Genomic DNA, 72,089 nt, shown 5'->3' with positions numbered 1-72,089 from the left:
AGTGTCATTCTTTTAGCAACTATACCGTTCATAACCCTTGACTAGTTTCTCCTTGCAATTGCGCTATCAGCAAATAGGCCGTATGCAACTAAGTTGGGTTAAAAGGAACAATCGAAATGCGAAATTGTAATGTTAGGAATAGGTTCAAGCCATTTGCGCATACCGAAGTGATATAGCCTATGACTCATGAATAGGGAAGAAGACAATTAATACTTGGGTATTCAGAGATGGCTTAACCATACCCAACATTGCATTCGAATTGATGGTATTTCCCGGACGACCGATGGCTCCACTGTCAGACGCAAGAATTCCATTAGTGCGTGTCATCCTCCATTTTGGGGCCATACTTCGGCTTGTAAATCTCTTTCTTCCCTTCCCTCGTTGGAGAGATGGCATGTAGGCAACCTCCTTCTACCATGATGCCCCGGGGTTAGGCTTGTGGATAGGAGGGGGTAAAACACGCGTGATCACCCTCTAAGGAGGGGAAAGGGAGGATACCCTTTTGGGGGGATCTCTCTTTCTCTCTTTTTCCTTCTCTGTCACCTCTCCCTTCCTTTCCCTCTCTCTCTTCCTCCCTCTCTCTCTCTTTCTTCCTCTCTCTCCCTTCTTCTTCTTCTTCTCTTCTTCTTCTCCTCTTCTCCTCCTCCTTCTCTTCTTCTCTCCTTTCTCTCTCCCTCTTTCTTACTCTTCTTCTCCTCCTCTCTCTCTCCCCCTCACTCTCTTTCTCTTTCTCTCCCCCAGCGTGCTGCTCAATGCCCAGGCCCTTCCGTTCCAATACGTCCCCCTCCCCCTTATGATGGGGGGTTTATATAAGGGAGAGGGAATTATAATTGGGGGGAAAGAATGATGTGGTGGAGGGGGAGTGTGGTACCACACGTGTGCTCCTCCCCCTATTGATATGATCGATGCCATCCTCTCCATCATTGTGATCTTTGTCAACTCCAGCTTGTTCATCATGATCTCCTCCTCGACCCCCGTTTATTGCCATTTGGCTTCCTCTCGCCACGTCGACTTCCTCTTTCCCTTCCACGACGTTGACTCCCCTCGTCCTTTTCCTTCCCTCCCCCCTCGCCACCTGTCGTCGGCAACGACAGGTGTCACTAAATTGATTGCTTATTATTCATTCTCTATTTATTAAATTCATGTTGATAAATTAATGACTCACTTTTCTTTAAGTGTTGATAATGATCTAGCATGGCCATGATACCATTTAGAGACCGGCATTCCTAGTACATCACTTAATGGGGTGATCAGAGCACTGCGATGGGGATATTTGGTACATGTAGTACAAGTTATGAAGGGGGAAAGAAGTGTCTGCCAATTGTAAGAGTGTACACAAGAACAAGGAGTTACACATAAATGAAGATGGATTGAGTTCTAAGATGACAAAGTGCATTAGCATTGTATATATGTATTTATGTGTGCATCCAAGGACGCCTGAGAATATTTACTTGCGTGTAATGAGTATTGCATTCACTTGGGGTCATCATGTCCCCTAGAAGTCAAGGTTTAAGGCCTTTTCTTTCATTAAGAAAGACAAGAGAGGGAATTCTCTCACTAACAAAGACGAGAGATGTGATCCTCTGGAAGTGAGGAGAGAAGTGATTTTCTCTTTCTAAGGTCTAAAATAACACAAGCTTTTGTGTGGAATTCAATCTTAAGGTTGAGGCCCAAGGCAATCTAATGAACTATCCTTATCTATGACTCAAGGTGGTTGCATGGGCCACAAGTTAAGAATACAATTTAAAAAGCTATTTAAAAAAAATCCATTTTTAAAATATCTCGCAATAGAAAATTGATCTCTTAAAATGGGCCGTGAAGGTTATCGGAAACAACGAGATCTACAACTTTCGTATTGGATGTTTTTTCATCCAAACAACGCACAAAGAGATATCTTGAAATTAGTGATGCAGAGTGGAACAACCACATCTTGCATGAAGATCAACTCAACTCTCTCTCCAAGAAGAGAAGCTCTTAAAAGCCTATAAAAGAGGAGGCTCTCCTTGGGTGTTCCTTGGGTGTAAGTGGGAGGTGCTACAGAAGCCCTGCTAAAATCAAGTGATGTGGAAGCTCTGCGGCGGCTGAAATCAAGTTCCAAGAGGAGAAGAGAAGGTGCAAGTGCTGCAGAAGATCTGCTGAAATCAAGCGCCAAAAGGAGAGCCCTACACATATTGTGTAGGAGAGAAGGAGACTCAAGAAGGATCAAAAGGTACCAACTTCCAAATTGTGCAAGTGTTAGCCGGTTTTCTACCGTGCAAGGAACCATGATCTTGTTTTCAAGATCTACAAGTAAGAACTGGCTTATGTGTAATGGAGGAGCTTGCTCCTTGTCAATAATATAACTCCACAAGGGGGGGGACTGGCCCATCTTCCAGTCCCTAGTGTGTTGCCAATTTCTCTACCTCTCTCTCTACATCTTTCTTTTCTCTCATCTATTCACCCTCTATGTCAACATAATATTCGCCATATATATTTTAAGTATATAAGAAAGTCGAGCGTGTATCTCAGATTTTATAACAACAGGGGGGGAAATTTTTGATTAATTAAAAGGGGGGTGTTTCTATGCCCCGTGGGCAGCGACATTATAATCAATATCTCTTGCATATTGGCAGTGAAAGTTGGCTCCTAGCCGGCTGTGATTGTCATTTGCCACCCATTTAAGTTGTTTCTCGGTGGTTTTGGGTGTGTCTCCTTTGGGATGTGGCTGCTTTGTCTTGGCAAGGTGGAATAAGTCACAACCCCCCTCCTTAGACCTTGCACTAGGTTCCTCTATTGATAGCATTGCATGCTTTAATGGAGTGGTGCTACCCTTGACTAAAAGTCATCTCATTATTTGAACCTTGCCAATGGCAAGATGAATGCGATGTGAGTCATAGTCGACATTCCAATGTGCTTGTTTCTTGAATGCGTGTCCTAGTAGCAATTCTTTACCAGTGGCCTTAATGTTAAGCATCATATAGAAGATCATAGGTAGGCTCTCGATAGAGACAACTATTTTGTACTTTCCCAACAGTTGAGTAGGATTGTCCCCCAAATGGGTTAAGTTTGGCATTAGTTAGCTATAGTTGGGTGAGGCTAACCAATGAGGATCCATTGATCATGTGTAAGGATATTAAAGTCAGCTCCCTCGTCAATGATTGCTTCAAAGACGTGTGTCTTCTAGGTAGTCACTAATATACATAGGTAGGTGGGTTCTACCATTTCCTCATCCTCATCCTCCATTTGAGTGATGGTAGCTACTCTTATGTTTATAGGAAGGTTCAACATTGGAGGCTCATGTGGTGGATGCGAACTCCATTCGAAAGGCTTCGTAAAATAAGTCCACATTGGTTATGGTTCCGATCTCAAGGCTGTGATACCATATAGCTACCCTTCCCTTCAGGGTCATGTTGAAGAACATCATTAGATGCCCTTCCTCTTAGATGCGGCAGCTAAACATCAGCTTTTGGAACTCCCATATATGAAGCTCCGCATCCTCTTCCACTAACCCATTAAAAATGGGCAGGGGAAACCTAAGGCTGGAAAATCTGCCATTCTATAGGGATTGCGATAGGTTGCACCATGGCAATGATCGGATTTGCTAATGGAACCGGGACATGCAAAGTTGTCACACCACTCGAAGTGGGCAAATTAATGGGGAGGGGTAAAGTACTAGAACTTCCACCTCCTAACAAACTTTGATTCAAACTAAGGTTACTAAGACCTCGCCCTTGAATAGGTTTAGGACTACTCCTTTTAGGAGAATAACACCTATTGATTTCGGCCCTCCGTCTAGCCCTCTCGGCTCTTCGTGTTTTTGGAGTTCGGCTTGATGGATCTCTTCAAAGGACATAACCTAACAAGTAGGTCCCAAGAGATCCTAGATTTGGAAACCACCACTTTGAGGCGGCTCTTGGTAAACACACCATTGATGGGACCAAAAATGGGCTGGCACTGTCTATGGCACTAGCCAGATCTCATGCACACAACAAACACCTCCGCCACCACATGCCCTTGTGGGCCAGGAGTGTCTGTAATAACTAAATGTACACTAGATACATCTAATATTGCGTTTGTAGCTGGATAAGAGTCCAACGACACCTTCCCCAAAACCCCTCAAAGGGGTATCCCACACATATTGGTAATAAGTACCACGTATCACACACATATGAGGCACCCCATAAACTGATTGCTGTGGCCCCACTGCATCTCTCCTACATCTTGGGGATTGGCCCCTAAATGCGCTACTTTTACATATAAACATATTCGCACGAGACTCCCCTCTTTGTCAGCGAGATCCAGGAGATACCATGTTTCCTCACCAATAATCTCCCCCAAGAAACGAACGTCTAACCTATGGCAAGGGGAATCTCACCCTCTCAAGCGTGGGTTAACTATAATTCAAACAATTGCTATGAATTTCCAGGAGTTGATACCACATGTATGATCAATGCAATAGTGGATGTCTCATCGTGCACAAACAATTATGTTTCGAAATAAGCCTATGTGCTAGTACGCAAACAGTCTTTTCATGAACTTCAACTAATACGTATATGCTTCGTTGCAAGAATCTAGCACCAAGGTGAACCTTATGCTACTAGATTCCTTATTTCCAAATAGGCCGTTTCCTAAATGCTATACATAGAAAAAACAATTAGAATTTATATTATTTCAGCCCTCAAACGGTTGCATAAAATCCTCCTCTCCCTCACCGTTTAAGTTTTGCTTCGTTGCATAGGTGTATAGAGGTCATTTTGTCATGGTTTAATGTATAAATAATAATAATTCACACACAGTGATAAAAAATTTAGGATCTCATGCTTTGCCACTACCATACGTCCACAACCACTTATTATATTTTTTCATATTTTTCTAAGGTGTATTCTTATTTTTCTCTTATTTTTTTCCCATTTTTCTCTATTTTTCTAATAAAAATATTGATATATTTTCAGAGTCGTGGCTCTTGATTCTTGGAACAACAAAAATATAGATTTTTTTGGCATTTTATCCCATGTGTATTGGTTTATCCCACCCGAAAACACCAAAAACCCCATTTTTCTCATAAAAACAGTGTTTTACGGGTTTTTGAAAATTATTTCCAGCAATTTGACTTTATATTTTCTAAATTTTTCATTATGCAAGCATAGAAAAAACAGTAAATAGCATGTCTACAAATTTTCACTCCATAAGAACAACATTGGCTCAATCAAATATAAAAAACAAGCAATTTTTCTTTGTAAAATAGAAATACTGATTTTTTTCTTCTTTGTGGGTTTTAAAATCTGATGCGGGACTGTAGATCAGCCCTCATTCAAGGATCAGCCCACCCATGAACAGCCAACTCTAGCCCTCTATCTATCCGGGAGTGATCTGGTACCATGCCGAACAAGCATCGTTCAACCGGTTCTCTTCTTGATTCTTCCCACATGAATTGCCTCTTGGAAGAGAGAGAGGGAGAAGAGAGAAATACTCATTTTCATCCTCCATCTTCAGGCAGCCATCTCACGTGCATAGACTGGTGATAGGAAGCGTAGGAAGCAGGAAGATCATGTATGAAATCTGTTAGGGGAGGGGGGTGCATTGAAGCTCTCCAACCCCCCATTAAGAAATCGTTGTGATCTCCATCCATGGCGTCTCTTTCCTGATCAACGCCGAAAAAAATGCACCCCCCTCCCCACGAAAATAAAAAATTAGGGGCCCACAAAGGTTACACCCTTTGGGCTTTCTAAAGCTCATTTACACTTGGTTCTTTTGGCCCTTGGCCTCCCGTCTGGCCTATCTCCCGCGTCTGACCTCGGATTTGGCCACTGAAAAATTTTCGACACTCGTCTCAAAGTCCCCCATTGCGGAGCATCTCCAAAAGTCCCATCCAAAAGTTAGAAAATTTATGAAAATTCCCCAACCGCCGCTCGATGGGTCTTTAAAGCACTTTTGGGCATTGCCGCTTAAGATCATATTGATTCCAGCTGTTACCTTCAATGAAGTCTATTTTTCTCCTAAAATTTGGAATTTTTGGCTGTTATTAAGGACTTCTCGACATCAAAAATCATCTGTCACATTCCCTAGGCCACTCCCATTGATAATTAGGCTAGGGATTCACCTCCTCAAGGCATGTCCCATGTAGACCACACTTAGGGGTAAGTTTTCTTGTACCCACAAGCCTCTAGCATGTTGTTGTGCACATGCACCTTCACTTACGACACTACACCTTTAGCTTATCTACATTCCAATGGAGATAGAGCAGTTCATATCGTAGGAATTGCAAAAACACACATTGTTGCACGCCTAGGGTCATAGTTGCACTTGTTTCCTTAGCCTCATTATCACACACCTAGGAGCACTTAAGTTAGGATCATTATTCCCTAGAAGCATGGCTTACTTCCACCACATTCTAGCATAACACATTAGGCTCCCACAACATGCCTTAGGCCCTATCCACTTGCATATGCAAAGGAGCACATGAGTGTGAGCTAGGAGCATTTTGTTGAAGTGCTACATAACGTTTGAAGTCACCTAATTAAACTAATAACCAAACACTATAATATGACAATTAAATATAATTAATTTCTTTAAAAATCATGAGAATCATCCTTTTGGAATTTTCACTTTCCTTGCATGAATAATTGCTTTTGGCTAATCAATTTCTCTATTCTAAGGTTATGAAAATAATTGGCTAACACTTAAGCTTTAAAACAAAGGTTACAACCATAATAAAGAAATCCATGCATGTGCACACACAATTATAATAAATAAATATGCAAATGTGCATACAAATAAATAAGTATGAATTTAAAGAATTTGCATAATGGCATCTAACAATATCCTCACAATGTACACAAGACACATTAGTTCCTTGCCATCTATCAAGTAAGCAAAATGCAACTAGTGTTACATGCAGCGCTATTGTAACAAGTCACTATTATGCAATAAATAGGCAAATGAAAATCCACAAAAAAAAGATCTAATTTCATAGCAATTATAAAAAACAAAATTAGTAAGCACCAATGCATTTTCTAAACCATGCATGAATATAGTAGTCATTACACATGAATGACCCTTAGCATAAAGAAAAAATGAAGGAAAAAAGAATTCAATTATGGACAAAGCTTTAATAGATTAAAATACTTAAAAAGCATCCCAAGTAAGTGGTGAACTAGTCATCACGATTAGCTACTATCTAAATAGGAGATTCATCATGTTTTGCCACCATTGAGAAGTGCACAATCTTCAACTCTATTTCATTCATCATGGACTTATTTCAATCAATAGTCACATTAATAAGATCATCTCTCTCATCCCCATAAGAGATGTCTAGACCAGTCATGATTTGGCACCCAAAAATTAGGAATATATAAAATAATAATAAACAAGATTAAAGTCTTAAGGTTTAAACTACAAGAGAATAAGCATATGCCTTCCTCGGAGTATCAAAACCCCATACTTATGTGATTGTGAGGGTCTGGTGCATAAGAAATACGAGAGCACACAAGAGAAATCTAGTATTCAGTAAGCGCGACATTGAAAGCACCTAAGATAGCTATCTTAAGGATGTAAAGGCTATTTTTGGTGTAATGAAGGGTAAGCCACATGTCTATGACATAGATGCAAGAAACTTTCAATTTATACCCCATTGATGCTATAAATATTTTGTGACATCAACATCTCATATTACTATGTTCACATTTAAAAGAAGAAAAACCTTCTCTAGTCATCATACATCTAATAGACGCCTTTCTTGGGGGTAAATGCACCTCTGTCTAACCGCTTGTGTATTACTACACTGATAGTACCCACCACTACACACTGTAGGTGGTAGGCGCTCGTCACCGTCACTTTATTCTTTATTCTTTTAGTAAGATTTTTGAATAAAGGAAGGCCAAGTCACACATTGTGACTGTTGGAGTTCCCATTTGGTCTCTCTCTCTCTCTCTCTTTCTTGCTCTTGCTCTCCTACCATAGCTCTTCCAAGCAAGCTTCGATCCTTCTCACCTTTCAACTCATATCAAAGCATGGTTTCTTGAGCATTTGAGCTTGGTCCGTGACTCCTTCAGCATTCATTTGAATCCCTACGCCATTGGGTCTCCTTCCCAGTAGCCATAGGCGACTCTCCCGAGCTCCCGTCACTCCCCGGCTTCCCGAGCACCTACCCGGCCCATTTGGGCACCCTCAGGGCATTCCTTTAAAGGTATTGGAGCTCTCTTTTTTTATTTTTACTTTAGTCCACAAGTTTTGTGAAGCAGGGCAGCCATGTCCTCTTACTCCTTGTGATGCCTACTCTCTACCGGTGACTTTGCCCTTCAAGAGGGAACTCTTGGGGGTCCTTGACTACTTTCCCAACCTTGCCTTGATCTTGCCCAGCCCTTCCACAAGCTCCAAATGAGTTTGGGCCAGATTGGAGACCTGCAAAAAGTTCGTTTTTTACTTCAGCCCTTGGCAATCATTGGCAGCTTGAAAACACTTCATTTGGCACTTAGGGAACACCCCCTTGATACTCAACATTGGTGGTTATCATTGGCATTGATTTGTGGACTAATTTACCTCAGTCCATGAATGTTTTCCATAGTCCACAGGCAGCCACAAATAGTGTTACATCAACACTTTATGTTTATGCTTGGTTGGCATTGACATTGGTTGCTCGATTGGGTCCCGAATGCGCCTTGAATGCTAGGGGAATGTATGCCTATGATGTGAGATGTTTTTGGGACTGAATTTACTCACTCATTGACTATTTTACACAGTCCACATGCAGCCAAAAATAGGGCAGCAGTCCTCTGTCTACACTTTATAATCATGCTACATAGTCATTTGATGCACGATTATGCCCGATTGGTGCCTATACATATGGGAAAGTATGCCTATGGTTTGTCTATGGTTTTGAGCTTGGATTGAGCCACTGTTTGCTCAATTTTAGATGTTCATTTGCTGCTAAAATATTCAAGGTCAAAGCTTATTTGCTTATGTTTGGATATGCCTGTTGGATTCAGGCTATGTCTTGGATGTATACATTGATGTAGTGATTCTCAGGGATCGACATAGAGCTTGGATTCACTCTCGAATCATTGGTTGAGCTTAAGCACACTTCGCGTAGCATTGAGATCTTCATCTCTGATGTACTTATAGCATGTACTTTGCTTATGTCTGACCAATCTTGACATGCTTGGCCTATGCCATTACTACATGCTCGTTACATTGTTTGGAGCTAGATGCTATTGAGCCTCGCTTTGGCTTGACATTTGATTGCCCGAAGCTTACTTTGGCTATTTCTCAGTTTGGTTGTAATTGATGTCTATGGATGCTATGTATGGATGCTACACGGCCTATATGCTCATGAGGTCTTATTGATGCTTGATCTTGGATCTTCTGGCACTGGTGCAAACATATGCGCTTATTGAGCTTCTTTTCTTGATATTTACGGCTTTTTTGCCAATGGGAGTGTCTTGATACGCTTGACAGACATTCAACATAGTTTATGCTACTTAAGCATTTGGATACTTGAGACAGGGATCTTCACGTGGATGTTGCATGGTTGATATGCCGTGATCCTCATAGATATACTTGGGCTAATTTGGACTTTGCACTCCTTGAGCATACACCTCTTTATGTCAGGTCTTACCAGTGTTGTGTACACTTTGCCCTATTACACAAGGGGTGGCTTACTGAGGATTCATTTGCAATGCTTGGGTGTTTGCTCGATGTCTGTGTATGACTGTCACATGCTAATTTATGCCCGCTTGATGCCGATTATGCTTTGACAGTCAGTGGTTGACTTTGTGCATTCATTTTGCCTACAGTTTGCTCTCATTGTACATGGCTGTAATTTATTATAGCAAGCAGTTATGCATGGATTGACGTGGAATTTTCATGTTGAATCATCTTGATTTTATGTACTTTTGATGATACTTAGTGAGAAGCATCATTAGCTATCAATTCGTGGTCATTTTGCCTTAGTTTTGGTGGTATTTTGGCTGTTTACAACAGAAAACATCTAGCAATTTTGCAATGTCTGCACCATTTTGGACTTGAGTATGGCATCTTCTTCCATTGATAGTGCTATCTTCAACATCATTAAGCTTGATGGTACAAATTATGCCTACTGGAAGAGCCAAATTTGGCAGGTATTGGTGCAGAAATCGCAGATAAAGCCACTAAGGATGCATGGCAAGCAGCCTCAAACTATGATTAATGACGAATGGGATGAGCTTGATGAGTTATGCAAGTCCATCCTCATCTTGTCTCTCATTGAAGAGGTGCATTACAATGTGGTTGAGGAAGCACATAGTGCTTGGCAGCTTTGGGATAAATTTTAGAACCTCTATGACAAGAACAGTCCAACAAGTTAGATATATTGACTGAAGCAACTTATGGACTTGCCCATGAAGGACAATATGACGATGTCTACTCATTTGAGCCAGTTCCATGCTATTCTCAAGAACTTGACTTTGCAGGGCATTACCTTCAATGATAAAGTTACTCCATTGTTTTTGCTTAGGACTCTGAGTGAGTCATGGGATGTATTCTCCACTACCTTATATACTCATGCTACTATTTTGAACTTGCCTGATGTAGAGAGTGCTCTTCTGTAGGAAGAGATTAACCATAAGAGCTTGGATGCCTCTTGTGTGTTGCATCCTTTGACTATTAGAGGCAGAGATGGTAATGGAAAGAATGACCGTGGGAATGGCCGTAGCAGAGACTCACAAAAGTCTAGGTCTAAGTCATGTGGTAAGTCATGTAGCAACTCTCATAGGAGAAATGCTAATGTGACATGTCATCATTGCAGTAAGAAGGGTCACATATGCCCACAGTGTCATGAGTTGTGTAATGAGAAGCGCAAAGAGAAGGGGAAAGACAAAGTACAGGAAAAGCCCTCTGATCGCAACATTATGCATGCAAAATCCAATGTGAAAATTGAGGAGATAAATGTCATGCAGACTGATGACTACGATAGGGAGTACATACTTGCAACTAGTTCTTGTGATGCTACACCGTTGACCGAGGTTCACTCTATATATGCGCAGTGCTGGCTTTTGGATTCTGGTACTTCATTTCATGTTACAGAATGTCGTGAGTAGTTCCATTCCTACCGCACTGTCTCTGGTTTAGTTTGCTTGGGTGATGAGAGGTCACTTGCTATTGTTGGCATTGGGGATGTATGCCTGTAGTTCTCTAGTGGCAGTACTTTTCTGTTACAGGATGTACGTCTTGTACCTACACTTACACGCAGCCTTATGTCTACAAGGCAGCTTGATGATGCTGGATTTCATGTTTCATCTAGGGATTCTGCCTAGAAGATCACCCATGGCAGATTTGTGCTTGCTAGAAGTGCCAAGGATGGCAGCCTCTATCCTCTTATAGTTGATGGGTCCTCCATTGACCATATTTTGTCATTCAGTTCTATCCCACATGTATCTCTTTGGCATGCCCATTTGGGCCATATGTCCTTGAAGGGAATGAAAATGCTTTCTGGTTTGCAATACTTATCTCCCCTTGACTGTGCATATTTTGATTCATGTGAGCATTGTCTCTATGGCAGACAGACTAGGAATATGCATAAGAAGTCTTGTAGAACATGCATGAGTGAGCCCCTGGCATTGGTACATTCGGATGTCTATGGGCCCATACCCTATCAGTCTATGGGTGGTGCAAAGTATTTTGTGACATTCATTGACAATTTTTCACGTAAAGTCTGGGCTTATCCCATTAAGCTTAAGTAAAATATCTTGGCTGTGTTTGAGAGATGGCTTGCATTGGTTGAGAACTAGACTGGGCATAGGCTGAAATGCCTTAGGATTGACAATGGGGGAGAATATATGTCACATGCCTTTGAGCAGTTATGTGACAAGAGGGGTATTCAGCGTTAGTTGACCGCCACCTATACCCCATCCCAGAATGGTTTGGCTAAGCGGATAAATAAAACCATCCAGGAGCGTGTACGCAGTATGCTTAGCCATGTAGGCCTACCACAAAAAATTCGGGTTGAGGCAGTTAGTACAGCTATGCATGTCATCAATAGATCACCTTTCGGTGGTTTGGATTTTCAGGTTGTAGAGGAGGTATGGACGAGGAAACCTCCGCTGTCTTATGCGCATCTACATGTCTTTGGATGTGAGGCATTCTGCCATGTTCCCAAGGACAAGAGGACTAAGTTGGATCCTAAGAGTGTCAAATGCATTTTCCTTGGCTATGGAGATGCAGGCGAGATGGGTTACTACCTTTGGGATCTGCAGGCGCGAAAAGTCATCCGCAGCCATGATGTAGTCTTCCATGAAGACAAGATGCATAGGTAGCTTGAGAAGGTGGTAGAGATACGCAGGGTTATATTCCAAGAGGAGCCACGTACTCCTGCACAGCCAGTTAGACAGCCTACAATAGCAGTTGCTACACATGGCTAGGGTTTTGGACAGGATGCTAGACATGCAAGTAGTAGAGCCTGTAGTGAGACAGTCTACTAGAGCTAGACATCCACCTGATTGATTTGAGCCCTCGATGCATTATGTCTTGGTTACATATGCACGAGAGCCTCTCACCTATGATGAGGCTATGAGCAGGGGTGACAATCACTCTTGGAATTGGACTCCCTACATAAGAATATGACTTGGGATTTGGTTGCATTGCCTAATCGCAAGAAGGCTTTTTGCCATGTGAATGGGTATACAAGCTGAAAAGTATCCCTGGGCACCCCACGCCGGCTTTTAAGGCAAGACTTGTTGCTAAGGGTTTTAAACAGGAGCATGAAGTTGACTTTGACGAAGTATTTTCATGGGGATTTGCATGATGAGATTTACATGGAGCAGCCTAAGGGGTTTGTAGAACCTGGCAGGGAGCACCTAGTGTGCAAGTTGAAGAAAACTCTTTATGGCTTGAAGCAGGCACCTAGGGAGTGGTATCATAAGTTTGATGCCTTTATGCAGTCACAAGGCTGCAGCAGGAGTTCTATGGATCGTGTCTTTACACTAAGACAACACGTGATGGCTCATTGCTTATTTTGGTACTTTATGTGGATGATATGCTGATAGCAGGATTTAAATTGACCAAATAATTGAGAATATGTATACCAACCTTAAGGAAACCCATGAAAATTTAGAGATTTAGAAGCCATACTTCATGCCACTAAGCTCTAGAGATATTGATACCCTATGATAAATAACTCTTGAAACTTAGAGTTTGAGAACCCCTTGATACCTTAAGAGAGTCTTTGAAAGAGAAATTAAAGATGCTATAATATAAAAGGGAGTATAAAAACTTGGACATAGAAGGCTAATATATTAAAGACTTGTACTATAAAATTTACATATTTCCACTTATGCCATTAACCCTTGTACTTAGGAAACAAGTATGATAAAAATATAACTCTTGAAACTTAGAAGTTGAGAACCCCTCGACACCCTTAAGAGATACTTTGAAAGAGAAATTAAAGATGCTATAACACAAGACATAGAATGCTAATATATTAAAGACTTGTACTATAAAAGTTGCTTATTCCCACTTACACCATTAACCCTTGTACTTAGGAAACAAGTTTCATAAAAGATACCATTCTATATGTAGAAAATCCTAGATCCTTAATACAAACTATGAACAACAAAGACAAAAGCTTAGACCTTGAGACTCCTTAGACTTTAACTCAATGTAAGTAGCTCTAGTTAGCATTATAAAGATCTATATAGCTTATTGTCAAATCAATACTTAGAAAAAGAAGAAACTATAGCAAAGCTCCTTAATATCTACAAGACACACCACTAGATTTAGAGAAAATACTTACTGATATAGATTTTATAGAATGCATTCTTAGCTTTGAAGCTAGTTTAGTTGATTGTGTAAGAATGGAGCTCGAATGGAGACAAATGCCTCCAAAAATCTCCTATTAAATATTCATGAATGGGTGAAATGTCATAGTTGCATGTGGAAGCCATAGCCTCCCGCAAGCATAAAAGTTTAAAAAAGCTTAGTTAACCTCCTAAAAACTCGAGCGAATAGCCTATTTTAACACCACACTACCATGTTTAGGTAGATGCACACTATATTAGGCCAACCTTTAGTAAGTTTGTTCACATAGATCACCCATCCTTCAACCGTGTGGCCCATATACCTTCATGCTCATCTCTTGACATCTTGTGCCCTAATGTAGGCTACACTTTGACCACTTAACCCCGTTAATGCCTTAGCATAACAACCATTGCTCACTATCAATATTACGATTGAGCTTTCTACAGACCTTGTCTACTCAAGACCCTTGTAGTAACATTACTCTCCCCACTTGGAAGAGTTTTCATCCTTAAAAACAAAAATGGAGAACCTCATCTTGAGTACAATAATGTTTTTCCAAGTGGAACCTTCCTTAGGTATATCCTTCTACTTGACCAAAGCTCGTTTACTAACATGATGATGTCTACAATACTCAATGAAAATCCAAGATCCATTCTGATTCATTAGGTTTAACTAATGGTTCAATAAGATTTATTAACACTCCTTAGTCTTTGGCAATTGATTAACACAAAAGATTGGATGGACTCTACTAAAGGATGATAGATATCATTTGTATGCAACTTGGCCAACATGTTCAAGGATTGTGAATGTGACAGAATGCCTTAGAAATAACTTAAGAACTAGTCTAGACTTCAAAATTTTGAATATTATGAACTTGTAAATAGACACTGTCACCACCCTCTCCAAAAGTGACCATATGCCTATGTTCATCTACATACCTTTTATAATGGTTTTGAGCTTGCTTAACATTCAAGCATGCTACTTTTAACATATCAAAAATATTTTGAAGAAATCCATTTACACATTGGACTTTTTGATTGGCCAATCACAACATGACTAGTGACCAAGGTTGAAATCCTTATGTAAGCACAAATGAACTAAACCTTGTAGTGACATGTTTAACTCTATTGTAAGCAAATTGTTAACCCTTAGATGAACAAGGTGGAAAATCTGAAAAATCTAAAGCAAAAAACAAGTCCAAGGCAAAGTAAAACGTAAGACAAAGGAGCGCTAAGAAAAATATGGAAACACAAGAAGTGTAGAAAAGTCATAAATCAAGGAGAAAGGCACACAAGAAAAAGTGCAAATCAATACTTTTGTAAAAGAGCGCAAGGCACTGCAAAATTTATTTTAAGAGGTCGGGCTCTCACACCCGTGCAAATTGTAAAGGTAGATGGGCGGTAGGAAGGAAGCTAGAAAGATAAGAGGACAATGGGAAAAAGGGTCTACCATGTAAAAAAGGGGATGAGGGGATGACCACCCAAAAGGGATTTAAGGTTTTGTATATAAAGTTGAAAAGTGAATGAGAAGCTCATTCTTTGGTGTGTGGTAAAGTAGACTCTTCTTCTTCTCTCCTTCTCTTCTCTTTGCTTACTTGTGTGTGCTTGAGGGAGGGAGTGTGAGAGTGTGAGGGAGTGAGTGCGTAAAGGTGAGAGATCAAGGAGGTGAAGCTCTCCACCATCCTCTCTCTTCTCTTGTTTCGCGCGTGGCTATGGAGGATGGAGCTTGGAGATGAAGGCTTGAGGATGCTTAAGCTTACATTGAGAATCGTGGAGCTATCGAAGCGCTTGAGAGAGGAAGCAACTCAATCATGCATCAAGATAAGCTCACTACACTCATAAAGAGGGATAGCACGTCGGCTATGTGAGAGGTAACCATTAGTGCTCGCTTGGAATGCTTGAACAATAAGCAGTCCGTGGGTCTTGGCGGTTGAGCTTGTGCTCACCTCTACATTTTGGTTATGTAGAGGCGAACCGCCAAGATCCATGAACTGGTTATTGTTTAAGCATTCCAAGCTGAGCACTAATGACTACCTCTCACATAGTCAACACGCTATCCATCCCTATGAGTGTAGTGAGCTTACCTTGATGCCCAATTGAGTTGCCTTCTCTCCCAAGCACTCCGGTAGCTCCACGATCCAAGTGCAAGCATCAAGCAAGCTCCATCCTCAAGCTCCATGCTCCAAGCTCTATTGTCACGAGCAAGAGAAGAGAAGAGAATAGAAGATAAGATAAGAAGAGAGGAGAAGATGGAGAGCTTCTCCACCATGGTCTCTCACCCTCACACACTCACTCCCTCACACTCTCGCACTCCCTCTCTCAAGCACAAGCTCAAGCAAGAAAGCAAGAAGAAGGAGAAGAAGAGAGCTACTTTTGGCCACACACAAGAATGAGCTTCTGATTCACTTTTCAACTTTATATACAAAACCCTAAATCCCTTTTGGGTGGTCATCCCCTCATCCCCTTTTTTACATGACTGGGCATGGCCTAGGCCCTTTTTCCCATTGTCCTCCTATCTTCCTAGCTTCCTTCCTATCGCGCCGCCCATCTACCTTTACAATTTGCACGAGTGAGAGCCCGACGCTCTTAAAATAAATAATGTTGTGCCTTGTACTCTTTTACAAAAGTATTGACTTGCACTTTTTCTTGTGTGCATTTCTCCTTGATTTAGGACTTTTCTATACTTCTTATGTTTCCATATTTTTCTTAGCACGCCTTTCTCTTCCATTTCACTTTTGCCTTGGCTTTGTCTTCAACTTTAGATTTTCCAAATTTTCCACCTTGTTCATCTAAGGGTTAGCATTACCCCCCTCCTAGACAAGTGCCAATCCCATGGCACTCACCGTCGTAGGTAGTAGGCTTTGGCTTGTACCAAAGATGTGGGTGGCAGGGACATCTGTGGTTTGCCGTGGCGGAGTTTTGGTGGTAGTGCGAATGAAGGTCATTGGGGTACATTGTTGGCCTGGTTGGCTGTTGGTAGGGTTGTTGGATTTGGTGATAGGGTTGTTCTTTGTTGGGAATTGCACTGATGACTGGCACAGGTGTTGGTTTTCTAGGGATTCTGCATGTGACAATTCTTTGGTGGTCTCGCATGATGATAAAGGATAAGAATTCAAAGTTGAGTGTTGATGAAGAGCTGACAGTACTTTTGTTGGAGTCTGCAATACCTGCAAGTAAAAACCTCTCATATGTGGTCTCTCCCTAGGGGTAGTGCTAGTCTTCTTATTGTGCACAAGATGTAGTTTGATTAGCTTGGGAGACAAGTCAAACTTTAAACAAGCTGAGAGTATTGTCCTACACTTGAGGAGCCAAACTGTGTATATATTGTGGTGCAGATATTATGTGAGTGCACGTGCATACTTAGATATTACGTAGTTAGAAGACTGCTAGTCTGGTTCCTCTGGGGTGGAAAAAATTATCGATGTTGAGGAGAAGTACACTTGAAGGCTTCTTGAGACATCATTTGTGATTTTGATAACACGATGTAGGTCATTGATGCCTTAGCTTTGGTAGCTGGTGGGTACGTGTAGTGTTGAAGAGTACAATGTACTTTCCATGGTCTTCCATGCCTTGCTTACTGTTGATTGCAATGGCACTAAGATGGAGTGCAAAAAAGAATTGTGCAAATGGTTCAGGATGAAGGGTCAAGCCATAGGCTACCAGACGAGCTCCCTAGGTATGTCCTGCCCTTGATGTGCCCTGAACAATTATGGGGGATGTGTAAAAGGGCTAGGGGATTAGGGACAAAGCCAATCGACCAAGGTTACTAGGCATACCTAATTTGAGGACCCCTAGGTACTGTGCTGTGATCATGGGTGCTTTTTTCTTTTCTTTTCTTTTCTTTTTCTCTTCTTTTTTTTTGGATAAAATAAGTAGAACCAATGCAATACATTGAAGCTATCAGCCTTTCATTTGGACTGAGAAATGTCAAGATCCAAAGGCTATGAAAAATGGATATCACAAGGATGATTGTGTTACTAGCCTCGATGTTAGAGGAACAATTGTTGAGATGGAGAGATACACTTGAGATTTTGCAAACCCTCTTTGTAACATGTGAGATATCGATACAATTGAGATAGCAACTGCAATGAGCCAAATGTAGAGTTTGGCCAAGAAAGAGAGAGTAGCCAATAACTATGCTTTGGGCCATGCTCAAATGCAATGTGGGCTTTCTGCAAGGGTGATTTTCTCTTCCAGCATTGGGGCTTCCGTCATGGCTCTTTGTTCTTAGTATTTGTGTTTCTTTTTCTGTAATGGCTCTTTGTGGGGTTGGTGGTCTTGTGGTAACTTAGACATTGAATGCTTTCGTACAAAGACATGTGTCATTTTGTATCCATTTGACAACTCGTGAGAGTACATGCAAGTCATATGCTTCAACTATAATGAACAGGTGTAGCTCAAAGAGGCATCACTTATCTGAATCCCCTAGTGTTGACTTCGATGCATATCACTTGCGCTTGATTATCATTGCTTGTGTGTGTGCTAGCTTTGTTCTATACGCAGTCAACAAAACACATTGTTTATTTATATACATTTATAAATCCATGTCACTTCATGAGGATAAAAACCAATTGTAGAACTCACAATTGGGTATGGCACATGCAACTCGGGATTGGGTGTGGCACATGCATCTAGTACTCGTGGCAACCTACTCAATAACAACAGATATTTTGCAATGTCAAGTAGCATGGTACCTTGTCCAAATCTACTGGCAACATGTAGCTCCTCCTTAGTGAGAATCTTATCAACCAAAGAGTTCTCTTGGCTAGTTCCAACTAAGTCCATACCCCAAATGGTAGTCAATACTCGAAAGGAAGTTGGCGGTACATAGATGGGTCTCTTTGAGACTGCCATTCGGCCAATTGCTCCTCTAAGACTATCATAATTTGGGCTCTAAGTTTGGTCATTGTAGCATGGTTTTCAAACCAACATTTTTCAAATTGACTTCGACCCTCTGATTGTCGCTTTAGTTGCTCTATCCTCTAAGAGATTTGGTTGGCAAAGCGCTTCATTGAATGTCACAATTACGCGTAGTTTGTTGGCCTCCTCGTCAAAGATGAGTTGCATGCATTCATGTAGGAGCTTATCATAGTGCTTGTTAAGATATTCTTGCTCTTCCCAAAATAGTGGATATGGCAAGTATTCCTCAAGCTACTCCCTAGGGAGTGTGCTCGTGTTTGCAAGGACGTAGACACATGCAAATAATTTGAGTTTAGCATCCAACTCAATCAAGCACTCTATGACACTTCTATGTTCTATGAAAGCTTGCTCGATTTCTATCTCATGCAAGGTTCTGTGAGTTTCCACAGGCTTTAGCATAGCTGGGGGGTCACATGCCTAGATGAGCAAGATTGGTCAATGCTAGGATTGCTTATGTTCTCAGGGTTTTCATGTTTCTTATGAGGTTTTGCTGCTATTGTGTCATGGTTCTTCTCGGATGTGACTGGTATAGTTTCGTCAACTTGTTGTGACAGTGTTGTATCCACTCTTCATTGGTCAATGTAAGTTCTGTTGTCGATGGATTGAGTGTTGCAAGCAATCGTTGATGGTAATGGTTGCTTCGATTTATCAAAACACACGGATGTGTCTGAGTTTTCACCGTTGTTAGGAGAGCAATGGGTTCATTGGTGGGTGGACTCGATACTTTATTCCTCGGCTCTTCAACACTCTTGGTCTCAATCTTCTTGGCGTCTACAACCACTTGCAACTGCCATTGTTGCTTTTGTTCTTTTCTCCTCTTTTTCTTAAGCAATCAAGGTGTATCCCTTGAAGACTTGGGACCCTAAACTCAGTCAACCACGTTGATGAGCTTGATTGGGTCTCAGCATTCTCTTTCTCTAGTGTGTCCTCATGGGACATAGCTATGGCTTGCTAAACAACCTCCCTAGGTTGTGAGGGTATAACTGCCTCTCTTTTTGGACAGTCTAGCTCTTCAACTAATTCGCATCCATTTAGCCCCTCATTTGATTGCATTGGCAGTTGGGCACATCCTCTAGACTCTTGTCCTTACCCATTGGAACATGCCTCCATTACTTCTTATCAGTGCAGGTGTTGTGTTTAGAGATGTTTTTCTCTTGCTCAGGAGGTTTGGGTGTCTCTAACGTAGAACCAAGAGATATTCTAGGATTCTTGTTAGGTAAGCTTGGGCGAAAACAGTTGAAGAAGTTAGGGTTATATTGATGGAAAGCATAGAGATTTAGGATTGCAAGGTCTTGAGTGAGACAGAAGATATATGTGCTAACATCAAGTACCATGCTCCCTACTCCTAGCCTGCTAGCCACGTGTAGATCTTCTTCTAGAAGCAGTTTATCATACAAGGGATGTTTTTGGACAGTGGCAAAAAGATGAACCTCATGGACCATTGCCAACACTCTTAATGAGGTCGGGACAACGTACGTGGAATCATGTCTTGATGTCCAAAGGGCTTTCCTTTGCTCAATGAGCGTCATTAGTTGGTGGTCAATTCTGGCTGCCAAACTTTTGTTGGAGTACCATTTCTGCACAAAGTTGCCTTGTCCTTTCCCTTTTCGTTTGATTACTTCGAGCTTTTCCTTGTTTGTCTCACACTGAGCAGTATAGAGTGAGGGTATAAAGCGCAATTCCCTAGCTGTGGCCTTTGGAATGTCCTTTATGACTTCTTTAATGATAGCTACATAACAAGAGCAAACATGTTGTTTCTCGTCCCAAGTCAAGGGTTCGGCTATGAGCTTTGTGTGCTCTAGTTTTGGCCTTGCAATGTCCACATGGACATGCACACGTGTGATGGTTGTCAACTTGTGATCAAGCTTCATCAGGCACTTCATCTCTAGTTCATTGGTCAGATGCTCCATCTCCTTGGCCAAATCTTTGAGATTTCTCCTCAATCCTAGGCTTTAGGTGCTTTGGAAGTGTTGGAGGTGTCAAGGATGTTGGTTGCAACACCTCTTCCACGGGTGAATCGTTAAGGACATGTTCTGCAAGGGACATTGTCATAGCCAAAGCTATGACTGTTGTGATTCCTGATTGGAAGTAGTAGCAACTAGTTCAACGGACTAGCTACTATTGGTGGATTGCAATGTCAAGTCCTTAGGTAGATCGGAAGTGGCCATGTCTTTTGTTGCCCTTTTAGCATTCACTCGTGCAGATCAAGCATCAGTTGAGCTAGCCATGGTGGATTGCAAAGGCATATCCCTAGATTGAGAATTAGGGGTGTTGTCATGTCCCACATTTTGGACATTTGGAAGCTCAAATGGAGATAGATAATGGGATTGAGAAATTGTACTTGAAAACTGTTGTTGTGCTTCTTGTGTCTGTTTAGGGAAAGAAGGTGTAGGAGATTTGGGACTCCTAGGTAGACTTGTGGCTGGATTTGCTTGTGGATGTTAGACAATTCTGCCATTTTCTTTGTTGAGCAATCAGCCTTACCATGAGTAACGTTGTGCTTGTGGTGCTCATCATCCTCTTGGAAATTCAATGGCTCCTTGAGCACTAATAGTCTTTGTGCACACTCAACAGTTACATCTTATATCCGCTTGTTAAGCACTCTAGCAGCCTTTCGAATAGTCATGTTTGGTTTCTTGCATTGAGACTTGGATTTTTGTTTAGATTTCCTCCTACGTTTCTTTGCTTTTGATGCGATTTGCTGGCCTTTAGCTGATAGAGGAGATTTAATAGGGGGTTTTGGTACCCAAATCCATCAGTTACTTGTGTAATACCCTTGAGCACGTAGCAACGCTTTGGATATCCATCGCGGCATCATGCTAGCTCTCCATCGATACCTTCGTCTATAAGGCATGGGCTTCTTTTTGTGGTCTTCTGCTATATTTGTAAGTCCAAATCCTATCCTTGGCATTGTCTCCTGACCTTCTTGTTTCAAGCATGGCCTCGCTCACTGGTTCTCTTTGTTCAACATGTGCTTGTATCAACTCTTCCAACAAGTCCTTGCTCTCATTAGTAGGCTTTCCTAGTATGTCAACACATTCCTTGTCTTTCCCTCAAGGTTTGATGATGTCACCCTTACTAAAGGTTGTGATTATCCTCACACGCAATAGTGTCAAGTGTATTCTCTCCTCTACACAATCAGTCTTACACTTCGTTGCCCTTTTGAAGGGTCGTCCTAAGAGGGTTTCCTTTCCACAATTAGCACTATTTGGAGGAACACGGAATAGGATAGGTCTCAATAGTTACAAGGATTTCGCACTTCCCTATAAGTGCTTGTTGGTATCCCCTCTAAGGATTAAGAGTTGCATTAGTTGGTGTGAGCTCTGGTTGGCCTAGTAGGGTCCATGCTTCATAGGTCAAGATGTTAAAATCAACTCCTTCATCGATGAGAGCATCGACATAGTACTCTCTTTTTGCAATGAGTTTGACCACCATAGGATAAGCAAAGCGATACTATGTCTTCATCTTCCAAGTCTTGGCTTATAGATTTAAGCCTTCTAATGCATGCCTTTGAGTCTTCAACTACTACACAACCGAATGTGGATTCTCCACTGATGTCTTGGATCATCTGTGCAGTGCCATTCAAGGTGCATCTATCATTAGGATTGTCATGTCTAGTCATCCTCGTACTTGTAGCTTGATGTTGTTGTATTCCGCCTCTGACTAGATGCAGTCAAGACAAAACCTATACACGTTTTTGTGGTATGGCATTTTTTCCCTTGTTGGATAGATTGGCCCATTGAGGTTCTAGGGTCTCTGTTTGTCTTTATTTGGGTATGGGCTTTTGGTTGTTGTTTTGCAAGTGAGGATCTATCCTTGCGTAGAGCCACTACTACACTAGGATCTAATGTGGAGGACCTATCACAGCACGTGTTTTCTCTCCAACTTACTTGGGGGAGGTGCAGAGGGGGCTCTGCAGAGCCCCCTCTGCGAGGGTCTAGGGGACAGTCCCCCCCAGGCACAGGGCCATTACACTAAACACCATGCGTGATCTGAAGGACCGTCAAGTTTTGAACTATTTACTCTAGATTTTAGCCTAGTGATAGATCTATAATGTGCTTTCGGCTCTATATGGTCTCTGGGTCTATATTTTCTTATTCTAGTTTGTTGGTCCAATTCCCAGAATTGGACTGTCCGATTCTGGGTGGCCTGACTTTCAGAGTCGGAGTTCCGACTAGACTAGGTCATCTGATTCCAAAGAGTGGTCCGATTGGTAGTTGGGTACGAGTCCTATGGTTGGTCCCCGACTATAGAGTGATCTGATTTTTGTGCGCATCCAACTGGACGAGTGGTCTGATTGGAAAAGGTAGTCCAATTGGACGATTGACGGTTGGTCTGATTTTCGTGTGTCTAATTTTCGTGCATCCGATTCTGGGAATCGAATATCGGGTTTGAAAAGTATCTGATTATTCTGGGAGTCCAATTATCAGAATCAAACATCCAATTTTGGATTGGTCCTATCGGCTGATCAGACGATTTGAGTCCCACTGGTTATGGTCCGATTTTTGTGTCCGATTCTGGGACGTCCGATTTTCAAAATCGAACAGGGGATGTCCAATCGGACAGGATGGATTGGTATGATTCCGCAAATCGGACCGTCCGCATCCAATTTTGGGAATCAGACTCTAGTAATAGTGTCTGATTCTTGTGGACGAGTTTTCAGCAATGATGAAAATCACTCATTTTTAACAATTTTCATCATGAGGGGTCTCACAAACTTCCAGAACGTAAGAATAGACCCTAATGAAGGATTGTGTATACTTGGAATAGCAAATAAACTCCAAAATACAAATCGACAAACAAATCAAACCCTCTTGCCCTGTTATGACAACAGAAACCCCAGTGCCTGTTTTCCTTTCTTTTCTTTGTTTTTTCCTACCCTAATGCATCCAAATCACAAAGAAAACACCTATACTAGTCCACCCTACTTTTCTAAATCCAAAAAACCAAAAACCTACTTGTGAAGGATATCGAATACCTCTTCAAACTCCCTTGCTTCCTACATATCTACCTCAAGCACCATTTTGAAAAAAACCCTACTTCAATGCTTGATTTGAAGCATGCAAATGCTCAAGGCTTGAATCTGTTGGTCCCAGCCAACGAAACCAAAATGTAGAGGTGAACCACCAAGACCCACACCCTGCTTATTGTTCAAGCGTTTCAAGCCTAGTACTAATGGCTACCTCTCCATAGTCGATGCACTATCCATCCCTATGAGTATAGTGAGCTTACCTTGATCCCTGATTGAGTTGCCTTCTCTCCCAAGCACTACGATAGCTCCACGATCCAAGTGCAAGCTTCAAGCAAGCTCCATCCTCAAGACGCTCCAAGCTCCATTGTCACAAGCAAGAGAAGAGAAGAGAATAGAATAGAAGAGAAGAGAAGAAGAGAGGAGAAGATGGAGAGCTTCTCCACCACGGTCCCTCACCCTCACACACTCACTCCCTCACACTCTCACACTCCCTCTCTCAAGCACAAGCTCAAGCAAGCAAGAAGAAGAAGAAGAAGAAGAGAGCTACTTTTGGCCACACACAAGAATGAGCTTCTCATTCACTTTTTAACTTTATATACAAAACCCTAAATCCCTTTTGGGTGGTCATCCCCTCGTCCCCTTTTTTACATGGCCGGCCGTGGCCTAGGCCCTTTTTCCCATTGTCCTCCTATCTTCCTAGCTTCCTTCTTACCGCCTATCTATCTTTACAATTTGCACGAGTGAGAGCTAGTGCTCTTAAAATAAATCATGCGATGTGCCTTGCGCTCTTTTACAAAAGTATTGACTTGCGCTTTTTCTTGTGTGCATTTCTCCTTGATTTAGGAATTTTTCGCACTTCTTATGTTTCCATATTTTTATTAACATGTCTTTGTCTTCCATTTCACTTTTGCCTTGGCCTTGTCTTCTCCTTTAGATTTTTTGGATTTTCCACCTTGTTCGTCCACAGGTTAACACAAACTCTAAGATGGGTAGGTAACCTTCCCAATCAGATTTTTTTTGCTTACCTATTCTTGTAGCATAGTTTAGAATTTATTTTACCCCCTCAAATTTCCCATCCATGTGATGGTGGTTGTGGTACTTAAATTGAACATTGTGTCTAACCTTTCAAATACAAATCTTTAGAAATGGATACTAAAATTTTGATTGCATGTTCACTTGTGATATTGACTAATAGCATTTATAGCCAATAAAAGTTCTCCATAATTAGCCATACTAGTTTCAAAGAATTAACTATTAACTTTGCTAGATAAGTTTACACATCTTGGTGAATTTATCCACCACTGCCCAAATGGCATCATGACCATGATTGGTAGTAGGATGTCCAACAATAAAATCCATAGAGATACTTTCTTACTTGCCATTAGGAAGCTCTAAAGGATACAAAAGCCCACCTACTTTCAAGTGCTCAACTTTATTCAATTCATAATTTTGGCATTGAATAACATAATGTTCTATATCCTTATGCATTCTAAACCAATAAAAGTGTCTATAAATATATCCTTTAATATGCATTCTCACCAATAACATGTTGTTCCATACCTTTATGCATTCTAAACCAATAAAAGTCTCTATAAATACGTGCATAGGTCTTTCTTATCCTTATAAGACCTACACTGGGACTATCATGACACTCATAAAAGAATTTTGGTGTCATGTGTCTAAGTCTTATATATCCAACTGTCCTGAATCAAGTACCCATCACTAATGGAAAAATTCATCCATCGATTGAACTCATCACTTGTAAGAGACAGGAGCCATGTGTGGAATTTTTGCCTTGTTGGTGAGAGGGATCCCTTCTTATACTTGAAACAAGAAATTTGAAATCGCATGAATCAAAGTCTTGCTAGAATTTTGGTCTATTTAGCCTTTATTTCCTTCAATTGCTTTTGGTTAGGAACTATTCAACACTCTCTACTACCTCAAATGTAGCACCATACAAGTGATTATGTTATGTTTTTAAACATAAATCATTATATAGACATTAAGTTCATAAGTATAAGAATTCTGTTGAGCTCTTTCTAGCTTCTAACTTTCAAAGCCATAGGTCTACCCTCTTGGAGTGGCATGGATCCAATGGTTGTGGGACTAGCATGAGTTTCCACTACAAATAGTTTGTGTGAGACTACTATAGCTATCATTGGTGTAGTAGAAATAGCTACTTTGAGTTTATCAAAACTTCATCATCCTCACCCTAAGAGAAAGGATGACCTTGAGCTTTCAATCAATTTATCATAGAACAATTATCTTAGCATAATCATTAACAAATTTCCAATAAAATCTTACCAAATCAAGGATTAATTGTAAGTCCTCAAGATCTATCGGATGAAGTGATTGTTGGACCTTGTTGAGATCTATCCTAATACATTCTCTAGATATTATCTTCACTATTTATTGAAAGATAGATCCCGAGTGGAAGCACACAAGTGGAAGCAAGAGCTATGATATATGGAGTAGGAGAGCAACAGAGAGAGACACCATATGTGATAACTTCAATAGTCACAATGTGTAACTAGCCTTCCCTTATTCAATAGAGAAACTGAAAGAATAAATAATAAAGCGGCAATGATGGGCATCCACCACTTGTAGTGTACAAGTGTACAATCATAGTGTGTATAGGAAATACAAGGCGATGTGTAGTAAATACAAGGTGGCGTAGACACAAATGCCTTTACCCCAACAACCTCCCACTTAAATGCAAATATGCCTCTAGTGAGAAAACAACAAGAAAAAGTGACAAAGTAAAAATGTACATAAAGGACTATGAGATGAGAAATAGATGTCATCTCATTATATGCCTATCATCTTCCTAAGGAAGACAAAACTTTCTGCTAAAAGACTTTTGCTGAGCAGATCTCTAGGATTCTCATAAATTGAGATCTTTATAAGCTCAATAGAATTGTCCTATACCTCCTTTAAGATTATATTTGATTTGAGTGCTTGACTACAGGGTTTGAAGGTGCATGCGTTTGCATATCATGAAGCTTTCGGTTGCACGATCATATGGAAATTCTTTCGTAGGATGTGGTCCCTTGGGGAAGTCCGATCCAATCATGTCTATCTTCTAGTTTTCTTCCTAATATTCATCTTCTTGGTGGATTGTGTGGGTTTTGCAGAAACTTCCTCTTTTTTCTGAGTTTTATGTGTGTGGGTGTTATCCCATGTAGTCTAAATGGCATCTCCTTCCATCCCACTGATAGTGGTTCAGCATGGCCCACTAATGTCCATAACTGATCACTCCTAAAAGCTGATTGTATCCATCGAGTTGGCCTTTGTTAGTTTGTTTCCCTCAAGTTTCCACATGTGGTGGATGCAAAACTTTGATGTTATTTTCTAGCATCTTACAAGAAATATTCAAGCTTGGTGTATGGTTCTAGATTCTGTTTATCTTCTACTAATATCACACCGAGGCATTGTTCTTATCCCTTTCCGATTCCTTTGTGCCTAGCAGTGACCAACTACTAATAGCATAGGAGATTCTTTCCCTTTTACAAAAGGAGGCTTCAACCCCCCTTAGTACTTAACAAAGTTATTAACGGTTTAGGGTGTCAATGGCCCAAGTTCATGTCCAAAGAATTATTCACTAATCTGTCAAGATACTTGATGGTTTTTAGTTTAATTGGGTAGTGATTCTTTTGGCTAAAATGGATCAGCACTTCTAGCATGCCAGGAAAGGTCAACTTAGCAATGTGTCATATGGGGCTTTTCTCTAGAAGGTTATTACTCTTGTACCTCCTCTAGGTGGAGTGCCAATACATGATCCTATGTATCTTCCAAGGCAACCTCCACCTCCTATTTTCTCTCCTCCTCCAATGCAATCAAACTTCGATTCTGAAGACATGCCTCCTATATTGAGTTCCCTTAAAATAAATGTTTGCACACAAAGGGTCCTTCCAGCCCTCCTTCTATTCCAGATCCTCCTATAAAGGACTCTGTTTCTTGATGTTTCTAGTAGCTCTATTCCCTCGTACCTTTCTTTTACAAATCTATTTGCAACCCAAAGGGGAAAACAATTAGATTCGTAGATCATATCCTCCTTGTAGACAATGTTATCTAGACCCGTGCTTTCACAATTGTTTCTACTATCTAGTCTACTCTAGAAACCTCAATTACTTCTTGTCTTTAGTCCATATATGCAGGTGTTTACATCTCTTTGCAAGACAAGTTGGACTCCCTAACCAATCAACTTAGTAAGGCTTTGGAGGATCTAGCCTCTAAGAAAGCTACTTTGAGTGACATCCATAAATAGATGACTGCAATTACAACTTTAATGGATTCATAGAAAGCCACCATTAAAGAGATGGAAACCAAGAGTACTAGTTTAGAGGAGAAAAATGTGTCAATATAACCAAAGAGAAAAAATATGCTCTCGAGGAGATGGTACTGTTAGCTAGTAAGTTTGGTGCATGTGAGGGTGAGTAACAACACTCCCAGGAAACTATAGAGTCATAGAAGAAGCTTATTGAGGAACTCCGCAGTAAATTAACTATTCTTTCTGTTCCTCCTCCAACTCCTAGGGCATCTTCTATGTTATCTTCTAAAGAGGTTCTTGACTAGTTATAGCAAAATCCTTAAGTTATATGATGGTTTCTCTACTAATGTAGAATGGCTTCAACAATGCATGAACTGTGTCCAACAAGATTTTGTTCATTATGATGAATTGGTGTCACTTGTGCCATATTTTGGATTAAGTATAATTAGTAGTGCTTGGCCTTGTATATTTCCCTACATAACATGGATTTAGAACCTCTAGAGGATAGTCAGTAAAATTTGTGGTTTGCAAACTTGTTGAAATCTATGTTTGCTAGATTTGTGGATGAGCTGATTTCTCATGAGACACAATTACTTTCTTTCATGTATCTTCAAGGAGATTTGAAAATCCTAGATGAGGACATGAACATTTATGTGGGTGATGCGATCTTACTAGTTATCATGTATTTACATTTAGTTGAGATGACTTTGGCAATGGCTTGAGAAATTATCATCAACGAACATCTTTGTACAGAGGACATGCTTGGCATCCTCCTTTGGAGGATGGTGTCATGGATCTACCCATTTGATGGAATGTTTTTCATAAATCTAATATCCAACCTTTATACTCTCACAAGTAGTAACACATATTGCACATAACTTCTTACTCACAGATAAATTCTTCCAAACTTTTAAATTTTGTTGTTCTATTTATCCTTATGATCCCAATGATCTCCTTTCCTATTCCCTCATTTCCTGTCAACTATATTTGTATATTTCCATTATCAATTTTAATCTAGATACCATTCCTATCTTATCCTTTACACCTACCAACTCCCCTCAATTTCTTGTTTGTAAGTTGTCCATTCATTGCAGATCCTACATCTTCTCCTGCCCCTTGTGAACCTCTTTTTGTTGTTCCACCTATTCCCTCTATCTTTTCAGTAGAGTCCCTTCAAGTATTTTTATTATCTTTTCCTCCTTTGCCATCCTCATTGTCCCTTCAATAATCATATTTTCATGATTTATCTTACCCACCTTTGCAATGTTCTCCTATTATTCCAATACCCCCACCTACCAAATATATAAATCTTCCTCAACAATATGTGATTGATACTCTTGGATACGATAGTGATATCCCCCACAACGACAGTGTTGCATGATTCTTTGATAGGACCAATGTTTAATTGGTATCTTATTCGTAGGTCTTGGGACAGTCCTTCAGCATGTTCAAATTCCTATCTTCAATTTTCTTGCTTAGTCTAATGATACTTCTACATGTCTTGCAACTCATTTTTATTGGTATCTTGCCTTCATGCATCAATAGTCCAATCTAAATACTCAAAAGAAAATATTGAATTTGCACATTAATCCTAATAACACCATATCGGGGAATATGGAAATTTCCCATAAGTTTGGGACACGTGGTCAAATCTTTGGATTTGTCATAACTTGAAGACTATAACTCCAAATCGAGCGCTCTATAGCTCATTAGATTCCATTTTTCAAGCGCTTTCCAATGATAGGTCATATCATATGGTTTTGAGAAACTTATGGGCATGTTATCTATGTGCCACCTTTTTAGTATTCAAAAAATAGGAACTGGGAGATTCTCAAACTCACTAATATTGTGTTTAATGAGGATGCAATAGTGGCTCAGATGGATGTGTTGTACAACTTTGCACAAGCTTTTCCTACTATTATATTGTTGGAAAGGATGTATTGTCTTCAATTTCTCTAGAATGTGCCTATATATTTTGTGGATGAGAGCAAAGATTTGGAACGTCTCAAGCTTAGCATGAAATTTAAGAAGAAATATCTTCGTCCTACATAGTAGTGGAGTAGGCCTTTGATTGTATCTTTCTTTTTAATGAAATATCTCCTTCTTTTTGCTCTCCATTTTTTGGGAACATGTGCCATTCAAACCAAATCATTGTAGTGTATATGTGAATTATGTGTTCTATGTGAGGTGTGTGTTTTATCCTTATCAGAGGAGATGAAGTTGTAGCTAAAGATGTTCAAAGCTAGATGGTGGTTGAGGTTAAATATCTTTTGGAAGAATATGTGCTAAGATGTAGAAAACTCTTATATCCTTTAATGGTTTGATTTTATTGATTTAATTGTTTAAAAATGGTTTATAATGGTTATGGTTTTTCTTTCATATATATTGCTAGATCCAGGTTTATTTAAAGAAGACATGTTTAGGTCGTAGATCTGTTTGAGCTAGAGTTGATGATTGAAGATGGTTATTGTAGAGATTTTATTCTCTTTTTCCAAGGTCGCAAGGATGCTCCTTGATTAAGTGTGGGGATATGTTGAGGGCTGAATTAACTTATTTTGAGCTAATTTTTGTTGTTTTTGTGAGCTGAATAGTTGATTTTATGGTTTATTGATTGAATTTTGATGCTTTGAAAGTGTTTTAGGATGGTTTGATTATGATTAAGAAGCTCGTGATGGTTTTTGATTGGGATATGATATGCTTTTTTTTTGTATTGTGTATGTTTAGTTCTAATAGGTCCGATTTGCTTCTGTTTTGATCTATTTTCTTTCTGATTAAGAGGTTATGATTATTGATGAATGGTTTGAGGAATGATTGAGAGTGATTTGGATGTTTTTTTATGGTTAGAATTGGTTTTAGTTTGAGCTATATGGGTTTTATGCCTTTTGTTAACCTTATGTGAATTGTTCTTTCTATAGAGCTTCTGTAAATCTTCTATTTTGTTTTTTTTTTTGGAAAGTGTTTTTTCTATAGAGCTTCTGTAAATCTTCTATTTTGTTTTGTTTGCTTCTATAAGTGCTTTATTGGATGAATGTTTAGCTTGGGAATGTCTTTCAAAATTGAAAAGAGATGAATGAAAGCTCTTTGATGCTTGAAGAAGCAGAAGAAGCAGATGATGAAGACTTGAAGTGAAGAATGCAATGATAGTGATAGTAGTGAGCTCCCAAGGGTCACTGTAGTGTCTATGGTGACCTTTCATATAAAACATACCTTTTGGGAGGGGTATCCATGACCAAGAGAGGATTATTGAGTGTTATTTTTTTGTATTCCAATGTTCTATTGAGAGACAGCATATATGAGAGAGAGATTCAATTTTTATGAAGAAACATTGTATCTATATATGAAAGATTGACAGAAAGACTGTGAAGACTATGACAATGATGAAATATGAATACTACATGATGAATTTGATTCAAATTTGGTCATTTCTTTGTGTTCTTTTGATTCTTGGATGGTTTTTATGAAGAATATGTTGAAGATTTGTTGTGATAAATCTATGGGAGATTAACTATATGATGCTACGTGAAAATTGGTAGTTCTTGGTATTCTTTTTCTTCTTATGGTTGATTAAAGTATGAAGAACATACTTGTTGGTGTGACAATATAGATTTTCTTGTAATAGTTCTCCCATTTTCGTGGTGTTCCTCTTAGGGTTCCATCAATCATCCACAAGAATACAAACTTGTTGTCCATTGATTATCCAGTAAGCACATGCACCTTATGCATTGCTTTTTCTTTTTCCTTGCCCTTATCAAGATCATTTCCCTTGAGTTGTGGACAATCCTTGTGGTCATGAGGGCCTAAATAGTTGAGCACAACTTCTTATTACATGATCTTGTAAGCTCTTTTCTTGAGAGTGGCCCTCTAGCCCCCTTGGGCTTCATAGCATTATTATCCTTTGATACAACACTAAGTTTCATGCTCTTTGACATATTAGTAATTTCATGTGTACCAAAATAAGCAAAGGCCTTGGTGCCTTGACAAAACCCTCTTAAAAGTAGCTCCAAGTGCAATACCATTAGCAAAAGGCATACCTAGGACATTGGAAGTATGATGGCATATAAGCTATTGTAAAAGATCTAAGATCTTTATCCCATTATTATTTTAAGAGAAGTAAAATGTTTCTCTAGTGTTGTCATTTGAGTCATTAGAGAACCAGATTCTCTCCTATCAACTAGTGCAAGTGGATCTAAATTATCTATGTCATTTATGACTTCATCCTCATGCAGGTGTGTAGGCTATGCATGTGATAGTGAGGACATGATGTGATGCTTGAAAGTAAGAGAGAGAAGTTGCCACTTACCCTCAATGTCTTCATTGTGTAACAATTCATAAAACTGCAAAAGTGATGTGGTAGAACTAAAAAGCATTGCATACCAATTCATAGGTGGGAGGTGTTTGAAAAGCTCTTTGTCTCCTCCAAATCAAGCTTTTGAAAATAGTCTTTGTGATATGGATCAACAAAAGGCTTAACTTGACGATTAGTTACCTTGTAGTTGAGCGTGCTTGGGTGATGACAATACCAAGATGGATGGCCTCTTGGGAGGTTATCATTGAAGCAAACCATCAATACTCACATGTACCCTTTGTATCCTTGTTGCCAAGTGTGCCAAGGACTATGCCTTGGTTGCCACCTTGATTGCAAGTTGTAGTAGGGCACATGTCCACAATCTAGTAGTTGTCAATGGTTATGGGGGCCATTGCAACTTTAGTATTGATTGGTTATTGGGAATCTCCCACACATCTTGATCTTTTTTTGTAGACTCACTCCTATACTAGTGTCATGTCCATATGGAAGCCATAGCCTCTCACGAGAATGGAAGTTTAGAAAAGCGTAGTTAACCTCCCAACCATTTAAATACATAGCTTGTTTTAGCACCACACTAGTATTTTTAGGAAGAGCCATGGACTCTATATTTAGACTAACCTTTACTCAGTCCATTCACATTGATCACCCATCCTTTGACCCTTTGGCCCATATACATTTGTGCTCATATCTTGGCATCCTATGCTCTAATGTAGGGTGCCCATTAACCTTGTCATCAATGCCTCAACATGCCAGCCTGCTACATACTATCGATATTACAATCAAGATTTAGCTTTCTTTTATAAAGTATGTTCCTCCAATGAAGCATAAAATGATCAAATATTCATACAATAGTTGGACACAATTGATTTTGGAAGTTGGCAACCTCTCCAACATCCTTGTTAGGATCCCTAACTAAGAGTCAACTCTGCACAATTCGCTAATTGTTTTGATACCTACATCAAGTGGTTGTCCATGGGGGGAAGGCTCGCTCTTATGGTAGGATTGAAAGTAGAGCCCAAGTGTAAGCACACAAGCAAAAGCAAGAGCTATGGCAGATGGAGCAAGAGAGCAAGAGAGAGACACACCATATGTGGAAGCTCCAATAGTCACAATGTGTGAGTGTGTAAAGTAAATACAAGGTAGTATATACACATACACGTTTACCCCAAACAACCTCCCACTTAAAGGCAAATATGCCTCTAGTAAGGAGAGAACAATAAAAAGTGACAAAGTATAAATGTACGTAAATTACAATAGGATGAAGAATAGACATCATCTCATCCTACACCTATCATCTTCTTAAGGAAGGAAAAATATTTTACTGAGAGACTTTTAATAAGCATGATTCTCCTCAATTGAGATCTTGACAAGTTCAATAGACTTGTCCTCTACAACATCCCACATAAAGTGATAGTGTATCTCAATGTGCTTTGTCTTTGCATGAAAGGCCAGATTCTTGGCTAATTGAATAGCACTCATAGAATCAAAATGCAATATAGGAGTAATAGTAATACCAAGGTCTACCACAAGACAACCTAATCATAGGGCCTCCTTGAAAGCCTCAATGACTATAACATACTCTATCTCAGTAGTAGATAAGGACATACATTTCTATACCGTGGACATCCAAGAAACATTACCTCGAGCAATAGTGAAGACGTACCTAGAGGTGGACTTTCTACTATTTGCATGTCATATATAGTAGGAGTTAGTGTAACCCACAATTGTATTATCATGGCCACCATAGCAAATGCTCATATCTATAATGTCTTTAAGGTATCTCATGATACCCTTCACGGTGTCCCAATGTTACCGACCAGGTGTAGCTATATAGTGTGCCACAACTCCCACTATAAATGCTATCTCAAGGTGAGTGACGATCATGGCATACATTAAACTGCCCACTACGGATGCATAAGGGATCTTGGCCACTTGGCCTTCCACTCATTTGACTGGAAACAATCTACTTGACTGATATTCAAATGAAAAGGTAAAGGATAGCCAATAGGCTTAACATTCTGCATATGGAAACACTCAAGGACCCTCTATATGTACTCCTGCTATGATAGGTAAAGGAACCCATTAGAGTGATCACATGTGATACATATACCAAGAATATGTGAGGCTCGCCCCATGTCCTTCATCTCAAATCTCTTCTTTAGTTGAGTTTTCAAAGCATTCAACTCATCATGAGCTCTTCCAACTATCACCATATCATCCGCATAAAGTACCAAGATAATAAGGCTGCCATAACAAGTTTTCTCCATGTGGAGATAAGGATCCATGTAAGTGCGAGAGTAAGACTATGACCACATAAATTCATCAAACTCTTAATTAAGTCCATAAAGGCTCTTTCTCAACTTGCAGACTATGTGTTTCTTGCCCTTTTAGTGAAATCCATTAAGTTCTTGCATATAAATCTCATCATACAAGTCCCCATGTAAGGAAGCCGTCTTAACATCCATATGATAGATATCCAAATCCAACTTAGTAACCAAGGCCAACACCAAGCTTAGAGTAGTCATCTTGTTTAAAGGATAAAAGACCTCATCAAAGTTAACACTATACTCCTACTTAAAACCCTTAGAAACCAATTTGACCTTATATGTTGGCTTGGGGCGCCTAGGGGTACTCTTCAACTTGTACACCCACTTGCATGGCAATGCATGTTTTCTACTGGTCAAAGAAACCAAATCCCATGTATAGTTTTTCTACAATAAGCCATACTCTAAATGCATGGCCCTCTTCTAAGATTGACTATCACCTCTACACATGGCCTCCTCATAAGTAAGGGGCTCACCAGAATTTGTCACCATAACATAGTCCATGGAGGGCTCAAATCAATCAGGCTAATGTTTGTCTCTATTATATTGTCTCAAAACAAGCTATGGGACCTATACACCTTGTCCTATATCATGATCATAGGACAATGGAACATCAGCATTGTTGGAGACTATCTAGCTAGTTTTATAGTAATAAGAAGCTCCTCCTAAAATATCACCGTGTGTATCTCAACTACCTGCTCAAGCTACTTATGCAACTTTTTCTCATGGAAAACATCATAGTTGTGGATAACCTTTTGAACCTGCGAATCCTATACGTGACAACCCATCTCACCTCCATCCCCGTAACCAGGAGAAATGCATTTCATTGACTTAGGATCTAGCTTATTGTTTTTTTCCTTGGGGACATGGCAAAAAGCCTCACATCCAAAGACTCTAAGATGCATATATGAGGGAGGTTTTCTATACCATACCCCCTCTATAACCTAGCAACCAAAAGCAGTGCATGGGAATCATATGGTTTTAGTAATTGCCTTAGCTCGAAAATGTTGCCGTAAACTTGCTTGACTAAGCATACTTTGGACTCTTTTCTGAATGGTCCTATTCATGCACTTGGCAACACTATTCTAGGGTGGGTTGTATGGGGTGGTCAACCAATGCTTAATAGCTCTCTCATCATAAAACTACATAAAAGCCTTTGAGACATATTCTCCCCATTGTCAGGCCTTAGGCATTTTACTCTATACCTAGAGTGGTTCTCAACAAGAGTAAACCAACACTAAAAGTTAGATAAGACTTCTGATTTTTGATTAATAAGATATGCCTAGACATTATACAAGTATTCATCAATAAATGTAACAAAGTACTTCGTACCACCCAATGATTGGGACCACATACATTAGAATGCATAAGAGCCAAAGACTCACCCATGTGCATAATGTAAGGCTTCTTATGAGAACATGTTTGCAAGCCATAAAGATAATGGTCACAAGAATCAAAACATTTGTAATCAAGAGGCAGAAGATATTGCAAATGAGTAAGCATTTCCATTGCCTTTAAGGACATATCCCCAAGGCGATGATGCCATAAAGATACATGTGGTATGTCAGCCACACCATCCCACATCCAAAACATGGTTAAGGAAACCAAATGCAAATAAAGGATATAGGTTGCCATCCTTGCCACTATGAGCAAAAACAAGATTCCCACATGTAATCTTTCATGTGGAATCACCAAAAGATACATAATAGCCTACATCATCCAATTATTTGGCATATGAAAGGTTTTTGGTCAAAGCCTATACATGGCGCACATTATGTAGAGTAAAAGAGCTACTTAAAGGAAATCGTGCCGTACATCCCCAATGCCACTAATATCCAATGCCAAGTCATTTCTCAAACTAGCAGAACCTATCATGATGTGATAAAACTAAACCAACCTTTATGTGGGGTAACATGAAAAGAAGCCCTTGAATCAAGCAACCAATACTAAGAATATGTAGATGAAGCATTGAACGATTGAGAAGCATCAAGAGAGGAAGCTACCAAGATGTACACATCATCTGGACTCAACCTACACTACATTTATCTCGTCAATCTTTACATTGGACTTACTAGAGGGTCAATGCTATAATCATTAGACTTCTTCTGCACTTTTCCCTTGCCCTCGCATTTCTCTTTGTGCTTATCGTTATACATATTATGATATTGCGATCAAACATGACCCTGTTTTCCACAATAATGATATATCATAGAGGACTTATAACCCTGGGACTTACTACGAGACTCCTTGTGAGATTGAGACCTTTGTGAGTCTCTACCATGGTGTTCATTTACTGCTCTTACCGTCATGTCTGCCCTTAACAGTTAATGCATGAGAAGTGCGGGTTGCATCCACATTCTTTCCATTTATCTCATCTATGAGTAAGGCATCCTCAATATCCTAAAGTTTCAAAACATCCTTAGGCATATGAGCACACATGGCAGTACGAAAAGTATCCCATAACTCAGAAAGTAGCACAAGCAAGAATAAGGAAGGCAGGTTATCCTTAAACTCAATGTCTTGCAAAGTCAACATGCTAAAAATAGAATGAAATTCATTCAAATGCTTGGAAACACTAGTATCTTCCTTCATGCGAAGGTCCATGAGTTGTTTCAACCAATACATCTATAAAGCATGACTTTGCTTATCATAAAGATTGCATATGTTTTTTCATAACTACCAAGCATTATCCTCAGGTGCCACAACATTGAAATAAACTTGTTTTGACCATTGCAGATAAGAATGGATTTACATAGCTCATCCAACTCATCCCAAGTATCATGATCAATCGGATTTTATATTGTTGGTTTTCAAAGGCCTAGAATGCTTCTTTTGAAATAGTATATGTTGTATCTGCAACTTCCAATAGGTGTAAGAGAATGAGTCTAACTATAGGGTGAAATGCTTACCGTTTGACAATGGGGTGAATATGTCATTAAGGTTGTTGAGTAGTTGTGTGATGAGAGGGGTATTAAGCATTGATTGATGGCCCCATATACCCCACCCTAGAATGGTCTTACAGAGCGCATGAATAGGACTATTTAGGAAAGACTCTATAATATGCTTAGTCAAGTAGGCTTACCGCAACACTTTTGGGTTGAGGAAATTACTATTGCCATGCATCTCACTAATAGATCCCTATTCATTGCTCTTGGTCATAGAGTTGCTAAGGAGGTATGGTATGGTAAACCTCCCTTGTATGTAAACTTGTGAGCCTTTAGATGTGAGGCTTTCTACCATATTCCCAAAGACAAACACAATAAGTTGGATTTGAAGTTTGTCAAATGCATATTTCTTGGATATGGGGATGTAGGTGAGATGGGCTATCATATTTGGGATCCATAGGCTCAAAAGGTTGTCCATAGCCATGATGTTATTTTCCATGAGAAAATATGTAGGTACTTCTCATGCATATACCAAAATCATGCTATTTTCAACATTGAGAAGCTTGATGGTAATAGCTTACAATATTGGAAGACATAAATATGGCAAGTATTGGTGCATATGAAGTAGGGTAGGGCTTTTAAAACCGAGGGTATAAATCCAAAAAGTTGGGATAGAGATGATTGGGATGGGCTTGATGAGTTGTGCAAGTCCACTATCATGCTATCTTTGTCTAAGCATATGTATTTCAATGTTATCTCTACTAAGAGTGGTGCATATGAGTTATGGAAGAAGATCCTTGATCTTTATGATAAGCAAAGTTTTTCATCTTAGTTGTATTTGGTTGAAGAAGCTTGTGGACCTTCACATGAAGGAGAGCACTCCTATTTCTACTCAATTGAATGAGGTCCACTCTATTTTCAACTAGCTTGTCTAGCAAGACATCAACTTTGAGGATGACATAAAGTCTTTGTTCTTGCTTGACACTACTAGAGTCATGGGATATATTTTGTAATTGTATGACTGCTAATTCTCGAGGGTGGTTTTACATATAGTGATATAGAGAGTGCACTTCTCGTTACTTACTACTAGAGGAAGAAATAGTGAAAATGGTAAATGGTAATAATAACCATGCTAGAGACTCACAACCCAATAGTGGCAAGTCTCTGTCTCATGGGAAATCTCGTAGTAAATCTCACGGTTGTAAGTTCTCTTTGATATATTATTGTGGGTAGTAGGGTCACATTAGGCTGCACCATTGAGATTGTGCCTAAGTCCTAATCAAGGAACTCATTCGTAAATGTCAACAAAATGTGTGATAGCTTAATTAGAAAACTAAATCATATCTTGGGTGTGTGTGTGTGTTGGAAATCGAGAGAATATTAACCTCCCACTAGTGCATTCTATGGTAGTGTGGACCTAATTAGTCGAATGGCTTTTGATAAAACAATAGAAAATATCCAAGTATGTTAATTACATAGGAAGGAATATTAAAACCTTGACCGACACCATTTTAGGTGGGTTAGTGCATGAGTAGGCTTTGGCAAAGGGGTACTCAACTCCCCCTCATTTCACACATTGTTTGAACCAATTGAAATGTTAATCCACTCTCATCATGGGCAAAGCACAAGATTGATGTTAGGAGACCAAGAGATTTAGGAACCTTGTGACAATGCTTTAGGAGCCTTGTGACAATGCTATATCAGTCATGGCTTTGCACATTGTTGTGATGTGCACTTGAGATCGTTGACTAACTAAGTTTGCATGTTCCATAGGATCCAAATAATGCTACTGATGGAGAGGAGAGAGACTACTAAACATTGCCTTCTCTAATGCTAAAGAAAGTACACCTATCCTAGCTCAAGATAACATTCTACTGAAAGTGAGGAAGATAAGAATATCATCAAGTTGTGTGCTTTCCAAAAGATGTCAAGCTTAGCATCTATCATTATATCATGAAGTTATGTACTTTCCAAAGGATATCAAGCTTAGTATCATGCCAATTTGAGGTATTTATCAACCCAGTGCCTCTATATTGCATATTTGAGGTACTTTATGGTTTGAAAAAACTCAATCCTTCCATAAGAATACACTTTAATGTATACTACAATAAACTTGTAGTGCTCCAACCATAAACAACAAGAAAACATAATTGAAATCATACCCTCAAGGATATAAAATTAGGTCCATAAGGTCTATAATGTGGAACACATGCTCTTAGACCTTGACAATAATGATAAATTATACTATAAAGCTTCAAAAGTGCATAGATTGAGCCCAAAAGCCTTATACATAACAATGAAAGGTGGAAGCATGAGTGGAAGCAAGAAGAGAGCAAGAGCTATGGAGGTTTAAGCAAGAAGAGAGAGATTGTTGTGTAGCAACTCCAACAATCACAATGTATAGCTTGCCTTCCCTTGTTCTATTACCACTAAAAGAATAAAGAATAAAGAATAAGATCTTTAAATGGCTTAAAAATGATGAACCCATTTTAGAAAATCATCATAGTTTTGGGTTAGGGTGTGTGCTTCTTTTTAGAAAGCAATAAAGAACCTATTGGGCCCTTCAGCCCTGTGACCTTCAATGGGTCACATGATTTGTTTGTAGAAGCATAAGCAAAATTTTGATGTGATAATGCAAATTGAGGCTTTGCATGACTTGAGACATGACTTGAGACCAACTTTGACTTTAATGATCCAAGTGGTAGTTGACTTGTATATGAACCTCTCCCCCATGAATAGATTATGCGCTCAAACTCTTGAGGCTTATCTTTTGGTGAAAAAACCTTTCACATGTATTGGCTACTTCAAGAATGGGACATGGGACAATAAATCTTGTTATTCTCATATGTTAGCTCAATAATGGGATTATATGTTGTGTTATTCTCATATCGTAGCTTTAGAGAGGCATAAATGGGCTTCTTGATGAGTGAGCTTGATGCAATGGATTAGGTATGTGTCCTTTACATAATGCTTGCACTGTTTAACAAGCCCAATATTGTAGTTGATATTTGCAAAATGTAAAGTGACATGACACCTTTTCAAATATGTTATGGCTTGATTATGGAACTCTCTTCCTGCAAAACTTTTTGGCTTGAATTTAGCATATAATTCAAAATTAGATTGCTAAACTTCATTGGTGAATGTTCAATAATCTTGATGATAATTGTCTAGTGTAATCGCTCTACTTCATTGGTGAATGTTCAATAATCTTGAAGCAAAGTTAGTTTTGAAAGAGTTGCATAGCAATATCTATGAAAATGTAAGCAAGGGTCAGAGAAGCAAAATTAATTTTCAAAAAAGTGCATAAGATTGGCAAACAATGAGATCTTCATGCATTAGAATTGGTTGCATTGCCCAAGTTAGAAAAGTATATTGCTTGATAATCACAATAGAACCCTTTCAAATAAGAAACTAGGGTGATATCTCTTGAATTGTGAAAAAAAGGGTTTGCACCCCTCTGCACTACAATTTTTGGCCAAGACACTTGAAAAGTTACATTCAAGACTAAATTGGTAACAAGGTGATGTAATCACAAATGGCTACCTAAGAACATGGGTGTAGTAGAGAGAGAGAGAGAGAGAGAGAGAGAGAGAGAGAGAGAGAGAGAGAGAGAGAGAGAGAGAGAGAGAGAGAGAGAGAGATGCAAATTTGATATTTAAATATGGGATGATGAGATCAATTCGTTGCCATGTAATCATGCCCTAACTTTTTCCCTCACAAAAATTTATTTCCATCTTTTCTCATTCTCCCTAAACAAACCACAACTACCACAAAGGACTACCTTTAGTAAGCACAATACTTTGTTTGCAATGCTCTAATGATGCATTTGCATCTCCTTTTGACCTCACACTTGAGGCTTTGAATGCTAGGGGAAACACCACAGTCATGGTCATCCTAGTTTAGAGGTTTCTAAGTCTTTCTTGAGGAATCTTTTAGAAAGATTGAGTTGGATATAATTGTGATCCCTTCCTCTATAACTATATCTACTTGATTAAAAAAGTCAAAAAGCTCCAAGGTCCTTCCTTTATTTGAGAAGAAAACCAAGTATGTATTTCAATTCAATCATACTATAAGAAGTATATACTTGGCTCACATAATACAAGAAGGCCCTCTCTCTATTGCTTCCCCCTCTCTTGTTAACCCACCACACTCATACATAAAAATGTTTAGCAACGTCGATGAGCACCCCTCAAAATCAGAAAAGCATCAGCACTTCGCTTGGGAATACATAAGTTGTCCAGGGCTCTGCAGGAGAACGCAAACATGCCGTGGGGCTGCTCTTCTGGCCGCGAGTTTCGTTAAACACAAGGATGATGCGATGCGAAGTGGACGGCAAAAGAGTTTGTGGCTGCTGGGATTCGAGCCCAGGTCTCCACGGCCACAACGTGGAATTCTAACCACTAAACTACAGCCACTTGTTCCTGATAGATTTGTCTTTCTGATCTAACTTTAATTGAGAATACATATTCATATTATATTAAATGATTTGGCGATTAACTTCTACTAAAACTACATTCATATATACATATATTGTAGAAGTCTTATGGCCAATCACCTCATCCCTTCCAAAAGGTCCAAATTCCAATGGTCTAAAAGACCACCCACATCCTATCAAAAGCCCTCCAAGGATTATGCCATCCCTAAGAATTCTTATCTTGACTCCTTCCCTTTAAGAGTACTTGGATTAAATGGTTTTGATACATTTTGCTTGTACTTTCATGCATGTGAGTAAGACTAGACAGTTAAGGTGATTGGCAGGCAGCTTGCTCAACTTAATCTCATGCTAAACAATTCACTAGGTGGTGTAAGGATCCAAAGTAACAAATGTCCAAATTTGAATTTTGTTTCACATTGATGTCCTTGTTTGTTTGATATCTATGTCCTTGTTGTGGTGGTCTATTGTGCACATGGGGAATGATTGCACCAAGCACCTACAAATATACGATATTTAAACTCCTAATACCTTTACCAATCCCCTTGCTCAATGGCCTCTTCTTCCCTTCTCTTTCCATATTTAAAGCACTGAGGTACTAAGCTCTTATCTTAGCCATGCTCGGTTGTTGTTTGGATGCTTGGAGTTCATGGGCTAAGTGTGCATGGGTTGGGTGTGATATTTACCTTTGGTCTGATTATCTTGGATGTTTCCCTCTTACAATAGAAGAGAGTTTGAAACTCTACATGTTGAGATTAAAGAGTTTCAAATTAGTATGATCATGAGTGATAGAAGTTTTTGGATGGCTCATTATTAATTGCATTTTTCTCAAATCTTGTTGTGAAGAGAAAAGCATATTGTCCCTTGTTATGTGTCAAGATCTTATTGTGTCACCTGCAAGCTACGACCTTTTGTATACTACTAAGCTATTTAGCATTCCTATATCGTAGGAAATCTAGGGTAAGATGGCCAATATAGTGGCACCTAACTTGGCCACTTGAGATCTCAAAGAAGAAATTGGCTATTGCATGTCACCTCAAGCTACATCTTGTCACTTCATTGTGAGGCATCTCTGCGAAAAAGGGCACAATTTTGATGCTCTTTCCATGCACAACGGCTGTCAATACAATTTGTGTTGTGAAAATTTCTACTAAAGCAGCACACATGGGAGCCTTCCAAAAACTTCGCGTGCACACCAATAAGCAAGAGGGTTTTGAGTCAACTTCAACCAATCATAAACCTACTTTACTTCTCCATAATCTGTGTAAACAACCTTTAAGTGCTTTGCTAGTAGCCCCCACTTGTAATAGTAAATTGCACTATTACTACGTTCTACAACTTTATTAGTCCCCCTTACACTAGCATTTCTTCTGTCCTCATTTGTTAAACCTTGATATGTGCTCCAATTATGGATCATCAGACAAATTTGGTTCATGACTACTAGCTCCCGCGATTTTCGATGGTGCCATGACTTTTCAAACGAACATTTATTGATTTTAGATGGTTGTCATAAGAGAGGGAAGTTGAGATGCACACTTTTGCTTTGAGATGGTTGGGATTGGCAAGGGCCATTCCTATTTCTTCCAGCGATTGGAAGGAACTAGATTTAGGAATAAAAAGACTACCAGGGGGCCTGGGCACATTCACCCTGTGGGCAGGTTTAAAGATGTATTTTAGAAAGGATCTGTATGGTTTCTCCAACAAAGCCGCAGAAGGCATTCTCTGATTGAAAATCTATCCAACTTTTCTTGGCAAGGAAGGGACAAATAAAAGGAAGAACAAGAAATTATCAAGCACTCTTACAGATTGAGCATGAATTATTGTGCTTTAGGAACTAGCATCATTGTTTGCAATGATCCGTACTCAAATAGTGGTGCATTGAGGTGTAACTAAATCCAATCTGATATACTTGCAAGAAGCTGCCTTTCTATGCATGACTTGTCTCTACGCACTGTGCTACAACCCATAAGTCAGCTTATTTCGTGTTTCAATCTTAACATACACCATAAAGGTCTGCAAAAAGGATATCAAACACCCTTTCCTTCAAAGTGTGGCAACACGAGTGCAAGCTAAGTTGCTCAATCCAACCATCAAGCTTGGTTCCTGAGAAGCATTTGTGTAGTCATAGAATGCTCTCTAAAGAAGTTTGAAACTCCCAGCCAGTCCTCCCTCCTTTTTCTTCTCTCCCCCCAAAAAAAAAAGTTTTTGGGGAAAAGAACTCGAGCATTAACTTTGTATATGGATCAAGTGCAGATGTACATTTCATGAGATTGACTTCAGGATGGACATGTCATCAAAATACATGTGATCGAACAGATGGGAAACTGAAGGAAAGAGGGCAGTGGACATTATCGCTTGTGATAGTTTCATGGTGATTTTTTCCATCATGTCTTCTACAAGTTCTCCTTTTCAACATAAACCTTAGTTCCTAGTAAAGCTCCAGCCGATGCTACAACCCAAGGCACAATCACATCATATTGAAATCTCCCACAGAGGTTATACAACACAGCACAATCACATCAGTTTGAAAGCTTGAAAGCAGAACGTTAGGATCTGGGGATTCAAAGTGTGCACAAGCTCTATGAGCTTCAGGGGAGTATCCAATTTACCCTGGACTGCAAGTACCTGCCCTTTACCGTTTGAGACAACATTAATCACACCTTCACCCTCCCTTTCTCCTCCAGCTGACATGTACTAGGAACAAATAACATGAGAACATGAATTTAATGAATTTCTGAACAATGTTTGATCCTCGGGGAAAGGTTTGTGAGAGACTATGATTATATTCCTCAGGCACAACTCCTCCACAGGTTGATAGGGTTGACACTAAATATACAGTCAAGGGAAACAACCAGCCTCGGTTATTTTGCTTTACATAATCAGGTGACAATTCATGTAGAGTACTCTAAAGGCACTAAGGATGTAACACTGAGGGGCGAAATCTCCAAAAATCATAGCTATGAGAGACTTCTAAGCTCAGCTATGTGATACTCTAGGCTGAACCCGCCTTCGGCATCTGTCAATTGGAAAGATATGCACAGACTCATGATTTCAGACAAGACAGCAATCTGAAGGTCCTTTCACCTTCTTGACCTTCGAAGTGACCTCATACTGTAGGATCTTTCATCTTTGCAAAGAACCATTCTGGAATGAGTTATAGCCCGTTCAACTCATAGGCTTAACTGTTGCCTGCAAGCATATACAGATCAATATCAGAAAAACATCAATATAGCAGCACAATCAGCCTGCTTTCATAAGAGGTAAAGGCCATTTGTGCCAAGTTAGTTTAAACTAGCAGCTATGAAAACATGTACCGGGCTTCCTCTCAGCTACAATTTCTCCAAAAAAAATCAAAGGACCTGTATCACTCAAAAGGATATCAAATATTTTAGTAAACCAAAGGAGGGATTCCTTCAAAATGCAAAATGCAGAAAAAGTTTTTCTCAAACCTGAGGTAGCTTGATGAGGAAAAATGAAACTGCATAAAGGAGGAAAAATGCAGCCGCACCACCTACTGCATTCTGTAGGAGTTTCTTGTTGTCTTTGCTTGGCACAAAGACTGTTTTTAGCTGTCCTGTCAACTCAAACAGACGATATGATATCTGCAAAAGTATAAGCAACGCAAAGAAAATGGGGTTTAGCATGCCATACACTGCATCATCTGACAAGCCATGCACCAGTCAAAAAGAGAGCACAGCCAAATGGAAATCCATCTTTTAGACTTGTAGTGATGCTCCATGTTATATTCAGGACCATATTACAGCTAGTGCCTAATCTCCCCCCAACAATTCTTGTATGTTACACTCACTAATCAAGAAACTGAAGGATGTGCAAACACACTGACCAGCAAGCCATATAGTGCATTTTTCAGGATACAAAATCTGACTAATCTCTGTAAGTCCACAAGCTCACGTTCTGATGGCTAATGTCTATACCACTAGAAGCAAAGAATCAGCTCAAAACTCTCACACAGCATTGTGCAAGAATGCACAGAAGTCACTCAGCAGAGCCACACCCTCCTACGTAACGAAGTATGATGGGACTAATGACTTAATCAATTAATGCACCATGGATACTCAGCCTCAACAATTGCAACATCAAGTGAAGCCGCCTAATGCCACTATAACAAGAGGATTGGCATGCAAGGCCCAAACAGCAACCATGATATGCATATGAAAACCATTAAAAAAACACAAGCTCAGAAGGAAAATAGAAATGAGTTTAACCATCTGGCACCACCCATAGGACCCTTGCTCACAAATGGAAAAGGTCAACATCCACCTGTTATATGCCAACAAGCACAGAGATACTCGCCATGCAAAAAGAAGCACCATGAAATCATGCAACGATGTGACTTACGTGGGAGGTGCCCAATCTACAGATTACAATTCAGCAATGTACCTTGCTAGCAAGCAGCAAAACCAACCAAATTATTTATTTACTTTTTTTAAAAAAACAGAAACAAAGTACGATCAACAAGCAGGCAAATGTAAGATCAGGACCAAAGATCAGACATCCAAGCATGCACATACCCCCTTTCACATGGCATCTGACACCATGTTTGAAGTGCAACATAGAACTGAAGGATGAAAGAGACAATACATAAACAGTAAACACAAGACATAGGTACGGGAACAGGATTCCACTCTATAATAGAAAGCACCATCTATCCACACGAAGAACATGAAGTAACTTGCCATACACCCTTTTATAGGTAAAGAATGGGGCAACTTTCAAGTTGCAGTGACCCAAATTATGTCGTCATAAGGCATCTAAAACCTGTGAATTGGCTGTTGAGCCACTAACATTAGGGCTTGCACTAATCCTAAATTAACATTAGGGCTTGCACTAATCTAAATTATTGTGCATCTATCCCTAATTGTGTCTCCTTTAAACAGCCCCAATAGGCAATTAATGCTGATTACAAAAAATAAACCGCTTTATTTTCAAACAGTATGACAAATGCAGCAAAATCCTATATAAATAGAGTCAGTTGGGTTTCATCCTCAATCCCATTCTGATCAGCCATCATTACCCTCAGCCATCTCTCCTCACACTGCTGCCCAAACCCAATCCTAGAGCTCCTGCCACCACATCAGCTGCTGCCACCCAACTAAAGGTCATCGCCATCAGCAAAGGGAGCTGCTCCTGCTGTCGCCCAGAGCCATGTCATTAGAAAGGCCCTGTAGCTTGCATTTTCAGGTTGAAACAGGCCACCTGGCAGCGATCATTGGTGATCTGTTTTGAAACTGTCTCAAGCTGATCTGTTTTGCTACATTTTGCTGTCAACCTGGCCATATCATCGATCTAATCTATATCTGCATTTTGCTGCCACCTGTCAACTAGACGTCTGTCAGATTCCAGAGCACTACTGCTATTTTGTTTCAGGATCCCTCGTGAGTACAACACACTCTGACATCATTCTCAGTCGCCTCTGTCTTGGACCTCAAAACACGAAGGTTCAAGGCAGGCTGATTGTATCATTGATATTCTCATTCAGCATTCTACAGATCATGTTCTACATGTTGTCATACACTTCACATTTCTCTCAATTCGCCATACCGTTCTTTACATGGTACCAATTATTGTGCTCATATAGGAGTATCCTGCAGCTATTTTACAAGCTTGGCAATCTAGAGAGCATGAGAACACCTTCTAAAATGTCTTCCACATCTTCACCAAAGCCATCTCCCTCAAAGCCTATGCCATCAACTCCAAGGGATTGATATCCTCAATCCATGCCCTGGATGGAAAGGGTAGAGTTTCCCAAAAGGAAAGTCTTCTACCCAGTAAAATGCATCTTCTCATCAAAGAGGAATATGTGTTTGTCCTGAGGCAAAGATTAGAGAGCATGTGGGCTGAGTCCCTATGCTTGTGATCCACCTCATACATCACCAGCACATCATTCCATTGACCAAGTCTACAACCTTGGGGGGCCTGCACATCAGTCGGAGATCTGTCAGTGCAGATCTGGAACCCACCCTCAACTGAAAGAAGACATATCAATTTGGGAACTATGAGCTATCCAATGTCATCCTTTCCGACGAATTTGCTGCAAGGCCATGTATGATACAAATTTTGCTAATCCTTCTTTCATTTCTCCTTCTGAAGCACACGCAATGGGTGTAAGTGAACGTGAAGACTCAAACCCATACTGGTATATGAACACAGAAGAGGTAAGTAAAGATCAGGTCATACCTCTATGTCACATGCTCATTCTAATAATATTGCTTTCAGTGCTTCATCGTCTCTTAATCAAAATCAGTCTTCATAATTTCAATTCCCACCCATCTCATCCAGTTCACAAGTTGCATATTCCTCTACTGCATACAACACGCATCTATTCAACATTTCACCAACACCAGGGAGTACTATTCCTCTAGGCGCATACCCCAGGGTCAAATCCTATCCCTCAGCCAGGTCGTGGAGTTGCAAAAGTCGTGGAAGTTCGCCCTTAAACCAAAATAAGCACAATTCATCTGCAAACACATCATCTAATCTTATGGACATCTTATCATACATCTTGATAACTCCAAACAACCTAATACATATCAGCTGACGCCAGCACTACAAGACTATATGACATCCCTTACTCCACGGATAAAATAACCAAACCTGCTTTGAAGTTAAGAAACATACACTATATGTATAAAGTCTTAGAGTTCCATTTTATCCCAGCATACCAGACAAACACGATACAAGGAAAAACCACTTCGATGCTTCTAAAAGAAACCAAAATCATTCACCAAGAAATTTTGTTACATTGATTAAAAGAATTTCTTAAACCTCTCGAAAAAGAGTAAAAATTTTGATAGGTCTTACCAGCAAGTAGATAGCTGATGTCAGCATAAAATTCAGTAAAGGATATCCTGGAATGAGTGAGAGTAGCAATCGGGGCTGGCCATTAGGTACACCAGTCCTGGACAAGAAAGTGGCTTATCAAAAATACTGGTAGCAACCTGCCCTTACTGCGCAGAGTCACGATTAAGAAACAGCAGTCATCACCACAGGGAGTTGCCACTCTTGCATGTACAAATCCAAAACCAATCAGGTCTGGATACTCCTGCCCACCCTTTACCTAGGCCACTTACTCATACCAGCATTATACATTCGTACCTTAACCATATGTGAAGTTGTCCAATATAAGTTTCCAGAGTTATTTTTCCAAGCCATCTGTTATATATTCAAGTAAAGAATTACAAGTCACAAATAAACGTCCATGGTTGCTCAGAGCTGCAAAATGTCAAAAATAAGTATTAAATAATTTATATTCTTTAAAGAAGTACTCACGCAAATAAGGTTAGGGATCGTATCCGGAATGATGGTGTAAAATTTCTAAGGGCAATGTAGACACTGCATCATGATCATCATGTCAGTCAGAGCATACCAGCTACTTCAAATCATATTTGCAATAACAGAATAGAATGTTGAAGGTACCTTATTGGTATCCAGGACGTATATGGATGAACCATGTTGTATGCATACTTGTCCAGCTTGTAAATATGCTCATACCAAAGATAGCCCACCTATGTGTGACAAGATCCGGGAAAGAGTCAAATAGTGATTATGACTAATGTATAGTATTGATACTTTGACAGAAGACAAAACTTCTGAAGGCCTAATAAGAAGATCAGCAACGCATTACAGGGACTGTTGAGCTTACAGTTGAAGAAATCGTAACAATAAGAGATTTTATGGCAACCCTGCGTCGGGCTTCAGTCTCCTCTAGTTTTTCCATCCACCTCTCAACCTGGGTGGTCTTACAGTACATTAGCAAAAAGTGATTTCTTTTTAAACAATAAGGAAGTATCAGAGAAATCTTTGAGACTACCCTGTACTAAGAATCGTACTAATTATTGAATATTGCTAGTCACATGCCACTAGAGGCATGTCAATTGCAGAATATTATCTTTCCTCTTTATAGTTTCTTGACAAGTATCCAAGGACCATTTCAACTAGTCCCTTGAGGCCCAGTGTATTTTGCTTCTCCTGCTAGAAAACGGAAGAAGATATTAGAGCGCACCGTGGGATGAAAGTAAGCGTACAGCATGCCTATAATCCATATGTAGCGATCGAGACCAGATCTAAAGTGCCACTCGTGCAATTTTGGAAGGTCTGGTTTTCTTGGATCAGTATATCCTACAAGACCATTGTGGGCTTTTATCAGTTCTCAAATACTGTGCTATGAACTCAAGTTAATGTAAACAAAATTTGTCACCCTTAATCAGTAATTCTCAAAGAGTGTTCTGAACTTAAGGGAATGTAAACAAAATTCATCACAACATACCAAGTAACCAGGTGAAAGGGCTCCACAAAATCTCAAACACACCAGGAACCTCCCAGATGGCAATAACCACAGCAAAGCACGAGGCAATTTTGATGGCCATCACAGATCCAACCTCATTGTACTTGTTGAAAATTCCAAGAGCAGTGTATACCATTAGAGTGAAAAGTGTATGCATGGGACATATATAATAAAGCATGTAATCATTGTTGAGTAAGATGCAGCAAAACAGGACAAGGAAGTTCAATCGCCACATCATCTGCAGTTTCAGAATAATAGCTAGGTTATACTGAAAATGATCTGCTTTGGATGACTGCATCAAGTATGGACAATGTCATGTTCACTGTTCAGCCCTTAAAACTAAAATTCAAATTTTTACTTGCCTGAGCAAACCGTCCAAGGCTAAAATCCTTGCGTACATAGTAGTATGAGAAGTTCCCAAACCCAGTCATCCAGACATATGCTGCAATAAAAACTCTAATGGCATTGTATATCTCAGCAGCCGCAAAATAATGGTATAGTAAAAACAACACCTGTATGTACACAGAATATCAATCGGATACATATAAATAGCAAAGTAGAATAAAACATGGAAGCCATTGCATGAACAAGCTATTTAAAAAACAAAAAGAAAAGGACACATCAAAGTTTTGTCCACTCAATGATGTTACATTTCCATTTTTAACTGCTAACACAGCCTCTCCAAAAAACAGGAGGCTGTCATCCTCCAAAGTTTCAGGTCCAAAATTCTGGTGTTTGATTTCCCTGCTTAGGCAATACAACCGGTAAAAACTTGGACACTAAACTAACAACTTGCTAGAATTAGACCCAACAAACAATTCCATTAATCATACTGTAATGCACCTATCATGCATCAACAAAATGCCTAAAACAGATTAAGCCATCTTGCTAACCCTTGTAATGCTCTCATGATCCAAAAAAGCTGAGAGAGAATTCAAATAGCTGCATTTAGCATACTTGTCTAACACAAGCCTAGAGCCATATAACTCAAGCCATCTTTATTTTCTAAGGAAAAGAGGGGAACCACAAAATCAACAAAAGTTGAATCCAAAAGAGAACCATAGTGAACTTTGACTGATTCCCACTCAAGTCACCAAAAACAAATCTCAAAGACAAATGGAAAGAAGTCTGAAATGAGGCAATGCATTCAGTGAAGTGCCAACTAAATAATACTCTGAGAGAGCACATACCTGCATCCAACCCTTCCACTCCTCTGTCTGATGCCGGTTAAGATATAGCATAGATTTCCCAGATCCCACATGTTTCTTAAGTGAAGTAATTGCAGAGACAATGATAAGCAGTAAATACAAAAAGAGGAAAAGGTCCCGATTGTAGCTCTGCAACACGAGTGCCTTGTCAGTAAAGGACCTAGAACTAAAGTCAAGTTTCATTTACTATACACACACTGCAGAACTTATGTTTATTTATTTTTAACCTGCTTGTAGTCTCCTCAGGGCCTGCTTATGTTTTCTTGTTTTCTTGTCCTTATCCTATGCCATTAAGAAGTAGGCACATGCCAACTCTCAACTTGTCATATAGTGATTGCATCCAAATTGAAATTTGTATGGTTCCCTTTTTAATGACTGTAAAGCATTTATTATTTTCCAAATGCCTGTTGGTCTGCTGTAGCCATGCACACCAGTGTCCATGGATAGATGACATGCAAAGGTGAGACCGAGGGTGTGCAAAGCAATGACGTAGCAGATTCAATGCTACCATGCGGCTTGGAATCAGCTCCGTTTACACATTTGTAACTAGAACTAGTTCGTCCCCTCACAGATTTCGCTGGTGCACACTCCATTCCCTTTTGTCTTGCATGGCATAGTCACTAGAATGGCTACTCACAGCCACGTTTGCATTGTGCACTGTGCACTTGTGCATCCCCTCAAGGACATGTTCTCTACTTCTGCATGGATGGACTTAGAAGACAGTTTAGCCCATATCAGCTCGCCCCAGGTGAAAGAGGTAAGGTGAGTTCCAAACTGGTAACTGTCAAGCAGACACTATTTAAACAAATAGTAAAGGGAAAACGTTCTCATTTTTCTATTTCTATCTGAAAGTTGCATTTTTTCTCCCTTCCATAAGGAACATAGGTCAGTCAACTAAGTGGGATCGGCTGAAAATTGTCCTGTGCCATATGGCTTCTTCAATTTACAGTCAACTCTGACTACAATTTGACAGTTCTGATGATGATTTTGATGTCCCATTTGATATTTGCTTTATGATACTGTCATGTAGTTGTCAGTTAAAAGGGATCACATGAAAGTAGTCCCATGCCACATGCCACCTACCATATGGCACTGCCACAATTTTACAGGAAATCAACTCTATGATTCAACTGCTTTGATAATCCACGTCCACCACACTAAAGAGCACTTCTGGAGGTACAGAAGATTCTCTGAGTATGGACAGTCCCTTCCTTCAGGCTAAGGTTGGGAAGAAACAATCCTCTATGACAGTAATATTGGAACCCCACCAGAATTAGCTTCTCCAAACTTTCCAAATCCCCAGCAACTAAGAAAGACAAGACTGTTGCAATCCAAACCCCATCCTAAGGCAAATCAAGGTATTATGTTGGTTGCCCGTATCAGCTGAGGATCTCAGACTCTCTATAAGGCAAGCATGTAGGAAGCTAAATACCATATTTAAAAAGGTGAATAGAACAGAGGGTCCACTTAATGGCCTATTACGGCACATGAAAAGGAAAAGAATGGACATTCAGGGATCTAGGAGGTGCCAGGTGGTAAGACTGTGGGGGGTATGATTTGCTTCTTCAAGACAAGATGCCCATAGGTGATGGTGAGCCAGTTTATCTCACAGCCACATAAACTTCAGTAGATATATCATGTAAAACTTCCACAGGGGCTCACAGGAGTATGCCGGTACCTGTATAGCACAAAGGTAAGGAAGGCCACATTTCAACAAGGTTAATGTGGGGGAACCTCGACCTGGGTAAACATACTACCAGATGGCTGTTCACAAGCACACTAATAATGGATATCTGATGGATACTGTTCTTCTGAACAAGGGTCAAACATAAGATTTACCAAAGTAAAATCACAGTTTCCGATCGTGGTCACCCAGTAAATTCGCATCCCCAAGTCCCCCAATGGCACCAGCAGCTCAAGCACACTATATCTCAATGCTGCTCTAAACCCATTGGTTTCTTTAATGCTGCATTTTGTACAATGATGCTGGATCCTTTGCATACGATCTGATTTATTTCCCTTCCTTCTAAGAAGTGTCAAGAATAATAACCTACTCAAAGACACAGGTTTGCCTGTAGGAAAAGCTTACCTTAGAAGTCTCGGCAAAGAAATCTGTCCTATCACATATGTAAAAGTATGATAGCAGTGCGATGAACTCAGCTCTGCATCAAAACATTCAAAAGATGAGGGGTAATCCAAGAAGAGAAGCATGACATGTCTTAAACAAGATAGATGCTTACATTGCTCTTAGCGTTGTGCGATTTTCAAGAAGGAAGGCCTCATTCATTGTCAGGAACCTGTAAAATGTGATACTAGAGCTCTTAACAAGTTACAATGTTTCTTGATAACAAAGTGGACTTCAAAAATGTTGCATGAACCAAATAATAAGTATTTCTATACAAATAGATACCTGTACAACTGATCTTTGACGGATGGAACAACCACCTTTCCAGGATGTTGTCCAGACTCAAGCAGCCCTGCATTCTCCTCCTGAGCCGCAGCACCATTGCTTATCTCCACAAGGTTGACATCAGAATGTCTGAAGAGCCATTTGCCATTTAATTTGAATTGATGCTAGAAGGATTTTGATCCAGATAATGCAATAAACACAAGAGTAACTTACACTTTGGTTGTATGCTTTCTGCAGCCTAAATACTCTGCATAAATCCATGCAGTGAGAAATGGGATGCTTCCAAGAAACAATGAGACCTGTTTGGTTGGACTGAGTTGTTAGTTAATAGTAATCATTGCTTTGCAAAGTCTAAATAAAAAGTTTATTCCCACACTTATGGACCAGAAAATAAACTTGCCTCAAATCTCACAAACTTGAAATCAAAAGACATGTAAGCAGTTACACAGCACCAGCAATAGAAATGTCACTAACACGAGTTCAACAAAACCAGACCAAGAAATCCAATATATGCACATACACACTCTCATACCCTACCTCCCTTCTCTTCCGTCCTTTCACTACCATGTACTAGTGCCAAAAATGGAAAGTCTCAATCCCAAGTTATAGCAATCAGAATATAAACATGTAGAAAGGATAATCTAGCTCTTTTATAGTAAGGCAGTCTTGTAACAACCCCAAATGACACCTCCGTGCACACCTTTAGAAAAATGACTACATCAAATACATGGAAAGATATGGCACTCCAACTTGCTGTAGGTGCCAACACCCTAATGCACAAGTCAAAAATGAATAAAAGAGAACAATGTTAGAAATATCTCCAAACTTCTGTGAGGTTCCAATCTTGGCACAAGCTAGATAGTGAAGTCCACTAGTTGGGTCAAGGTAGCTTCCAAGGCAACTTGTCCAAGAAGAGAGGGTCAACCTCTTGCACTAGCAAACTACTCTTGATCTACTTAAAATTAGGTACTATAGAACAACTAGATTGTTGCAATTGAGACTAGGATAAAGGGGCCAATGAGGTGATACCCCCAAAAGCAAGACTCGCCTTACCTCAATTTAGTGACAATTTTACACAAAAGAATAAATCATTTTAGCCGTTTGAAGCTAGCTATTTATCTCGGGGTAGGATTCACTAACAATATGGTAGAGTATAAAGCCTTGATTCTGGGACTGAATATTGCCAAGAATGCATGTGTAATGTAAGTCGAATAATTTAAGTCATGTAAACTTTTTTAAACTTTGGATTTTGTAAAGCCCCAAAACAATGCATCCTTTGGTGTCGCTCTACTAGCCCCTCATCATTGCTCTTTTGTGAATTGTTCATTTGTAACTAAGCCTACTTGATAAAAAGATCAAAATGCCCTAAATTTTTTGATTTGAGTGTAATGTGATCTATATAGTTAAACTATTTTTAAAAATTCTCCCCCTCTCTCTCTCTCTCTCTCTCTCTCTCTTCGTAATGGATGTTATATTTATAAAGTACTAAACGACAAAAGAGTTACAAAAGTCATGGCAAAGACGCAGAGGCAATTGCCATATGCCAGGGAAGTAAGTCCTCCCGAGGGAGTAAGTCATAGTGCTGAATGAGATCTATCTGCCAATGCAAGAGACCTTTAAGCCTAGCAATATGTCCCTAAACACTAGAGGCTGAATCAAAAAGAAAAGCATTCCGAATGGTCCAATTGTGCCAACAGCCCAGTATCTAAGGAAGTGAAACAAGATCTTCATATGCAACTGTGCCAGTATGGGGTATTTGGGCCGCACAAAAACCCAATCAAAAGGGCTTAGCAAGAAACCAACCACTGCTCACCAAACCACTGACAAGAGTGACTAGATTTTCTTAGCGAGAGGGCAAGAAATTCTCTCTCTCTCTCTCTCTCTCTCTCTCTCTCTCTCTCTCTCTCTCTCTCTCTCTCTCTCTCTCTCTCACCTAAATAAATAATATCTAACAAGGCAAAGTTAAAATGGCACCCTATTGGCCCCTCTACCCTACTATAAGGGGTTCTAAATCTCCAAGAAAAACTTGCAGTTTAAAGTCTTGCGAGGCTGAAGTCATGAAAAGCTGAAACTTCAAATCTTTCCCGTTGAGCTAAAGGCTAGGAGGTGGAGGTTGTTGAACAAATGGTATTGGAGAGCTCTGCCAATACCTAAAAAGCTCGGTAGAAAGCTAAATCCAATGGGAATAATGAGGGCTGAATCTACTACTAATTTGGACTTGTTGACAAAAGAAAAGTAATATAAAAGGGATATTAGCCAATACAATTAAACTAACAGCTTCCATATCCACTAGATAATCCACCTAGGTGTGGAGGAAGATTGAAAATTGGCTCAAGCCCTGATTGACCTAAGTGTACATGAACTAGACTAACCAGAACTTTTGAAAATGTCATCATGACCCACAATCAAAGAGTCTTCTCCACAATATAGAAAGCACAGAAATCGCCACAACTTGGATAGTAGCATGGGACAGGTTTTGGGGATGGGAACAAGAACGGGAACAAGGATGGGGACGAGTGGCCATCCCCTGTCACCATGAGAAGGGGCTCTAGCATAGGGATGGGGATGGGATGGGACCAGGTTGGAAAGCTAGAAAATGGCCGTCCCAAGTTAAAACGCATACAAGGCTTGAACACTAGAGAAGTGATTGTGGATAGGTTGAGCTGAATTGGAAGTGGAGGGCCTCAACCTTATTGAGGGATAAGATAAATTACTGAGCTGCTGTTCTAAGGGGAAAATGCAATAGCACAGGTCTGATTTGGAGACAGAAAATGAGAGAGAACTGCCTGGCTGCTATCCTACTAGTTGACTATCATAGATGTAGCCTAAAGTTATATCTCAAGAGGCTCTTATATAAACCCTAAGGATTCGATAGATTAGTTTTATTCAAGTTACAGAACTCTAGAGCTTTTGGTAAGAAAACTAGATCAAAAATCTCTATATAAGGGGATCATAGGCAGGCAACTTCTTTATCCCAACCATCCCAGACCCTTGTTCACCGATTGCCATCATCATCATCATTTGCGCCATCATCTCCATCGGCCGAGTGTCTAAAAGCTACCACCCTACCTTCTCTCACCTACATTTGGCACCAAGAGCTGCCATCCTGCACCCTACTGCTGTATTTTTGCATCAATTTGCCACCAAACCACCTGAGTGTCCAACCTGCTCCATTTTGCTACCACGCCTTGCTACATAGCCTAGAAGTTGCCTTCCATTACTTTTGGCTTCAGCACTCATTGGCTCCGGACCTGTTGTGTGTCATAGCTTCCTTCAACATTGTTGCTACCTGGGTTGGCTACATCAAATTCAACATTGAGCTTTTGCTGCATTCAGAATCTGTTCTAGAGGATGACACTCTCCTCTAGCTTCCCTCAACCTGCTCCCATAAGAGAGTGACTGCTGGACAGCCCCTGCACTTCCACTATATCAAACTTGGCATAAATGATTCATTCATTGAGTTCATTTCAGCATTCATTCTCATTTCTCCTATTGCATTTTTCTAAGTCGTACACATTGTGTTTTCTCTGCAAACCTTAACTTATCCTCTGGGACCATAGTTATGGAAAACAAATGGAGAGAAGAACAAAAACTAGAACTGAAACATAAACGAAAACAACCAAAATTTGGACTTTCATGGAGCTTCTAGTAAATCGCATCCCCCATTTTTTCTTTTTTTTCTTTGCCAAGGGAGGGGGGGGGGGGGTGTTCGCGGGGGTGTGGTTTTTCAAATAACTATGCCTAGGATAGAAAAGCAACGACAGAAGTCTAATCTAAGGTTGCAACTGACTAATCTGATCCAAATGATAGGATTGGAAGTGGGTCCTAGTTGCATGACTGGAGGATAATTCATGGTCTGTCAAATAAACTTACATGTCCATTTCTACTACGCATCTCTCTACCTTGAGTCTCTTTTATTTTTGTGAAGGGTAATTGTATTGATTACCAAAAACACAAAATTTAGAAGCACAACAAGACAAGAAGCATAAATGGTCTATACAATTGACAAGGAGACCAAGGAAACTGCAGTCTGCCAAGAAAGTAAAACCTATCAAGGAAGAATATTTGCTAGCTTAATGATGTCAAGCTACCAATAGAGAAGGCCTCTCAAACATGCAATAAAACACTGTGCTCCAAAAGCGCAATCTCCCTACTTTCAAGTCTCTTATCTCCATGGTTGAGCATGAGGCTTCAAAGAATTCCTCATCTTCCAACACAAAAGGGACCCTTGTTCTCAAGGGTCAAGGCAACAATTGTGGCAGATGTAATCAAAAACAAGATAACAAGCCTAGTCAATCACAATTGCACGAGGTACATCATCATCATCTTATTTATATTCGTCTTCACCTTGTCATTATTGTGTTCAATTGGGATTGGATGAAAATTGCATTAAAAAGATTAAGGATGAGGAGGTCTACTAAGTGATAGGGGGGCGTACATAGACCGAGGTACACATAGATACAAAGACCATTGATATGAGGGAAAACATGGCAACAAAGTGCATGCATATCAAGCATCTGATTCTACCCCAAGTAAGAAGAGCACTTTCATTGGCATTCATAAGACTCAAAGACTCTTTTGGTCATCTTTCTTATTCATTTTATCCAAATTCAATCCCATCTCATCATGTCCTGTCGATCAAGTCATTGGTTGAAAGATGCACTCAAGGAACAATGGTGAGGAGGTTGAGTCACAAGCCCAGAGAGGGCCTTACAAGCTAAGGCTGAGGCCATGGAAGCAAAGGGTTTATGGTGGCAACAAACACTATGCATATTATGTGCTTGATTCTACCATTAAGGAGAGAGCTTCCAATGATATTCATGAGATTAAGTGTAATTAACACTTTTCATCTATCATCTAATTGAATTGTTAGTAATGATGCTACCTATCATGTGTAAGCACAATAAGGAAGTATTAGGGCAAACAAAGAAAGCATGGAATGTAAAAGACACACAAAAGTACCATTCAATGAATGCTCAAGGGAAGAAGGGCATATAAGAAATGAGAAGATGTATGCAAAATCACCAGCCTCTTATGTCTCAAGGACTAGAGCTGGTGGTGAGCTGAAGGTGTCGAAGACATCAGGGACAGCTCCAAGAGTGGGTTGTACTTGAGACATCCCAAAATACAGCAATCCACCACTTGATGCCAGAGAACGGTGATGATGTCAAGCAGCTGAGGAAGGTGTCAATGCAGACCCAAATGCAGCTGTATCTGGCATGGCAGCAGCAGTAACAACAATAGGAAAGACCTCCAGGATGGCAGCATGATGGCAGCCCAGCCTGATATTGATGACATGGCAGGCTCCAGAGGCTGGTCTCTGATCACACAGCAGCAATATACCCAAATGCAGCAGTATGCTAATGTGAAGGCCTGAAAATGGTAGCAATCGGGGTAGCACTTCTCAAGACAGCAGCATCTCTGTCCTATCAGCAGTGGAGAAGGTGAAGAGGCTAGATATGCAGGTGATGGCAGGGGCTCATGGCGAGGATATTAGCTGATGGCAAAGGTAGCAAGAAGCTCATGGTGATACTGTAAAGAGTGTAGTTAAATTAAGCCAAAAATTTATCATTAATGTAGGCCTTAGTTTTCTTGCTCAGTAGGGACAAGCCATGGAACGGAGTTCACTCACCCTTGGCAAGACTGTGTGTGGTGAGAATAGTATGTTGATTACTAGGGCTGCAGTATTCTACTTGAGTATATTAACTGGTTCCACCAAATACCATTGCAGATGTTTTGCATGTAACCAAAGTGGCCATCAATGGAATTTCAATCTCTCAAATTACTTAATAAGGCAAGCCGTTCTATTTTGATGGGCATTGTATGGAGTTACCTTGCTATAGAGGAGACTGGCAAGAGACGTCCAGCAAAGGGAGGTATACAAACAAACCTCTTTTCTTACTGCAATTGAAATGTTGTCCTTACATAGGCCATAAATATGTCGCACAAAAAAGTCAAGCACGTTTCAGGGTACCCATCACCTAACCGGACATGTCTCATGCCCACAAATCCAAATCAACATATTAGTATACTTATCACACACTCGCAAACTTGTGCTTTATAATGACCATGCAAAATAACACACCTAATAAACTAACGGGTACAAAATCGATCTTGAGATGGTACCACAATCTTATAATCTCCGTACATGTACTACCAAATGTTAAGCAAGTCTACTTAAACACTCACCTTGAGCAATGCTTCCCTAGCACCCGGAGCAATGCTGGCCTAGGGCCTAGGGCCTAGAGCAATGCTCCCTTGGAGCAATGCTAGAATAAATTATGCACACTCTTGCAAAGTTGCAGGCATCTCAATCGTCCTTGCCACCATCACATGAGCATCTCCAATCACCTACTAGAGTGTATACCTAAAGAGCAGACGAAAGAGTTGGTGATAAGGAGTCTTTGATGCACAAATTGACCCGAAAGTTGAGACTCAAGTAGAAGTTGCAATAGAATCGCGCAATTGATTATCATATGCAAAGGAACCTCAAGTCTTAAAAGCGATGCGCTAGCACTACATTCCATACCATCAAGCTATTACAAGCTTAGGACCAATTTTGGAGCTCCCCACCAGCAAAAGATTGGACACATGAACTTCAAAAGATCAAAAGAAAGTAGAATTGTGATTAGAATCATCGATAAAAATACTAGTAGCATCATTTGCAACAATATTTGCTCTGCCATAACAATTAGAATCTAACTATAGGCATTGTGGCTTGAATTCAAGACATTATCACACTTGTTTCTCCCAAGGGGATGCCATTGCCAATGCCCTATTGTCCCACAGCTTGCAAATGTAACATCAATATCAGCTTTGGCCAAGGGCTTTATGTCTAGTAGCAACATTGTTCAATGAGTGATCAAGCTCCTCTCCAAAAACTCTCCCATCATCCATACATCTCCAAATGAAGCTTCTTGTTCTTCAAGCATCAAATTGGTCATAGTCCCTTCTACCACACCACAAAGACTAGAAGTTTTTATCATCTATGGGACTTGATCAACATGAATAGCAAACCACAAGGAAGAAATGAGCAATATTATAGAGATAACTAAATGTGATCCCACAAACCCTTGGGACTTATAAATGTCTTTGAAAACCCCATCATGAAATATAAGACATGTTTCAAGAGTGAAAGAGAATAACAATTTGCCATCGCATTTGAACCAACAAATGCACCTACATCGCAACACCTTCATGCTATGAGAGGTGTGAGTAAACCAACATCCATAATCACTAGTTGAATGCCCTTAGTAGATACTAAAGCTGAGATTCAACATTGCTTGCAAACTTTATGCTTCGCTATGTACAACCTAGAGGTGTGCCTTAGAAGGCCTTCTCTATCACATTTTCTTCATTGCATGGTCTTTTTGAAGAGGTTGAAAGTCAACCTCTTACACCGATATGCATATTGATTACCCATCGCGCCACAAAAGTCTCATACGCATTGTGCTTGAGGCCCCATTGCCTCAAGACTTGCTTCAAGCATGAGCACAAGGTCTCGATTTTCCTAATTGCCTCGTCCAATCCTCTTTGCTATTCTTCCTAGTCTCCATGCCATCCAAAGGTGCTCACAAATCTTCAAATGGCCATAGCATCTAGGCTTGCAACTCAATTTTCTTTGTCACACATGTTCTCCTTTGGAGGTCTTTCTAAAAGCCTAGGTGTATTTTCCCAATCCATGATTTTTACTCTTCATCTCAATGGTTTTCTTGTCGCCTTTAGAGGATGTACATTGTGGCTCTCTATCATTCTAAATTCTGATACCATCTCATAAATAGCTTGAGCATCGGCCAATACAGAATTCAGAGGGGGAACCCAAATAATGGCATAAGCAGGTCCTTCGCATCTTGTTCATCCTAGAGTTTCTCCCTTCCAGACTCTAGTACACCACACTAGTAAATTGTCCAATTCTCTCTTTGGTTCATTTGATGCCACTTATACCATGACCTGAGCCTCTGATCAGCATTTCAGAGGCTTCCAACACCACTTATGGAACAGCTATTATGTCCCTCTATCCTTTGGCTGTTGGCACATTGCATCTTCAGAATGCCACCTAGCTAGCTCGCACAAGCCATCTTGAACCAGCAGGTGACTACCATCCTGCAAGAAGCCATCTACTCCCATTCCATTTCTCATTGCGTTCCATGAACTCCATTTAATCACCAACTTTTGGAAGGATAGCTGCTGACTAAGGAAGAAAGCAAAGGCTGTCAAGTTACAACCTTATGCCACAGAACATTGGTGACCCCTCTGGTTGCTGCTGCAATAAAACATGACAGGTCCCATGGCAAACCATGCACAAAACACAAGAGAGTGCTATACTAGACAGCACAAACGGCCGTCAACTTTCAAGTACAATGCTAGAGCAAAAAAAGATGTCAACTGCAGAACCTTGAATACAACAATTTTCATACTTGCGAGCATTCTCAAATGACCAACTCTTTTAGCTCGATTTTAGCTCTCCTATCTAGAAATCTTCCTATAACCAGCACATCTACCTCGCTGGTTTGGACATGTCACCTGATCGATTTGTCATGCTCCTTCTACAACATTTTTCAAGTCAGCTGTCACGTTTGAACAATACTGATTGACATTGACTCATGATTATTCATCCTCCAGTATCAACAATTTATTGCAGTAGTATACCTTTGCCAATCAAAATTACTCCCATGTCAGTTCCCTGCATCTAATCCCTGATCAAAAATCTACAGAATTGAATTTTGCTCATCCATCAAAAGCCATCCCAGAAGGTGGGAGTCTGATAGCGATCTGCCTGAGGCATCCATGTTAATCTCAGCCAATCTGCTAATTGGACGATGTCAATTGGGGGGGGGGGGGGGGGGGGTAATATACTACTGACAATTACAGGCACAATCTGCCATACTAAAAATCCAGCAGATTTACTCAAAAAGAGACATAGCTTGAATGACCTACAAGAATTTGTGATGGAAGTGTTGCCATGTATGGAATCAAGCATGCGAACGAACTCCGGCTCCCTATTTTACCTTAAACTGAGCACTACTCGTTCATCTAGTTCTGGAGCTCTCTCTCTCTGTGCTTATAACCTGCGATTGACCTGACCATAAGTGTCGACATTGGATCCAATAAAAGCCTGGGATTAAGAAGAGTGTGGACTTGTGTGATTGTCGCAACTACTATGGTTCACCACAAAATCTTGAGAAAATGTGGTTTAAAATGCTACTCTTTGGTAACATGTTTAGGAAAAGAAATTGGAAACAGCCTGTTCCTTGCTTAAGATGTGCACAGAAGAAATAATAGAATGGAATTTTTCACTTCAAATGACGGATTCCACGATTTAAATACTTGATATATTGGCAGGCAAATCATCAAATAGACATTGCATGCCTAGCTATTACATACATACTGCCGGCGAGCTACTGAGATGAGATCTCCTCGCCATGAATGCGGCATTAGATCGAATGCACTGAACATGTGGTGGAAACACACAAAAATGCAGAAGCGGATATAACAAAATTGCCACGTGGCGGGGCATACCTGGCCAGGAGTCAAGGGCCCACGTTCCACCATTGCTGGATACTGGACAGAGGGTCAGCAGCACATGAGGCAATGCTGGGGCGGAAGGAAAAATGGCTGAGCGGGTTGGAGATCCTCCTCCCTGCCGGCCCTGCCTGAAGAAGAATCTGTGTACAGGAAACCTCTTCTTGGGTAGAAAGAAAAGGAAGATGCTCTAGTTGAGGGGGGAAGACCAACTCTTGCAGGAGAGTATGGTCAATGCGGGGGCATCAATGGGGATGCGGGAATGGGGTTTGAAGGGGCAGCTCGGGATTATCAATTGATGAAGAAGAAGCGAGTCAATCTCCCCTCTGTCTCTCTGCCTCTTTGTGTCTCTGAGGTGCCTTGGGGATGGGGTGTGTGTGTGTATGTGTGAAAGAGACACACGCCAATCCACAGAGAAAGGGAATGAAGGAGAGAAGTCAGCGAGAGATCTAGATCTGCCCATAGGTCGTCATCCTGTCTTGCCGTCTAAAGATCGTTGTCAAATGCAACCACCCAGTAGTGCAGAAAATGCCACTCCACCTTCTCCTCCTCCCCCTTCTTCTTCTTCTTCCTTCTTCTTTGCTCGCCTTACGGTAGACTCTCTCTCTCACCACAGCTAGGCTAGCTTATGACCATGACATTGCCACCCCCCGCCCTTTTCTTTCATTAATTTTTTTCTACTTAACCTTTTTTCAAACACATTTCCTCCTCACCAATAGCTTGTGTTTGAGGCTCTATAAAGCCCCTCATGCAACTCATGTATCCCTTTCAACTTTAATGGGTTTCACTCCCCTATTGGTGCAATCCCATGGGTGGGAAGAGCATGGTGAGAGTGACACTAGTGTAGAAAAAAGGAAGGAAAAGTGTGGGGAGAACATGCAACACTCATCCAGAACAAACCAAGGACTAGGAGGAGGTTATACCACAAAGTCAACATCTCACAAAGCCAGATCAGCAAGTATTCAAGACAAAGGAAGGGCAAGGCTAAAGGATCAACCATTTGAAGAGCCGGATCAACAGGAGTGCAAGTGCAAGGAAGGGCCAATGTGAAAAGGATAAACTACTTTAAGAGTAAGGAATAAGCCAAGGCTAAAAGAGCAACAACTTTAAGAGCCAAAATGAAACTATATGAAAGAGTAAGGGATGACAAGTAAGAGGTTCTATTAAAGGATTAGCATGTTACGAGCGAGGAAGGACAAGCTAACAACTTTCTTAGGATCAACCCGTTAGGAGCCACAGCAAGCATATAAATTGTGCTTAAGTATTGGCCAATCATATGATTATAGACAAGATTAGACAGGTCTTCATAAAGTGAGAAAGGAACCACTAGCTAAGTTCTTTAACACATGCAACTTAAATAAGCCTCTTCCTTTTTACATTATGTGCATGATCTTTCTGCTTCTACATTGTTAAACCTTTAATATTTGGATTCTTGTGATGAGATTGTGCAATTTCCAAGTTCACTATGTAGCCCAAAAGCACTCCTAATATCATGAGTATACAGATGCAAGCACTCGATCACTTACTAGTATGTAAGTTATAGCCTATTTTTCTTAAATTTCATACTTCGTGAGTCATTCTTCTTGAATTTTCCCTCGTGATTGCCTTCTCTTCCTCCTCCTTGTCTATGTGCTTTGAGAAAGTGCCTTCTTCAACTTGATGTCACATACACATATAATCAAGAGACACAAAATGTGCTGGGGAGACAAAGTCATCAATAGTATCTAGCGTAAAAACTCAATCCTCTCTATGGTGTCATCTTACCTTCTTATAAGTAAGACTAATGCGTATGCTTGTATGGCATCTCATCTAGCTTCTTCACATGCCGAGTACAAACCTAGTTGTCATTTAAAGCTCTACATGAGCTTCACAAGGTCAACAAAACTACATAATGGCTTTGATATCCAATATCACTTTTATCTCATTGGCACCTTGTGTGTTGTTTGCATACCTTTGAATCCAAGTTGATAAGTTCATTGTCTCATTTGCAATTGTAGCCTCTATGCAAAGCTCCTCAAAGTGGTTGTCTACACTCATGAGGGCCAAAGGCATTCAATAATCACAATCAATCAAATGAAACAAATCTCATCTTATTACCAAACACTTCTATCCTCAACTGAAAGTGCATATCTTGAAGAAAAGGCTTGTGTAAGTGATAGCTATGTGTCAACCTGCAACATGCAATCTAAAGCCTTGTTGTTGGGATTTCCTTGTTCTCATGGTATTAGTAATGATGTCTTTCTCCCATGGCAATGCTCCAAGTTAATAACTTAGTGTAATTTTGATGTTTTTTGCTAATGTTGTCCACCACTATCAAACAATTATAATAGTTTGCAACTACAAAGCACACAAGGAATGTTAGGCCGTTTTGTGACAATTTCATGTGAAGCTACCACAAAGCAACATTGCAAAGGAAGCAAACCTTAGCAACTTTGCTTCACTTGCTTCTTTGTCTCCCATGTCTCTCTCTCTCTCTCTCTCTCTCTCTCTCTCTCTCTCTCTCTCTCTCTCTCTCTCTCTCTCTCTCCACTCCAATCTTTTATGTATCTATAAAAAAATATTTAGCCAACTTGACTCACCTATAAGAGGATCTTTTCTTCTCCAAATTGTTTAATCTTCCGGTTCATTCTCACTAGATCCTTGTTGTGCTAATATTCACTATTTTGAGTATGCACGAGTATGCGTGATCCATTCATGTTTTGTAGATTAAGGTTTGCTAAATGTTTTTTAGTAGCATCCCCCACATGCCTATTGCACTCACCTACTATTGTCCCCCCTCCCCCACTTGGCCTATTATGTGTATGTGTATGTGAGGTAAGGTGACGGAGGTGCACGAAGCATGGAGAATGCAGAAAGAGAGAGAGAGAGAGAGAGAGAGAGAGAGAGAGAGAGAGAGAGAGAGATATATATATATATATATAGAGAGAGAGAGAGAGAGAGTGTGTGTGTGTGTGTGTGTGTGTGTGAAGACATTGCATATGTGGTGCCTCAATAGCTCTCTTGTGAGTAGCACGTTATCGCCTTATCACTCAACACATAAAGAATGAGTGTGTACATGGATAGTCAGGGTTAGTGAGTGGCATGGGTGGCTAGACACATTAGTGTATAGCTCAACGACCTCCCATTTAAAGGCTAATGTGTCTTTAAGTATATATATCAATAAAAGAATATGTGATGTGCCCTCACCTACTTCTCATTAAGTCCTAGTAGTGTGCAAACTTCTCGAAGGGCAAACTTTTAGTGAGAAAGTTTATATGCTTTTCATTTTTATGCACTTTGACTAGCCCAACGTGCTTATTCTCAAGCACTTGACGAATGAAGCGATACTTCACTTCTATATGCTTGGTAAACATAGAATTCTTTGCCAACATAATGGCCTTCTGGCTATTCCTATGCAACAATGGCATGTCTTCTCTAAGGCCCAAATCTCCCACTAGATGAGTAAACCATAAAGCTTATTTGCATACCTCTGTGGTGGCTGTTATATACTTAGCCTTAGTAATAGACACAATGCCACAAGTCTATGCAAAAAGACATCCATGAGCTTGCACTACTATACAAGATAAATACATGTCATGTGGTAGACTTTCTGTTGTCAACATTGCCTACATAGTCTGCATTTGTGTACCCAAGTACACCATGACTACTCTTTCCAAAGCATATGCATATATCCATTGTACCACTCAAGTACCTCAAGGTGCCTTTCACTACTTCCCAATATTTCTTACCAAGATTTGACATGTATCTACTCGCAACTACCACTACAAATGCAATGTCTAAGCAAGTAGCAACCATTGCGTATACGAGATTGCCCATGCATGTTGCCTAAGGGACCTTGGCATTTTAGTATTTTCCACGTTAGATTTGGAACTATCGTCACCAATACTAAGTTTCACATATGGAGGCAATGAAGTAATCCCTTATTCTATCCTTCATTATGTACATACAAGATTATGATTAGTGTGTCCCAAATCCTTCGTTGCAAATGTTTCCATTAACCTTTTATTTTGGGCATCAATCTCATACTTGTTTGTCCCAACAATCAACATGTCATCCACACATATAAGATCCACACTTACAAGCTACCATCCTTAGCTTTTTGAGTATACAAAGAGCAATATGTCTTACTTCTTTTGTATCCTTGTGACAATGTAAAAGCATCAAGATTATTATACCATCCTTGTGGGGCCTGCTCTAAACCAAAAAGACTCTTCTTTAGGTTATCTCAACATGAAGGTCACCATGTAAGAATGTTGTCTTTACATTCAACTGCATAAGGTCCATGTCTTCCCTTTAGCCATTAAGGTAAGCATAGCACGAAGAGCAATCATTTTCAACACATGGGAAAATATCTCATCAAAATCCACACCTTTCTCTTGCTTGAAGCCATTGTCTACCAAACATATATGGCCTCTTTGTAGCAAGATGGCTCCCCGCTATTTGTTAACATCACATAGTTAACCCCAAGTTGAAGTCTCTTAAGGAGACGAGAGACATGATTAAATCTCTATAATGTAATGGATTGATTTTAAGTGGGAACTTCAACCTCTATTCTTTCTTCATGATACATCGCAGGGCTCTCAACTTGCTACTCAACAAATGTCTACTCCTTACTCACTAGTAGAAGCACCACCTAAGCCCTCTCTCTACACACTCAATACACCGAGATTTTCCCTTTTATGACAATACAATAGATGGCAATGCACCTTGGAAATTAACTCTTATTTCGTCCACCTCCTTGAGGGGCTATTCATGCATTTTTCTCATCGAAAATCTCATGAGCGCTACATGTGATATTCCTAGCTTCTAAATCCCAAAAGGTAGTAATTCATTTTACAAATCTATCCATAGCCTATAAAAATGCATTTTCTTGATTGTAACTCAAACTTACTACACTTCTCTTTTAGGACATGCACATAAGCTTTGCATCCAAACACTCTTAAATGATTGTATGAAGGCTTCTTACTTGTCCAAGCCTCCTTAGGAATGCCACAATCTAATGTAGTATTTGGTGACCTATTTATCAAACATATAGCCATCGCCATAATTTTAGTCCAAAAACCTTGAGTAAGACTAGTATTTGATAGCATTCTTAGTACCCTTCGTTAATAGTCCTGGTCATACATTCTCCCACACCATTTTGTGCAATATCACTAGGTGCAATGAGCTCCCTCTTGATGTTAACACACTTCATGGAAATTTTTGAATTTGTGAGAGACATACTCTCCACCATGATCAATCCCAAAACACATTAAGCTCTTTCTAGACCAATATTGTACAAGTACCAAAATTTTATGGAAGCAAGACAATGCATAATCTTTTCTAGCCATAAGGAAAAGCTACCCTTTCCTACTCACATCATTAATAAACACAATCAAATAGAATCCCCACTGTCCCCCCCTCGAGTGGCCTTGTAGACACAGGCTCACATATATCACTATATACTAAGTCAAGTGGATTACTCTTTTCTCTATTTAAGTTCCTCTCATGGGTTGGATGAGCATGTTTACCATACATGTAATGCTAACATATAGAAAATTTTAAAAAGTGAAATTTGACAAGTAATCTAAACAAGGAAGCATTTCCATTCCTTTCATAGAAATATGACATACTTGGTGATGCCACAAAGATAACTTCGTTGCTTGATCACTACAATTACGGGATCTTTTACAATGAATACATTAGGAGGATATAAGGTTCCACAATTTGCTCCTTTGGCTACAACAAATAAGGCCTTTTGGACTTTCCATGACTAATTATCAAAGGTAGTGGAATATCCAAGTCATCAAGTTGACCAATAGAGATCAAGCTCTTTCTAAGCTTAGGCACATGTTGTGCATTCTTAAGTGTGAAGGTAGAGCCATTTTGAAATGAAAGTCGCATGACATCTCCTATGTCGACTATGTCATACATATAGTCACTCTCAAGGTTGACTAATCCACATCTACTATTGTCATGTAAACAGAACCACTTTGCATGAGGAGTTACATGAAAAGAAATGCCAAACAAGTATCCAACCTTGCTTCAAGTGTTAATCTAATATAGCCAACACATCTACAAGAATACTAAAAAGATCATCTTAACCTTAACTTTTGTTAACCCTAGTACAAAGAAATTTTAAAAGATGCACTGCAAAGCGGAAAAACATGGCCCTACCGACTGAAGAAATAGGAGGAAAAAATGCCAAAATCACAAGGTCAACCTTAAAAGTTCAGGACAGGCGTAAAAGAGGAAAGGCGCATTTTAAATGCAATGGCGCACCCTAAATTTTTGTAAGAGAGCACCGGGCTCCCTCCTGTGCAATTTGTAAATGTGGACATGCATGGGTGAAGGCACAATGTAAATAGGATGGGAATAAGGAAAGAAGACCTAGGCTAAAATGGCCGGTCATGTAAAAAAGGATAGGTGCCCAAAGGGGATTAGGACTTGTATAAAAGGCAAAAAGTGAATGAAGAAGCTCATTCTTGTGTGTGGCCAAAACTAGCTCTCTTCTTCTCTTCTTCTTCTTCTTCTTACTTGTGCTTGTGCTTGTGCTTGAGTGAGGGAGAGGGATCGTGTGGTAGAGAAGCTTTCCAGCTTCTCCTCTCTTCTTCTTGTTCTCTTTTCTTCTCTTGTCTCATGCACGGTAATGGAGCTTGGCTTGCACCCTGGATCGTGGAGCTACCAAAGTGCTTGAGGGAGGAGGCAACTCAATCAAGCATGCAGGTAAGCTCAGTACACTTGTGGGTGAGTGTGCATAGTTATGTGAGAGGTAACCATTGTACTTGGCTTGAAATGCTTAAAGCAATATGCAATCCATGGGTCTTGATGGTTGAGTGAGAGCTCCTGCACTTTGATTCCATTTTGTCGGGACCAACGAATTCGAGCTTTGAGTTCTTGCGCGGTTTTAATCGAGCATTGAAGTAGGGTTTTCCCCGAACCAGTGCTTGAGATAGGTAGAAAGTGAGGGAGTTGAAGAGATATTTGACCTCCTTCGCAAGTAATTTTTTTATTTTTTTGAATTTATTAAGTAGATTGGATTGGTATAAGTGGTTGCTTGTGATTTGGATACATTTAGGTAAGGAAAAATCAAGGAAAACAAAGAAACACACATTAGGTTTTTTGTTATAATAGTAGGTCCAGAACATGAAAAAAAGGGGGAAAAGAGAGCTTCAAGGCATTAAGATGGCAAAGAGAGAGGGGGGGGAGATAAAAGACTAAGCAAAGATGGGTTTAAGAAGCCAAGAGGGCAATGGGAGGGCTCATTTGTCTTTTGTAAGTTGAGGGAGAGAGCTTGAGAGAGAGAGAGAGAGAGAGAGAGAGAGAGAGAGAGAGAGAGAGAGAGAGAGAGAGAGAGAGAGAGAGAGAGAGAGAGAGAGAGAGAGAGAGAGAGAGAGAGAGAGAGTTGGGAACCATTTTGTGCTTTTCAATCCTTACCACCATGCGTTCGATCCCCACAGATAAGCTATGAGTGTGCCTTTGCATTGGATGATTGCTTCTAGGATTATGGTTGAGAGATTGATTAAGGCGCGTGTGAGATTCGGCACGATTTTGACTATTTTGGAACTTTTGGCACTGGGCTCGAATGGAATCACAGTCGTCCGAGTCCCGCTACCACTCAGACAATCTGAGTCCTCAATCTGATCATACAAACCATACTAGTCCAAGTTATAGACTCATCCTCGGATAGCCAGATTCAGACTCCCTAAAGAGTCCACTTGGATGTGCAAACATTTGGCCTTGGACAGTCGAGTGCCCATTCACTTGGCCTACTCAAACTTGGATGGTTTGAGTCAAACACTTGGATATTATCACTTGGACAAATTATGCAGAATTCAGATTCTGGCAAATTGGATCCAAGACAAGCAGAGTCTAAGCCCAAGCTAGATGACACCCCCGTAGTCCTCCAGACACATAGAACAGCTCATAAGGCCACCAAACTCATGAATCGTGACCTTACGGTCCCAAAAATGACTGCGGTCACTAACCCATAGCTATGTGTCCTGATGGAGACCCGATATGACTTGCAAACCAAAATTATAACCAGATATGACCTGCAAACCAAAATGGAGCTTCATGATAAACTAGCCGAGCACATCATAGCCAATCTCAAGCGAGAGCGGAAGTTAGCAAGGAAAGCGTTGCAAGGCATAATTGCTTACAACCAAGAGCAGTGAGCTCAAAAGTTGAGGCAAGACATAGAAATGTGCAAATTCTAATGCATCTTAGTGCTCGCCAATAGAAATAGGACAGGACTAAACGCTAAGAGGGAGAGAGCACTAGAGGTTGATGCTCAGTGAGCTACTTATGAAGCAACTCTTGGACAACATGGCTATAGAGCAAAGTAGAGCAACCTTGGTAACTTCATTACAGGACTAGGAATCACCCCAAATTCTAAGAGCCAGACCAAGATACATGCGATTGCTAAGCAACTCAATAAGTATCCGCTTGATAACAATCGACATAGCTTTGTGAAGCAGTTTGAGAAAGTATGCAAGGCAAATGGCCTCATGGACCTTGCTCAATGCTCACAAGCTTTTGGACTTTGCCTAGGAGACAAAGGACGGCAGACGTGATACACTAGTCTAGTCAATGCCAAACGCAATAACTTCAATAACCTCAAGCATCTCTTCATCAAGAGATTCTTTGAGGTAGGATACTCTAACAACCTCATCGTTAGGTTGATAAATATTAGTCAAAAGGACAAGGAGGATGTTCGAGACTACGTTACCCATATGTAGAGTCTCTTTAAGAGAATCCCAACTGCAGAGTGACCTAGCAAATGAGTCATCTCCACCATGTTCATAAGTG

The 72,089-nt window shown here is 40.1% G+C and overlaps 1 protein-coding gene, 1 long non-coding RNA gene and 1 other non-coding gene across 3 annotated transcripts; all 3 read right to left on the bottom strand.

Annotated features, from left to right (window-relative positions):
- Positions 1 to 41,765: 41,765 nt before the first annotated feature.
- On the bottom strand, positions 41,766 to 41,837 carry TRNAH-GUG (transfer RNA histidin (anticodon GUG)). Its single transcript has one exon. It is a non-coding gene; the product is annotated as a tRNA-His (tRNA).
- A 2,712-nt stretch (positions 41,838 to 44,549) lies between these two features.
- LOC148021986 (protein REDUCED WALL ACETYLATION 4-like) lies at positions 44,550 to 63,929 on the bottom strand. Its single transcript, XM_087697540.1, has 17 exons — positions 63,297 to 63,929; positions 53,991 to 54,076; positions 53,778 to 53,906; positions 53,608 to 53,664; positions 53,457 to 53,529; positions 51,350 to 51,496; positions 50,522 to 50,671; positions 50,142 to 50,397; positions 49,878 to 49,993; positions 49,518 to 49,604; positions 49,292 to 49,380; positions 49,145 to 49,207; positions 48,971 to 49,027; positions 48,677 to 48,773; positions 45,304 to 45,456; positions 45,169 to 45,213; positions 44,550 to 45,043 (listed from the first exon to the last, which is right to left on the bottom strand). The coding sequence occupies exons 1-16, from the start codon at positions 63,327 to 63,329 to the stop codon at positions 45,205 to 45,207; spliced, it is 1,602 nt and encodes a 533-aa protein (XP_087553666.1). The 5' UTR covers positions 63,330 to 63,929; the 3' UTR covers positions 44,550 to 45,043; positions 45,169 to 45,204.
- On the bottom strand, positions 59,557 to 60,597 carry LOC148021987 (uncharacterized). Its single transcript, XR_015694431.1, has 3 exons — positions 60,307 to 60,597; positions 59,967 to 60,144; positions 59,557 to 59,772 (listed from the first exon to the last, which is right to left on the bottom strand). It is a non-coding gene; the product is annotated as an uncharacterized LOC148021987 (long non-coding RNA).
- Positions 63,930 to 72,089: the final 8,160 nt, after the last annotated feature.

The sequence above is a fragment of the Lygodium microphyllum genome, chromosome 17, assembly GCF_053477565.2.
Source record: "Lygodium microphyllum isolate KBCC chromosome 17, Lygodium_microphyllum_v1.1.10, whole genome shotgun sequence".
NCBI classification, from domain to species: domain Eukaryota; kingdom Viridiplantae; phylum Streptophyta; class Polypodiopsida; order Schizaeales; family Lygodiaceae; genus Lygodium; species Lygodium microphyllum.
The sequence above is the reverse complement of the archived record's forward strand: the minus strand, read 5'-3'. Positions and strand labels throughout refer to the sequence as shown.

Coding starts and splice junctions, on each gene's coding strand:
- LOC148021986 (XM_087697540.1), bottom strand. CDS start 63,329: ATGGTGGAACGTGGGCCCTTGACTCCTGGCCAG. Junction 51,497..53,456: donor TCTTTGCCGAGACTTCTAAG/GTAAGCTTTTCC, acceptor CTCGTGTTGCAG/AGCTACAATCGGGACCTTTT. Junction 50,398..50,521: donor GCCTTGGACGGTTTGCTCAG/GCAAGTAAAAAT, acceptor CTGAAACTGCAG/ATGATGTGGCGATTGAACTT.